The 72,089-nt window shown below is 34.7% G+C and overlaps 1 protein-coding gene and 1 non-coding gene across 2 annotated transcripts; both read left to right on the forward strand.

Annotated features, from left to right (window-relative positions):
- The first annotated feature begins 13,785 nt into the window (after positions 1 to 13,785).
- Positions 13,786 to 56,407, forward strand: LOC146956037 (uncharacterized). The gene is made up of 10 exons (XM_085749005.1): positions 13,786 to 13,907; positions 14,506 to 14,577; positions 14,696 to 14,735; positions 15,250 to 15,321; positions 15,893 to 15,954; positions 17,235 to 24,321; positions 24,540 to 28,720; positions 51,415 to 51,494; positions 52,958 to 53,088; positions 55,118 to 56,407. Exons 1-6 carry the CDS (start codon positions 13,786 to 13,788, stop codon positions 17,389 to 17,391), a joined length of 525 nt encoding a protein of 174 aa, XP_085605131.1. The 3' UTR covers positions 17,392 to 24,321; positions 24,540 to 28,720; positions 51,415 to 51,494; positions 52,958 to 53,088; positions 55,118 to 56,407.
- Positions 53,413 to 53,484, forward strand: TRNAN-GUU (transfer RNA asparagine (anticodon GUU)). Its single transcript has one exon. It is a non-coding gene; the product is annotated as a tRNA-Asn (tRNA).
- Positions 56,408 to 72,089: the final 15,682 nt, after the last annotated feature.

Genomic DNA, 72,089 nt, shown 5'->3' on the forward strand with positions numbered 1-72,089 from the left:
CGTTCTCATTCATTCCCACACCCAAGCCACCGTAACAGAATACCACCACCGTAACAGAATTGAAAAACCACCACAACAGAACCATAAACCACCATAACAAACTCTCAAATTAGCACCAATTCTCCATCAAAATTCATACAGAAAATCAATACAAATTTCCAGAAAGCAAAAACTGAAGCATTCAATTCGAAGAAGTACTTCTTGGAATTAAGTTTGTTCTCAGTGATTTTCCACGAAAATCATCATCATCGAACGGTTTTCTCGTATCTTCTTGCAATTCAAGTCAGAGACGATCACAAGAAGAATGTTCAAGAGAGAGAAGAAGAAGAATTGAAGAAGAATTGAACCAGTCAAGAGAGAGAAAAAGATTCACCGATTTATTTTCGGTTACAAGAGGTTTCGAATACTCACCAGAACAATCAAGAACGAACGCAGGATCTCTTTTGTTCGAATCTCCAAACAAATCCAGGTAAACTCATGTAAACCTTCTCGTTTTCGTTCGTAATCATCATCGAAGGTTCTGAATGGAAGATAAACGGTGAATTGAAGTGAAAATTCGAAAAGATTCAAAAGAGTTGAAACGAAACCCTAATTTCAAAAATCATGAAGATTTGCCGTTTATCTTTCAAATCAAAGTATAAATTCGTCATCAGCATGTAGAATAGGTCGAGTTAAGGTTTAGTTTCGAAAAGATTAGGGAAAATTTTTGAAACCCTAAAACGTAGATGCAAGCGTAGATCTGTTCGAATCCATGCCTTATTTCGAAAAACAAGTTTAAGAATCATAAAGAGGAGGCTCAGATGAACACAATCGTGCAAAAAAGTTTCGAAAAATGTTCAGGTGTGGTGGCGCCGCCGGCGAACCACCACAGCTCCGCCGTTGTGTTCATCGGAGAAGATGAAGAGAGATTGCAGAGCATCTCTCTCTAAAAACGTTGTAGTGGGAGAAAGGGAAGGAAGAAATGAACTGGACCGGTTTCATTGTGTTTATATAGACACATGAACCGGTCTGATTCAGTTTGGTTCGTTCCACTTCTCAATCTCCATCGTTGGATCTTTGTTTCTCCACGTGGATGGTCCAGATGCCTTGTTTCCATGCGCCTGAACCACCTTATGGTGTGCTGCATAGTTGTAACCGTTTGATCTAGGGTTTGAGGATCCTGGATCAATTCAACGTCCCTGATACGTTTGGATAGTCCAGGATCCATATTCCCTTGGGCCTGGGCTTGAATTCTGCGAAAATTGTTTCCCTTTCATGTTTTCTTGCTATTTCGTACGTTGTTCTTGCTTCTTGCACCTCTTTTGACTCAAAAACCTTTTATAAAAACATCTAAAAAATTCTTGAGTGTTTTTAGTGTGTTTATTGATATTTTTGTGAGTATTTTACATGTTAAAATTGATAAAAGATGTATATGATGTGGCTTGTGTTTTGGATGTCTTTCTTGTTAAATTCTTGCAAGTTTTTGCTACGTTTTGGCATGATTTTGTGTCCAATTGATGCATGTGCTTGTTGTGTAACCTTGTGATGTGCTTGTCACTAATTTGCATCTTTGTGTTTACTGTTTGTGAATGGGATTAGTCAATTCCTTGTTTTGCAAGTAATGATAGCATTCTTGTGAAAATAAAGTGTAAAATATGCCTAAAATGTGCTACAAGGCTTGGCTTGATATTTCCTCATAATTCTTGTGTTGAAAACTGAACTAAAATACTTTGTAAAGTGGTCATGATATGAGAATTATGGGTCATATGTTTGCCTTGTTATTGTGGTGAACTTTTAGCCATATTTTGCTACTTGTTTTGCTAGGTTTTGTCACTTTGTTAGTGCTATCTTACTTACCTATATCTCTATCTCTTTATGCCCTATATTACTAACAATTTCCTCTATTTTGTTTCACACATCATGAGCATTTCATTTTCCATCTCATATCTTCATCCTTTATTTTCCTACATTTTAAAATTCATGCAATACTTAGAATGTAAAAAAAATTAGGAATCTTGTAATATTTTCCTATGCCTTTAAATTCTTGCAAGACCATAGAATGTATCTAGGCCAATGATGTAAAGGACAATAAACTCTAATGATGTACACCGACACAAGCACCGACACATGCACACACCTCACTTTAGATGTATGGCTAGGATATGCATGTTTAGATGTATGTTTAGGATTGTATGTTTAGATAAATGTTTAGGCTTTACACTTAGAAAAATCATTTTCTTCAAAAAATATGAACAATATCACTCAAATATTTTTCTAAATAAACCTTGGGATCAAAATCCCATTGTATTTTCCTTTTCTTTTCTTAAACAAAAACCCTTAAAGAATTTTAATAATACTTAGACCATATTTTGCAAAATAACTAATTCCACCTCACCTTTTCTAAATCTCATGCCCTTGAGGCCTCTCTCTCTTATTCTTCAAATTCCAATTTTCAAACTTAAAATCAACCAACAAAAACAAAAACATTTTTTGGAAGAGAACTACGGTGGATTTGATCCCTTAAACGGGTACGTAGGCAAGGAACCAAATTCCTTCAATTCAATTAAAATAAAAATTCAAACACATTCTTCTCCCTCCAATTCTTCACTTAGAAAACTCTTAGGCTTAATATCACTTTTCAAAATAGCATTTAAAAATAAAGCGCGCGCGTAGAAATTAAAGACGGTTCCTATAGGATACTATAGTCGTTATGGGTGCCTAACACCTTCCCGTAGCGAAAACAACTCCCGGACCTCGATTCTCAAGGGTTTTACTTACTTTTTCCCTTCCCAAGAAAAAAAATAAGATATCACCGGTTTAAAAGGTTCAAACGTAATCAATGTTTGACACCCGAAAACCAAGATAAAACACTATTGAGTTCTTATATTGCTTGGCATTGAAATGAATTAATTAAGAGACGAACTTGGTGAATCCTATAATTTCGTTGTGTTTGGCCGATGAAATGCTTATGTAACCTATACTGCACATACATGTGACTTATGAGAATACATGGCATAGGCAATTAGGCTCGTTTGCTTAGCTTGACTTAAATGCTCAATTATTTTCAATATTGTAATTTTTGAGACAAACTTGATTGAAAATGATCATTGAGGGCCAATTGCTTATGAACCCTCTATGATTAGATTGGTATGATTATGAGATGATGTATGAATGGTTGTTGAGTGATGAATATGATGTTTGTGATCATATGTTGTATTTGTTCCTCTATTTGGATTGTAAGGAGTTATGTGGAAATGTGGCAACTATATGTTGATTTATGTGAAGATGATTAATGATGTATGTATATGTCAAGTGGTGGTGAATTGTTGTTGATGCATATATACTAATTGAATGGTGATAAACATGTTTATGTTATGTTAATTGTTGAACATATTAAATGTTGAGTGTTGGTGGTGTATATATGTGACAACTATATGTTGCTTGAATTATGTTGTTGAATCATTATATGAAAATGACGTTGATTGTTAGTGGTGAGTTTATACATGCTAGTTTTGATGTGATTGGTGATGAATGCGTGTATATACATATAGCCGTTGATTATAGCTGTTGATTCGTGGTGAACATATGCATTATGGATTGAGTCATATGTTCATGCATCATATGTCGTGTCGGATGTTATATCCATATTGCCGTTGACTATAGCCGTTGATAATGATGTTTTTGTTGCATCATGGGTGACGACCTTGAGGAGAATTGGTACCACATGCATCTAGAAGAGTCTAGAGCATCATATGCATTTGATTAGTTGATGAGTCGTGGCATAATGGAATATATGACTTGGTGAATTTGTGGATTGGTGAAATTTGGTGAATGTTGTGATTGTGTGGATTGGTGTATATGTACATTGGTGGATTTTGTTGATGGTTGTGAATAATTGAATTATGCTCTAATTGCATGTCTTATTTGTTTGTGCTTATACACTTGGTGAATCTATTTGATGATAATTAATTTGATAATAATGATGAAGTGAGAGTTGTATATGTATATGTATATGCATATGATGTGGTGATTTTCTTGATGATGATGATTACTTGCTTATTTTTGAAATATTGAATTGTACCTTTGAATTAAGTATGCTAAGTGGAGAATAAGGTGAGTAATCCTTTCTTTGATTGATAATTGATGAACTTATGTCGATGATTTGTTTAGAGATTGGATATTCTTGCTATGCCATGTTAATAATGTGATAGCTTGAAATGTAAGTGATGTGGGATAATAATCATGTGATGCTAGTATTCTAGGAGGGATGGTTTTGTATATGTGATATGTATGATTTCTTGAATGCTATGTTTTCATATGGATTATGATGATGTAATGCTAACCCTCAGTGGTTTACCACCTACCTTTCTGTATGGACGGGTAGATGGAGTGCATGAGGCTTAGTTTCTTTGCTTGATGATGCCGAGGAGTGGAGTTCCTCTTTTTATGCAAGTGTCTAGATTAGGGCTTTGATCTAGGGTAGTTCTTGCATGTTGTTTTATTTGACTATGTATTTTGGAGTTGAGTTGATACTTGTTATTTGAGATTTGGAGAATACATTTGTATTTTGTTGAGACCTGGAGATGTTTTATGATTATATGTATGTTTCGCTGCTATGTTATGTAAACATGATCTTTATGCATGTATGAATTGTGGTTATTCGAAGACGTAGCATCTATTTCTAAAATATGTTTGTATATTCACGCGTTTTACCGCTTATTAGAAATAGGGTGTTACAAGTTGGTATCAGAGCCGTAGTTGGTCTTGTCCAGACCAAAACCCGTTGATTTTCCTGTTGTATGCGACATGTACGGGAGTACTGTCGGTACTTGTTGTGTTGTTCCGTCTTTTTTGTGGGTTTGAGCGTAGTGGGGGGGTAGCAGGTTGTTTCAGATTCGTTGGGTCTGGCAAGGGAAGGTATCTTTGGCTGCGAAGGCTCAGTTGGTTGTGGTTTGTGTTAAGGTTCTCGTTGATTTTGAGTTGGATCTTGTGTGTCTTTGGTTGAAGCATATGGACGTTATTTTTGGTATGGATTGGATGTTGACTTTTGGTGTTAATTGTTTGACCAAGAGTGTGACTTTTCTAAGCCAGTAGCTGAGGAAGGTAGGAAGTTCTTGACCGCGGAGCAAGTGAAGAAGTCCTTGGATGGTGAAGCTAGTGTGTTCATGATGTTTGCTTCCTTGAAGGAAAGTAGTGAGAAAGGAGTTGGTGATTTGCCGGTAGTGCAAGAGTTTCCAGAAGTTTTTCCGGACGACATTACCGAGTTACCGCCGGATAGGGAAGTTGAGTTTGCAATTGATTTGGTTCCGGGAACGAGTCCTATCTCTATTGCGCCTTATCGGATGTCTGCATCAGAGTTGGGTGAATTGAAGAAGCAATTGGAAGAGTTGCTTGAGAAACAGTTTATCAGACCGAGTGTTTCTCCGTGGGGTGCTCCTGTATTGTTGGTTAAGAAGAAAGATGGAAGCATGAGGTTGTGTGTGGATTATCGGCAGTTGAATAAAGTGACGATTAAGAATCGGTATCCGCTTCCGAGGATTGATGATTTGATGGATCAGTTGGTTGGCGCGGAGGTGTTCATCAAGATTGATTTGAGATCAGGATATCATCAGATTAGAGTAAAGGCGGAAGATATATCCAAAACTGCGTTCAGAACGAGGTACGGACACTATGAGTATTCCGTGATGCCATTTGGAGTGTCTAATGCGCCAGGTGTCTTCATGGAGTATATGAATAGAATATTTCATCCTTTTCTGGACCGTTTTGTGGTGGTGTTTATCGATAATATTTTGGTGTATTATAAGTCAGAAGAAGAGCATGCCGAGCATTTGAAGATTGTGTTAGGTGTCTTGAAGGAGAAGAAGTTGTTTGCTAAGTTGTCGAAGTGTGAGTTTTGGTTGCGGGAAGTGAGTTTCCTTGGTCATGTGATTTCTAAAGGTGGTATTGTCGTGGATCCGTCGAAGGTTAATGCAGTGTTGCAGTGGGAATCACCTAAGTCTGTTTTTGAAGTTAGAAGCTTTCTTGGGTTGGCAGGTTATTATCGGAGGTTCATTGAGGGATTCTCTAAGCTGGCGTTGCCATTGACGCAGTTGACTCGGAAAGGGTAAGCTTATGTTTGGGATGCTAAGTGTGATAAGAGTTTCCAAGAATTGAAGAAGAGATTGACTTCAGCTCCAGTGTTGATTTTGCCGAATCCGAAGGAATCGTTTGTTGTGTATTGTGATGCTTCTAAGATGGGTCTTGGTGGTGTGCTTATGCAGAATCGTCAGGTCGTGGCTTATGCTTCGAGGCAGTTGAAAGTGCATGAGAAGAATTATCCGACTCACGATTTAGAATTAGCAGCCGTGGTGTATGTGTTGAAGATTTGGAGGCATTATCTGTATGGTTCTAAGTTTGAAGTGTTCAGTGATCACAAGAGTTTGAAGTACTTGTTCGACCAGAAGGAGTTGAATGAGGCAGAGGAGATGGTTGGAGTATCTTAAAGATTTTGATTTCCAGTTGAGCTATCATCCTGGAAAGGCGAATGTTGTTGTTGATGCTTTGAGTAGGAAGTCGTTGCATATGTCTACTTTGATGGTTAAAGAGTTGGAGTTGATCGAGCAGTTCTGAGATTTGAGTTTGGTTAGTGAGTTGACGCCGGATGGTGTGAAGTTAGGAATGTTGAAGCTGACGAGTAATATTTTGGAGGAGATCAAGAATGGACAGAAGGAAGATTTGGAACTTGTAGATCGTGTGGTGTTGGTTAACCAAGGCAAGGGTGGAGACTTCAGATTGGATGAGAACGGTGTTTTGATGTTCGTGATCGTGTTTGTGTACCAAGAGTCATTGAGCTTAAGGGACAGATTTTGGAAGAAGGTCACAGAAGTAGTTTGAGTATTCATCCAGGAGCGACTAAGATGTATCAGGATTTGAAGAGGTTGTTCTGGTGGCCTGGAATGAAGAAGGATATTGCAGAGTTTGTGTATGCTTGTTTGGTTTGTCAGAAGTCTAAGATTGAACATCAGAAGCCATCAGGTTTGATGCAACCGTTGTTTGTGCCAGAGTGGAAGTGGGATAGTATCTCTATGGATTTTGTTGGAGCTTTGCTGAAGACTGTTAAGGGTTTTGATTCGATTTGGGTAATTGTTGATCGGTTGACGAAGTCGGCACATTGTGTTCCTATTAAGACCGGTATGTCTGTGGCAAAGTTGGCTGAGATCTACATTGAGCAGATTGTTAGATTGCATGGTGTTCCATCTAGTATTGTGTCGGATTGGGATCCGAGGTTTACTTCTATGTTCTGGGAGAGTTTGCAAGCTGCTTTGGGAACTAAGTTGAGGTTGAGTTCTGCTTATCATCCCCAGACTGATGGTCAGACTAAGAGGACTATTCAGAGTTTGGAAGATTTGTTGAGAGCTTGTGTGTTGGAGCAAGGTGTCAGTTGGGTTGAATGTTTACCGTTGATTGAGTTTACTTATAACAACAGTTTCCATTCTAGTATTGAGATGACACCGTTTGAAGCTTTGTATGGACGAAGGTGTAGGACGCCGTTGTGTTGGTATGAGTCAGGAGAAAGTGCTTTGTTAGGACCGGATGTTGTGCAAGAAACTACGGAAAAGGTTAAGATGATTCAAGAGAAGATGAGAGCATCTCAGAGTAGGCAGAAGAGTTATCATGATAAGCGGAGGAAGGACATTGAGTTTCAGGTTGGTGATCATGTGTTTTTGAGAGTGAATCCTGTAACCGGTGTTGGTCGTGCCTTGAAGTGTCGGAAGTTGACTCCTCGTTTTGTTGGACCATTTGAGATTGTTGAGAAGGTTGGGGTTGTAGCGTATCGGATTGCGTTACCGCCATCTTTATCGAATCTTCATGATGTGTTTCATGTATCTCAGTTGCGGAAGTATGTGTATGATGCGTCTCATGTGATTCAAGTGGATGATTTGGAAGTAAGGGATAATTTGACCGTTCAGACTTGGCCAGTGAGGATTGAGGATCGGGAGATGAAGCGTTTGCGTGGCAAGGATATCGTTTTGGTTAAAGTGATTTGGGTTGGACCGACTGGTAAGAGTGCCACTTGGGAATCGGAGAGTAGGATGAGGGTTGCGTACCCAGAGTTGTTTCCTTCTGGTAATTTTCGAGGGCAAAAATTCTTTTTAGTGGGGGAGAGTTGTAACAGCCCGATTTTCGCTAGATTTATTTTATTATTTATTTATGTGTGTTATATGTGCCCTTATGTGATTATTGCCTCTGTGGGTATTTTTGGTTGGGAATCATAAAATTCGGTATTAGAAGGCCATTTTAGTCATTTTGGACTTAGGGGCATTTTGGTCATTTTGAGAGCAGGGGTAATTTTGTAATTTTGCCAGAAGTTATTTTTAGTGCTTAGTAAGAGTATTATTTTACCAAGTTACTAGAAGGTGTAGTAATTATTTTATTTCACAGTTAAGTGACCGTTAGTGTCATATTTTACTGTTAAGTGAGTAGTAACATTTTTGAGGTTTAAATAGAAATGGATTAGGCCCATTAAGGTTGTGAGATAAGCCCAATTAGGGGAGCCTATATAAACTAAATGTTAGAAGAGAAATAGGGTTTCCTTCACAACATTTTTCATTTGAGAAGAGAAGAGTTAGAGGCTAGAGGGAAGAACAAGAACAAGGGTTAGAGGCAAGAGGGGATTCATCATCTAGGAGCTAAATTGAAGCTTGGGTTAGAGATTCTTGTGCTAGAGGTAAGAGGGTTAGGTTTCAACCATAATTGTGTTGTTGTTGTTGAATTTGTATGTCAAAATGGGTATATATGAATATGATATGATTTTGTGTGAAATTGATGAAGAATGAAGTTGTGGTTGTTAAATTGTGGATGATTTCATGATTAGATGTTGTTGTTGTTGTTGTTAGATGTGTTGTTGATGAATTGATGCATTGGGTATCATGAATTGGAGAATTATGATGAGATTCGTTGTTGTTGTTCAAATTTGTGAAGTTGTGTTAAGTTGTTCATGTGAAGGACCAAAATGAAATTTTGATATATGAAATTGTTGGCTGAGTTTTTGATGTTGATGGATGAATTGAACTTGGTAGAATTTCTGTTTTCATGTTGTGATTTTGTTAGTCGAGTCGTTTGGGAGAAAACGGGATTTTCGTGTGAAAATTCGAGTGTTAACCGTTTTGAAAAATGAGTGTGATGTGAGGTTTTGGAAAATGATTTTGGGATGGTTGAAACTTGAATTTTTCTGTACATTATGATAGAGCTAAGTGTTAGGAGAATGTAGGCGAAAACGGCATCGAAAACGGATTAACGGTTTGATTTTTATGCGCGAAAACGTGAAGGTTAAAATCTGGCGCTGTCTGTCAAACTAAGAACGTGCCACGATGCGGGGCCAACGTGCCACGATGGTGACCAGAAATTTCAGTGTTTTTGACTCTGGAAAAATCGTGCCACGATGGGAGACCCACGTGCCACGATCCTGTCTGACAAGAAACTTTAAAAATGCATTTTTCTTCAATCAAATTGCTTCCAAACTTGTTCCTAAGTGTAGGGGCTTTATCCTAACCATCTAGGGGTGTTTTTAGGAAGGAAATAACTTTGTTTAAGGGGGGTCTATTGAGTTCTTATATTGTTTGGCATTGAAATGAATTAATTAAGAGACGAACTTGGTGAATCCTATAATTTCGTTGTGTTTGGCCGATGAAATGCTTATGTAACCTCTACTGCACATACATGTGACTTATGAGAATACATGGCATAGGCAATTAGGCTCGTTTGCTTGGCTTGACTTAAATGCTCAATTATTTTCAATATTGTAATTTTTGAGACGAACTTGATTGAAAATGATCATTGAGGGCCAATTTCTTATGAACCCTCTATGATTAGATTGGTATGATTATGAGATGATGTATGAATGGTTGTTGAGTGATGAATATGATGTTTGTGATCATATGTTGTATTTGTTCCTCTATTTGGATTGTAAGGAGTTATGTGGAAATGTGGCAACTATATGTTGATTTATGTGAAGATGATTAATGATGTATGTATATGTCAAGTGGTGGTGAATTGTTGTCGATGCATATATACTAATTGAATGGTGATGAACATGTTTATGTTATGTTAATTGTTGAACATATTAAATGTTGATTGTTGGTGGTGTATATATGTGACAACTATATATTGCTTGAATTATGTTGTTGAATCATTATATGAAAATGACGTTGATTGTTAGTGGTGAGTTTATACATGCTAGTTTTGATGTGATTGGTGATGAATGTGTGTATATACATATAGCCGTTGATTATAGCCGTTGAATCGTGGTGAACATATGCATTGTGGATTGAGTCATATGTTCATGCATCATATGTCGTGTCGGATGTTATATCCATATTGCCATTGACTATAGCCATTGATAATGATGTTTTTGTTGCATCATGGGTGACGACCTTGAGGAGAATTGGTACCACATGCATCTAGAAGAGTCTAGAGCATCATATGCATTTGATTAGTTGATGAGTCGTGACATAATGGAATATATGACTTGATGAATTTGTGGATTGGTGAAATTTGGTGAATGTTGTGATTGTGTGGATTGGTGTATATGTACATTGGTGGATTTTGTTGATGGTTGTGAATAATTGAATTATGCTCTAATTGCATGTCTTATTTGTTTGTGCTTATACACTTGGTGAATCTATTTGATGATAATTAATTTGATAATAATGATGAAGTGAGAGTTGTATATGTATATGCATATGATGTGGTGATTTCCTTGATGATGATGATTACTTGCTTATAATTTTGAAATGTTGAATTGTACCTTTGAATTAAGTATGCTAAGTGGAGAATAAGGTGAGTAATCCTTTCTTTGATTGATAATTGATGAACTTATGTCGATGATTTGTTTAGAGATTGGATATTCTTGCTATGCCATGTTAATAATGTGATAGCTTGAAATGTAAGTGATGTGGGATAATAATCATGTGATGCTAGTATTCTAGGAGGGATGGTTTTGTATATGTGATATGTATGATTCCTTGAATGCTATGTTTTCATATGGATTATGATGATGTAATGCTAACCCTCAATGGTTTACCACCTACCTTTCTGTATGGACGGATAGATGGAGTGCAGGAGGCTTAGTTTGTTTTGATGATATCGAGGAGTGGAGTTCCTCTTTTTATGCAAGTGTCTAGATTAGGGCTCTGATCTAGGGTAGTTCTTGCATGTTGTTTTATTTGACTATGTATTTTGGAGTTGAGTTGATACTTGTTATTTGAGATTTGGAGAATACGTTTGTATTTTGTTGAGACCTGGAGATGTTTTATGATTATATGTATGTTCCGCTGCTATGTTATGTAAACATGATCTTTATGCATGTATGAATTGTGGTTATTCGAAGACGTAGCATCTATTTCTAGAATATGTTTGTATATTCGCGCGTGTTACCGCTTATTAGAAATAGGGTGTTAGACTTATGCCTAGACATTATACGATTTGTTAATTATCATCACTTGAGTTTATAAAATGAATGTTGTGTCTCATGTATTTGCATTGCAATATCCTTTTCCTTCTCTTTAAATATCTTCATCTCTTTTCACGTCTTAAATTTCTTTATCAGCAACTTTTTTAACATGATCATGAACGATCTTTGCGCTCTTCCCCATGTAAGTAGTTATTATTTGTGTTCATACTATATATGGTTTATTGACCTGTTTGCCATATCCATAATGATCCGCATAACAAGACATTAATTTGTACTTTCCACAACCAGGGAGTTGTATGCACTTATACACAAGTCAGGTTTTCCTTTAAGGGTTGTCTAGGGACTATGAGGTTAACATTATTTTACTTTGCCTTCACTTTGTAATTTGTATTCATTTTTTTTTGAATAACCATTTTATTTAATGAATGTGCACTCTATTTATGTCAAAACATTCTCAACCAAAGGCAACAAATGGATGTCACCAGCGAACATGGAAAGGGGACCGAAACTATCAGATAGAGGTGCATGATCTATTGACTCACTCACATAATTCAATTTTTGGACTATTTACAGATAATTGTTTCTATCAAGTTAAGTGACTAATGCTGATTTAAATTTATTTTACTTTTAGATTTTGTTGATCATTTTGGATTAAAGGTCAAGTGATAAAGTTGATTTAACGACATAAGTTGAGAGAACTGCAACTTCTAATTCTATTACATGGAAGTAAATGGTAGCAAACAAAGTTTGTACGGTTAGACATGTTATCAATCATATACGACTATACTATTATTGATATGCTTGAAGTGATGATCATAAATCTTATCTCCATTTACTTACAAAATGTATGCTTTTTATAATAATAAAAAAAACCAAACTGAACATAGAACCGAATAATTTTATTATTCTTGAACAAACTTAATTAGAATCGAATGTTTTTATATAAAAAAAATGTCTAAAATTTTCACTGAATAATTGATGAATCGAGAAATTGCTTCATTGTATGGTCGTGTAGCAAAGCATCCGAACAACAATTTGAGAGATATGTTAATACGACAGTTGTATGGTCGTGTCCGTGACCATGATATATATATATATATATATATATATATAGAGAGAGAGAGAGAGAGAGAGAGAGAGAGAGAGAGGATTTGAATTCTAGGATATGGAAGGAGGGTTCATGGATGAAAAAAAAAGGAAGGGGTGGTTGTAGGCAAAGACTCTTGCCTTATATTTTTCTAAGATTTCTCAAACAAGAACATCACTTATATGTCCCAGTTTATTTAACATTCCATGTTCTATGTTAGATTGACTTTTTCAGTATAAAATTTCGCAAAGTATGAATAAGTAATATGACTAATGTGATGATTAAAATATGTAAACTTTCTTTCACTCTTTTTGAATGTCTTCGCCCAATGTAAGACTTGGATTTGTTATCAAAGTTTTGTTCTTATTTGTTCTATTGGTTAGCCTTTGATTTTTTTAATTTTATATTTTGCGATAGATTCTATTTTTTTTTTGAGGAAATATTTTGTGACAGTTTCTTTCCTTTTTTTTAGGAAATATTTTCCGCCAGATTCTAAATGCTCGAGAAATAACATAGAGCATATGAGTACTGGTTTCTTTAAATTGTGTTAGCGATGGAAAAGATTTAATGTCTTCATCAAAACCACCCCATAAATGTCACTCATGTTTCATGCATACATCATCAATATATGGCTAAGAAAAACAAAATTAGGGAGGGAAATTAGTGACGGAAAAAATAAAACCCCACACAAATTACTTGGTTGCAAAATTTAGTGACGGAATTAGAGTGGAATTTCACATTTTCCCTCTCTAAATTTCCTTCACTAATTTTCGTTTTTTTAGTAGAGACGGGTGTGCATCACAAAACTAAGTATATATAACTCCATGTTAAAGAAGTGCATGTATTGCCTATCTTACATTTTTTTTAATCAAATTTGATACTTCTTTTTTATCAAGCTCGATCTTTCTTTTAATTATTATAATTTTGTTCAAGATATATCAAGAAAAACTAAACCAACATTGATGTTGAAAAACATACTGTTTATGAGTTATATGCGTTAGCGCAGTAAAAAAAGCGGACAGACGGGTACGGGAGTGCCCGTCTGAACGCTAGTAAATAGAAAGTAAAAACGGGTGGTAAAAAAGTAATAGTTATATTTAGAATTAGGCCCAAAGAATACAAAAGCCCGGAGCAAAACCGATAAATTTGAGACACGCTCCTCTCCCACTACTAGAAAAAAGACATTTAACATTAGAGATTTCACATCAGTGGACCATTACTTGATGGCAAAAGCAATGCGGTGGCATTTTTGTAATTATTGCAAAATATGCATCATGTCTTCACATCGGCAGATAGGATACCTGAAGGGAAAACATTGGACGGTGGCTTTTTCACATCAGTGGTAATAATGCCCGAGGAGAAAAAGCCTCTCTATGAAAATAAACACGCGTATAGATCTAAGGGTCCGTTTGGTTCGAGAATTAGGAGGGGATGGGAGGGGAGGGGAGGGGAGGGGAGGAATTTTAACGGAGGGGAGGGGAGGGGAGGGGAGATATTGTAATTAAAAATGTGTTTGGTTCACAAGGGGAGGGGAGGGATTTTAAAATTAGTTTACTGTTTTACCCTTAAACTTAATTAAATAAGGATAATAAAGTAACGAAACAATAACGACGTAATCGATAACAACACGATGTAGACGATGGAATAATGAATTAATAATAGGGTTGTTACAATTACAAGTAGTAATGAAAGTTGTTACAAGAAAAAATTGTTAATAATATGGAATAAAAGTTGTTACAAAATAATATAACCTATAACCTAATAATAGTAAAAGTTGTTTCAAATTAATATAACCTAATAATAATAAATGTTGTTACAAGGATAATATTGAGATTTTAAATTAATAAAAGGATAATTTTGGCAGTGCAATAAAATTTGCTCTCCTCCCCACCCTTCCCCTCCCCTTCTAAAAATTGAACCAAACACTTCAAATTAAAAATCTCCCCTCCCCTCCCCTCCAAAACTCTGGAACAAACGGACCCTAAAGTTCACACAACTTTCTTCTCAACCCTCACGTAGATCTAAATTGCCCAAAACTTTCTTCTTCCGATTTCTCACCGTAAGTAACTTACTTCTTCTCTTATTCATTCAATTCAATTCAATATACCTGCTACGTAAGATAGATCTAAATTGCCCAAAGCTTTCTTCTTCCGATCTCACGCACGCGTACGATATAGATCTAAATTGCCCAAAGCTTTCTTCTTCCGATCTCTCACCGTAAGTAACTTACTTCTTCTCTTATTCATTCAATTCAATTCAATATACCTGCTACCTATTCTTTCAAACGGTTTAGGTTAGGGTTTCTTATTTCTGACACACACTGCTTCTTCTAGATCTGGAACTAGGTAATTGTGATTGTGATACATAGCAATCCGATTCTTTGTTTTCAGCCATATCGTTTTTGTTATATATTGAGATTTCTATTCTTTTTTTCTTTCTATATGCTTAAATCCGTTACTTGATTCGTTTTCATGTTTTGTTAAATCCATTAAGAGTGTGATTTGTTTGTTTATTTATTAGAGCACGCTGTTACCGAGATTGAGTTGGTACTATTAGGAATATTACATGAATCGTGAATGTTATTTTGAAAAAGTTTATAGAATAACATATAATAAGGTATCCTTGTTTGTTTATAGAAAATGTTATTTTGAAAAACAATGTTGTTACTGATTATTGCTCTGTTATCTTACCTTTTTTTTTTGTCTATTTCTTGTGTCTGTTTGAAAAATAGGTAACTGTCGCTTACAACAAGGATCCAAGCCCAATTAAGCTCAACTTGGGTGTTGGTGCTTACAGAACTGAGGTTAGAATCTTATTTATTTGAGATACATAATCTATATGGACATCGGACACGACACTAATGTATAATAATTTAAAAAATTGAAGTGATTGAATGCAAATCACATGTGTCACTGTTGGAGTTTAACACGTCTTCATTCTGAAATATATAGGCACTGTTTGGATATTCAACTTATTTGCAGCTTATAGCAGAAATGATTACAGCGTTTTTTGTTTAAGCCATTTGATAGTAAAGAAAAAGTTATATTGTTTTCTCATAAACTATTTTGGGGAACTTAAGAAAATAAGCTGAGAACAATTTATGAGCTAGTGTTGTAAGCTGTTTTTATAAGCTGTCTCAAACAATATCACAAATCTTATGTTAGGAGATAAACTCAAATAAGTCAATCCAAACAGACCTATACTGCATAATCATCTTTTGCATAATTTGGTCATTGAAAATGCATGTTAAGGAATGATAGATCGATAAGGTAATGAACAATGAAAGCTTCAATTAAAGTGTCAAGATAAGCTTTAAAAATATACTTACTTATTGTGACTTGTAAGTTTTACTAATGGCCTGTGATACTTACCAGGAAGGTAAACCCCTTGTGTTGGATGTTGTGAGGCGAGTTGAACGCCAACTATTGAATGACATGTTAGTACCTGATTCACTATACTTTCTTTCATGTCTAGTATCCTACTTGTCTAGTATCCTACTTGTACTATCTAAAAATATCATTCATTAAAATTCTTAAAGAATGCCTCATTCATTGACATTTCCCTAAAACAAATATCGTTTCAGGAATAAGAGGATGATATGTATTTTCCCTAAATGCACTTCTAAAACAACTAGTTATTGTGCAGATTTTTAAGAGCGGGAAAGCAGTCCCATTGCATAGAGAACTCAAAATCTATCTATGAAACAACTTATTTTAAGTTTGCTCTGCAAAATATGTATAATTAATATTTAGCGAGAACTCAAATGTATGCGTATCCACACTAACTTAAGTTTATGCATACCAAGAATTTGTTATCAATAAAGTGTGGCATGGCTATTTTTTGTACAATCATGCTTCTCTGGATTGAAATCGCTTCTTCAATGTATGATCACTAAGAAAATTAATATATAGTCTCATAAATTGGTTGCTAAAGGACAATATACTGGATTGATTCTCAATTCTCACCCATGAAAAGTTTGGTGTCCTGTCAATTGAATTTAAGTGCATGGGGCTATATATATGATTATGAGTGGTCACTTTGGTTGATTATTGATTAAGAGAATGTCCAAACTCCATGCACACGAGGGGTTTTCATGGTTGGATCCAACTGTTGATATTAATTACTAATATAGTAGGTTGCATGTATCTATATATAGAATCAAGAATCATTGTCATTATATTTATATATTCATTTTTTATATCAAAAGAAAAACTGTACTTGAGATATATCAGACTGTCATGGTCCTGAAGAAAGATCATTCGAAGGTAGGGAAGGGTTTCCCTTACAATCATGGCATCATTGGACCCTATATTATTTAAGGTATTAGCTTTGAGAAAGTTATAGCTTTGAGAGGAATCATTAACACAAAATCTCTCAAACACATAATGGTACCAGCTACACGTACCACTTAGAGAAAGTTATAGCACAAGATAACATGGGATTAGTGGCTAAAAATACTACTTTGATTGGGGACCTTAATTAGAACTTCACAAGCATGTGAACAGAACCAATTAGAGATTACACTCATTAAGGGATATAACATCTTATGTGGTTAACAGGGTGTCGTATTTGCCACCAATAATATTAATACGTGTCGAAAATGATTGTTTTTGTGGTTTATATGTAGTGAAAATTTCTTGTTTGGTTTAGAGATTAACTCTGTTATGTGATATGAATGCATAAAAATTTGTTAATTATTGAGCCATATAATTGCAGGGTCATGAAACGGTTCTTCAATGGTAGGAAACGGTTCTTCAATCATCCAAACACGGTTCAGACCGGTTTCCCCACCCTCCCTCATCGATGTTTCACAAAATCCAACTCCAATAAACCGTTTCAAACTCAAACCTCTGATCCACGATTGCAAGGTTGATTGCGCCGAGTCGGATCACACCTTGATCACCGATGAAAATCTTGGGGTTTTGAATTCGGATCATGGGGTTTGTCGCGTTATGATGTGAAACGGTCGCAATTTGAAGGTTAAGATGCGTTGCCGGGTTCTTTTTTCTTCAATGGTTTTGATTCTTGAATTTCAGGTCTGTACCCATTTCTAACTCTACCTTGATTTTCAAGTTTTGATTCTTGAATTTTCATAAACCCTATACAATTGGTACAATTTTGTTGTTAGGATACCCATTCTATCATTCTTGCTTATTCAATCTTCTGCTTTAACAACAACAATTATATACAAACCCTATAAATGTGAGAAACGCTGCATGATAATTTATTTTTTCCACAATATATAGGCATCGATTTTTAAACGATTAGGGTGCCTTGAGGAGTTTATGTTCTAAATGGAATTCATTACTGTGATCGTCTGAGTTTAAATCAATTTTTTTTTTAATTTGAAAAGGGATGATATATAATCCTAAAACCAATGGTAGGAAATGATGAATATTATTTTTGCTTTTAAATTTTGTGAATGTTGGGATGCTTCGGTAATTTTATGATCTTGAGTGCAATTCTAGACTATGAATTGTCACTCATATTATATGATATATGAACCTAAATTTTGATACTATTACGATGCCTCGATGACCCGAAAGGAATTGACGGGTATTATTTGTCCCATAAATGTTGCAAGTGTTTAGATGCCTCGGTGATTTTATGATCTTGAGTGCTATTCTAGACTATGAATTATCACTCATATATTATATGATATATGGGCCTAAATTTTGAAACTATTATGATGCCTCGATGACCCGAAAAGAATTGATGGTTATTATTTGCCGGATGCCTCGATGATTTTTCTAGACTATGAATTGTCACTCATATATTATATAATATATGGGCCTAAATTTTGAAACTATTATGATGCCTCGATGTCCCGAAAAGAATTGACGGATATTATTTGTCCCATAAATGTTGCAAGTGTTTGGATGCCTCAGTGATTTTTCTAGACTATGAATTGTCACTCATATATTATATAATATATGGGCCTAAATTTTGAAACTATTATGATGCCTCGATGTCCCGAAAAGAATTGACGGATATTATTTCTCCCATAAATGTTGCAAGTGTTTGGATGCCTCAGTGATTTTTCTAGACTATGAATTGTCACTCATATATTATATAATATATGGGCCTAAATTTTAAAACTATTATGATGCCTCGATGACCCGAAAAGAATTGACGGATATTATTTGTCCCGTTAATGTTGCAAGTGTTTCGATGCCTTTAAAGTGATATTTATATGAATTTTTATTCATCCACAATGCCTCGATGACCCGAAGGAATTAATGGATATTATTTGTTTAAAAAATGTTGCAAGTGCTTGGATGTCTCGATGACCCTAAAGGAAACACTATGAACAATTCATTCATTGTGTAAAAGTTGCATGATGCCTTGAATGTGATATTGGTATGAATTTTTATTCATAATATAAAGGATGGATCCGTTGTGCTTTTATGACCTGAATGCAATTTTAAATTGTAAACTGCCACAATGAGATGGAACATAGGATGTCTCGATGACCCGAAAGGAATATGAGTCATGGATATTATTTGTTCCATAAATTTTGAAGTATTGGGATGCCTCAATTTGACCTTAAAAGGAACATTATTGACACTTCGAGTTCGATGATATGAATTTGAGTTCATAATATAAAGGTGTTGTGCTTTTATAACCTTGAATTCATTTTTAGACCGTTATATGAATTTTATATGCTGCATGAATTTACTGTAGTGCTTTTCCGTAATATAAAGGCTTGTACTCATTGTGCTTTTATGACCTTGAATTCACTTTTAGATTGTGATTTGCCACTGTGCTATATGGGTTGCCTCAATACTTCTTTGTTTTTCTCTTTGATGGTTCTGATGTGTTTTAAAGAAGATAAAACACGCTCCTTTCATCTTTTTTAAAACATGGAATATAAATTTTTTGCAGTTTCACCTTCAACGGCAACATCTCTACACTCTATCTTGCTTTTCAGGTTTTAATTCTTGAATTTTTTAATACTGGAGTTTTTTATAATTGGTACATGTTGTTAGGCTAACCATTTTCACAAGAACCTTTAATCCTCTGCTTTATTCAAATATAGACAAATCCTTCGTATACAAACCTAAATTTTTAAACAGTTGCCTTGACAACCCTAAAGGAGTGAATCTTTAGAAATTTATTATTGGATGGTTAGATGAATCTAGAAGGAATACCGTGGCCACTATATTCATAATGTAAAAGTTGGATGATATTTGAAAAGGGGATGATATAATCCTAAAGTCAATGGTAGGAAAGGATGAAAATTATTTTTGCTCTTTAAATTTTGTAAATGTTGGAAGCTTCGGTGTTTTTATGATCTTGAGTGCAATTCTAGACTATGGAGCCTAAATTTTGAAACTAAGGAATTGATGGTTATTATTTGTCCTGTAAATGTTGCAAGTGTTTGGATGCTTCAATGACCCTAAAGCAAACATTATGCCTCGATGACTTGGATGCCTCGATACCCTAAAGGAAACACGATGAACAATTCATTCATAGTGTAAAAGTTGCATGTTGCCTTAAATGTGATATTGATATGAATTTTTATTCATAATATAAAGGATGGATCCATTGTGCTCTTATGACCCTGAATGCAATTCTAAATTGTAAACTGCCACAATGAGATGGAACATAGGATGCCTCGATGACCTGAAAGGAATATGAATCATGGATATTATTTGTTCCATAAATTTTAAAGTATTGGGATGCCTCATTTGACCCTAAAAGGAACATTATTTACATGCGATATTGATATGAATTTGAGTTCATAATAAAAGGTTTGTACCCATTGTGCTTTTATGACCTTGAATTCACTTTTAGATTGTGATTTTCCACTATGCTACTTCTTTGTTTTTGTCTTCGAAGGTTATGATGCGTTTTAAAGAAGATGAAACACGCGCCTTTCATCTTCTTTAAAACACGCACTATAAAAAATTTGCAGTTTCACCTTCGACGGTATCATTTCTACACTTAATCTTGCTTTTCAGGTTTTAATTCTTGAATTTTTTTTAACGGTGGAATTGGTAGTTCCAGAATTATTCAGCAAACTCTGATTTTGCATGAAGACCCTTTTGGCACCGGTGTTTTGGAAGACAATTTATTCGATAGCCAAGGTAATGGAATCTTCACAAACACTTCTGGTTTTTTAATAATTGGTACATGTTGTTAGGCTAACCATTTTCACAAGAACCTTCAATCCCCTGCTTTATAAATATAGACAAATCCTTCGTATACGAGCCTAAATTTTAAAACGGTTAGGGTGGTGCCTTGACAACCCTAAAGAAATGAATCTGTAGAAATTTATTGTCGGATGCTTAGAAGAATCTAAAAGGAATTTCGTGGCCACTATATTCAGAATATAAAAGTTGATTGATATCTTTTATAACATGAATGAATTCTTAAATTTGAATTACCCCTGTGAGTTGAAATCTTTTTTCTAATCCGATAAAGGAATGATATATCCCTAAGTCCAACGGTGAGAATGCATGAATGCTATTTTTATTTTTAAATTTTATAAGTGGTTGGATGCCTCGGTGATTTTAAAGAGAACCACATTATGCACACGTTAGTATTCATAATCTTAAAGCTTGATGGTGACTTAATGCAAAATGAATTTGAATTTTATTCACAATATAAGAGATGATATTTATTGGGCTTCTGTGATTCTGAATGCAATTCTAGACTATGAATTGTCATCCAAAGATGAAATATGAACCTTAATTTTGAAACTATTGAGATGCCTCGATGACCCGAAAGGAATTGGCGGATGTTATTTGTTTCATAAATTTTGCAAGGGTTTGGATGCCTTGATGACATTGACCCTAAAGATAACATTTGAACACTTCACTCATAATTCTGATTACAATTCTAGACTATGGATTGTCATCCAAAAATGAAATATGAGCCTTAACTTTGAAGCTACTGAGATACCTCGATGACTCAAAAGGAATTGACGGATGTTATTTGTTCCAAAAATGTTTCAATTGTTTGGATGCCTCGATGACACTAAAGGAAATATTATGTACACTTTACTCATAGCGTAAAAGTCGATGACCCTAATATGATATTGATATGAATCATTATTCATAATATAAGGGATGGTTCTGCTGTGCTTTTATGACCCTGAATGCAGTTATAGACTATGAATTGCCACTATGATTTGGATGTAGGATGCCTTGATCTAAATGAGTCAATGGATATTATATGTTCCATAAATGTTGCAAGAGTTTGGATGCCTCGATGACCCTAAAGGAAAAACTATGAACAATTCATTTGTAGCGTAAAAGTTGTATGATGCCTTAAATGTGATATTGGTATGAATTTTTATTCATAATATAAGGGATGGATCTGTTGTGCTTTTATGACCCTGAATGCAATTCTAAATTGTAACTGCCACAATGAGATGGAATATAGGATGCCTTGATGACCCGAAAGGAATATGAATCATGGATATTATTTGTTCCATAAATTTTGAAGTGTTGGGATGCCTCATTTGACCCTAAAAGAAACATTATGAACACTTCAATCATAATTTAAAGTTTGATGATGTTTTACATGCGATATTGATATGAATTTGAGTTCATAATATAATGGTTTGTATTCGTTGTGCTTTTATGACCTTGAATTCATTTTTAGACTGTGATTTGTCATTGCATGCTATGTTGGATTCCTCAATGATCCAAAGAGATATATGAATTTTATATGCTACATGAAGTTACTGTTGTGCTTTTTTCATAATATAAAGGTTTGAATTCACTTATATAGTGATTTGCCACTGTGCTATATGAGTTGCCTCAATACTTCTCTGTTTTTGTCTTTTGAAGGTTCTGATGACCCGAAAAGAATTGATGGTTATTATTTGTCCCATTACTGTTGCAAGTGTTTGGATGCCTGAATGATTTTTCTAGACTATGAATTGTCACTCATATATTATATAATATATGGGCCTAAATTTTGAAACTATTACGATGCCTCGATGTTCCGAAAAGAATTGATGGATATTATTTGTCCCATAAATGTTGCAAGTGTTTGGATGCCTCAGTGATTTTTCTAGACTAGGAATTGTCACTCATATATTATATAATATATGGGCCTAAATTTTAAAACTATTATGATGCCTCGATGACCCGAAAAGAATTGACGGATATTATTTGCCCCATTAATGTTGCAAGTGTTTCGATGCCTTTAAAGTGATATTTATATGAATTTTTATTCATCCACAAGTCCGCGATGACCCGAAGGAATTAATGGATATTATTTGTTTAAAAAATGTTGCAAGTGCTTGGATGCCTCGATGACCCTAAAGGAAACACTATGAACAATTCATTCATTGTGTAAAAGTTGCATGATGCCTTAAATGTGATATTGGTATGAATTTTTGTTCATAATATAAAGGATGGATCCGTTGTGCTTTTATGACCTGAATGCAATTTTAAATTGTAAACTGCCACAATGAGATGGAACATAGGATGTCTCGATGACCCGAAAGGAATATGAGTCATGGATATTATTTGTTCCATAAATTTTGAAGTATTGGGATGCCTCAATTTGACCTTAAAAGGAACATTATTGACACTTCGAGTTCGATGATATGAATTTGAGTTCATAATATAAAGGTGTTGTGCTTTTATAACCTTGAATTCATTTTTAGACCGTTATATGAATTTTATATGCTGCATGAATTTACTGTAGTGCTTTTCCGTAATATAAAGGTTTGTACTCATTGTGCTTTTATGACCTTGAATTCACTTTTAGATTGTGATTTGCCACTGTGCTATATGGGTTGCCTCAATACTTCTCTGTTTTTCTCTTTGATGGTTCTGATGTGTTTTAAAGAAGATAAAACACGCTCCTTTCATCTTTTTTAAAACATGGAATATAAAATATTTGCAGTTTCACCTTCAACGGCAACATCTCTCCACTCTATCTTGCTTTTCAAGTTTTAATTCTTGAATTTTTTAATACTGGAGTTTTTTTATAATTGGTACATGTTGTTAGGCTAACCATTTTCACAAGAACCTTTAATCCTCTGCTTTATTCAAATATAGACAAATCCTTTGTATACAAGCCTAAATTTTTAAACAGTTGCCTTGACATCCCTAAAGGAATGAATCTTTAGAAATTTATTATTGGATGGTTAGATGAATTTAAAAGGAATACCGTGGCCACTATATTCATAATGTAAAAGTTGGATGATATCTTTTATGTCCTAAGTGGAATCCATTACAGTGATTGCCTCTATGAGTTAAAATCAATTTATGGTAGGAAAGGATGAAAATTATTTTTGCTCTTTAAATTTTGTAAATGTTGGAAGCTTCAGTGATTTTTTGATCTTGAGTGTAATTCTAGACTATAGAGCCTAAATTTTGAAACTAAGGAATTGATGGTTATTATTTGTCCTGTAAATGTTGCAAGTGTTTGGATGCCTCAATGACCCTAAAGCAAACATTATGCCTCGATGACTTGGATGCCTCGATACCCTAAAGGAAACACGATGAACAATTCATTCATAGTGTAAAAGTTGCATGTTGCCTTAAATGTGATATTAGAATGAATTTTTATTCATAATATAAAGGATGGATCCATTGTGCTCTTATGACCCTGAATGCAATTCTAAATTGTAAACTGTCACAATGAGATGGAACATAGGATGCCTCGATGACCTGAAAGGAATATGAATCATGGATATTATTTGTTCCATAAATTTTAAAGTATTGGGATGCCTCATTTGACCCTAAAAGGAACATTATTAACACTTCGATCATAATTTATAGTTTGATGACGTCTTACATGCGATATTGATATGAATTTGAGTTCATAATAAAAGGTTTGTACCCATTGTGCTTTTATGACCTTGAATTCACTTTTAGATTGTGATTTTCCACTATGCTACTTCTTTGTTTTTGTCTTCGAAGGTTATGATGCGTTTTAAAGAAGATGAAACACACGCCTTTCATCTTCTTTAAAACACGCACTATAAAAAATTTGCAGTTTCACCTTTTCACCTTCGACGGTATCATTTCTACACTTTATCTTGCTTTTCAGGTTTTAATTCTTGAATTTTTTTTAACGGTGGAATTGGTAGTTCCAGAATTATTCAGCAAACTCTGATTTTGCATGAAGACCCTTTTGGCACCGGTGTTTTGGAAGACAATTTATTCGATAGCAAAGGTAATGAAATCTTCACAAACACTTCTAGTTTTTTAATAATTGGTACATGTTGTTAGGCTAACCATTTTCACAAGAACCTTCAATCCCCTGCTTTATAAATATAGACAAATCCTTCGTATACGAGCCTAAATTTTAAAACGGTTAGGGTGGTGCCTTGACAACCCTAAATGAATGAATCTGTAGAAATTTATTGTCGGATGCTTAGAAGAATCTAAAAGGAATTTCGTGGCCACTATATTCAGAATATAAAAGTTGATTGATATCTTTTATAACATGAATGAATTCTTAAATTTGAATTACCCGTGAGTTGAAATCTTTTTTCTAATCCGATAAAGGAATGATATATCCCTAAGTCCAACGGTGAGAATGCATGAATGCTATTTTTATTTTTGAATTTTATAAGTGGTTGGATGCCTCGGTGATTTTAAAGAGAACCACATTATGCACACGTTATTATTCTTAATCTTAAAGCTTGATGGCGACTTAATGCAAAATGAATTTGAATTTTATTCACAATATAAGAGATGATATTTATTGGGCTTCTGTGATTCTGAATGCAATTCTAGACTATGAATTGTCATCCAAAGATGAAATATGAACCTTAATTTTGAAACTATTGAGATGCCACGATGACCCGAAAGGAATTGGCGGATGTTATTTGTTTCATAAATTTTGCAAGGGTTTGGATGCCTTGATGACATTGACCCTAAAGATAACATTTGAACACTTCACTCATAATTCTGATTACAATTCTAGACTATGGATTGTCATCCAAAAATGAAATATGAGCCTTAACTTTGAAGCTATTGAGATACCTCGATGACTCAAAAGGAATTGACGGATGTTATTTGTTCCAAAAATGTTTCAATTGTTTGGATGCCTCGATGACACTAAAGGAAATATTATGTACACTTTACTCATAGCGTAAAAGTCGATGACCCTAATACGATATTGATATGAATCATTATTCATAATATAAGGGATGGTTCTGCTGTGCTTTTGTGACCCTGAATGCAGTTATAGACTATGAATTGCCACTATGATTTGGATGTAGGATGCCTTGATCTAAATGAGTCAATGGATATTATATGTTCCATAAATGTTGCAAGAGTTTGGATGCCTCGATGACCCTAAAGGAAAAACTATGAACAATTCATTTGTAGCGTAAAAGTTGTATGATGCCTTAAATGTGATATTGGTATGAATTTTTATTCATAATATAAGGGATGGATCTGTTGTGCTTTTATGACCCTGAATGCAATTCTAAATTGTAACTGCCACAATGAGATGGAATATAGGATGCCTTGATGACCCGAAAGGAATATGAATCATGGATATTATTTGTTCCATAAATTTTGAAGTGTTGGGATGCCTCATTTGACCCTAAAAGAAACATTATGAACACTTCAATCATAATTTAAAGTTTGATGATGTTTTACATGCGATATTGATATGAATTTGAGTTCATAATATAATGGTTTGTATTCGTTGTGCTTTTATGACCTTGAATTCATTTTTAGACTGTGATTTGTCATTGCATGCTATGTTGGATTCCTCAATGATCCAAAGAGATATATGAATTTTATATGCTACATGAAGTTACTGTTGTGCTTTTTTCATAATATAAAGGTTTGAATTCACTTATATAGTGATTTGCCACTGTGCTATATGAGTTGCCTCAATACTTCTCTGTTTTTGTCTTTTGAAGGTTCTGATGACCCGAAAAGAATTGATGGTTATTATTTGTCCCATTACTGTTGCAAGTGTTTGGATGCCTGAATGATTTTTCTAGACTATGAATTGTCACTCATATATTATATAATATATGGGCCTAAATTTTGAAACTATTACGATGCCTCGATGTTCCGAAAAGAATTGATGGATATTATTTGTCCCATAAATGTTGCAAGTGTTTGGATGCCTCAGTGATTTTTCTAGACTAGGAATTGTCACTCATATATTATATAATATATGGGCCTAAATTTTAAAACTATTATGATGCCTCGATGACCCGAAAAGAATTGACGGATATTATTTGCCCCATTAATGTTGCAAGTGTTTCGATGCCTTTAAAGTGATATTTATATGAATTTTTATTCATCCACAAGTCCGCGATGACCCGAAGGAATTAATGGATATTATTTGTTTAAAAAATGTTGCAAGTGCTTGGATGCCTCGATGACCCTAAAGGAAACACTATGAACAATTCATTCATTGTGTAAAAGTTGCATGATGCCTTAAATGTGATATTGGTATGAATTTTTGTTCATAATATAAAGGATGGATCAGTTGTGCTTTTATGACCTGAATGCAATTTTAAATTGTAAACTGCCACAATGAGATGGAACATAGGATGTCTCGATGACCCGAAAGGAATATGAGTCATGGATATTATTTGTTCCATAAATTTTGAAGTATTGGGATGCCTCAATTTGACCTTAAAAGGAACATTATTGACACTTCGAGTTCGATGATATGAATTTGAGTTCATAATATAAAGGTGTTGTGCTTTTATAACCTTGAATTCATTTTTAGACCGTTATATGAATTTTATATGCTGCATGAATTTACTGTAGTGCTTTTCCGTAATATAAAGGTTTGTACTCATTGTGCTTTTATGACCTTGAATTCACTTTTAGATTGTGATTTGCCACTGTGCTATATGGGTTGCCTCAATACTTCTCTGTTTTTCTCTTTGATGGTTCTGATGTGTTTTAAAGAAGATAAAACACGCTCCTTTCATCTTTTTTAAAACATGGAATATAAAATATTTGCAGTTTCACCTTCAACGGCAACATCTCTCCACTCTATCTTGCTTTTCAAGTTTTAATTCTTGAATTTTTTAATACTGGAGTTTTTTTATAATTGGTACATGTTGTTAGGCTAACCATTTTCACAAGAACCTTTAATCCTCTGCTTTATTCAAATATAGACAAATCCTTTGTATACAAGCCTAAATTTTTAAACAGTTGCCTTGACATCCCTAAAGGAATGAATCTTTAGAAATTTATTATTGGATGGTTAGATGAATTTAAAAGGAATACCGTGGCCACTATATTCATAATGTAAAAGTTGGATGATATCTTTTATGTCCTAAGTGGAATCCATTACAGTGATTGCCTCTATGAGTTAAAATCAATTTATGGTAGGAAAGGATGAAAATTATTTTTGCTCTTTAAATTTTGTAAATGTTGGAAGCTTCAGTGATTTTTTGATCTTGAGTGTAATTCTAGACTATAGAGCCTAAATTTTGAAACTAAGGAATTGATGGTTATTATTTGTCCTGTAAATGTTGCAAGTGTTTGGATGCCTCAATGACCCTAAAGCAAACATTATGCCTCGATGACTTGGATGCCTCGATACCCTAAAGGAAACACGATGAACAATTCATTCATAGTGTAAAAGTTGCATGTTGCCTTAAATGTGATATTAGAATGAATTTTTATTCATAATATAAAGGATGGATCCATTGTGCTCTTATGACCCTGAATGCAATTCTAAATTGTAAACTGTCACAATGAGATGGAACATAGGATGCCTCGATGACCTGAAAGGAATATGAATCATGGATATTATTTGTTCCATAAATTTTAAAGTATTGGGATGCCTCATTTGACCCTAAAAGGAACATTATTAACACTTCGATCATAATTTATAGTTTGATGACGTCTTACATGCGATATTGATATGAATTTGAGTTCATAATAAAAGGTTTGTACCCATTGTGCTTTTATGACCTTGAATTCACTTTTAGATTGTGATTTTCCACTATGCTACTTCTTTGTTTTTGTCTTCGAAGGTTATGATGCGTTTTAAAGAAGATGAAACACACGCCTTTCATCTTCTTTAAAACACGCACTATAAAAAATTTGCAGTTTCACCTTTTCACCTTCGACGGTATCATTTCTACACTTTATCTTGCTTTTCAGGTTTTAATTCTTGAATTTTTTTTAACGGTGGAATTGGTAGTTCCAGAATTATTCAGCAAACTCTGATTTTGCATGAAGACCCTTTTGGCACCGGTGTTTTGGAAGACAATTTATTCGATAGCAAAGGTAATGAAATCTTCACAAACACTTCTAGTTTTTTAATAATTGGTACATGTTGTTAGGCTAACCATTTTCACAAGAACCTTCAATCCCCTGCTTTATAAATATAGACAAATCCTTCGTATACGAGCCTAAATTTTAAAACGGTTAGGGTGGTGCCTTGACAACCCTAAATGAATGAATCTGTAGAAATTTATTGTCGGATGCTTAGAAGAATCTAAAAGGAATTTCGTGGCCACTATATTCAGAATATAAAAGTTGATTGATATCTTTTATAACATGAATGAATTCTTAAATTTGAATTACCCGTGAGTTGAAATCTTTTTTCTAATCCGATAAAGGAATGATATATCCCTAAGTCCAACGGTGAGAATGCATGAATGCTATTTTTATTTTTGAATTTTATAAGTGGTTGGATGCCTCGGTGATTTTAAAGAGAACCACATTATGCACACGTTATTATTCTTAATCTTAAAGCTTGATGGCGACTTAATGCAAAATGAATTTGAATTTTATTCACAATATAAGAGATGATATTTATTGGGCTTCTGTGATTCTGAATGCAATTCTAGACTATGAATTGTCATCCAAAGATGAAATATGAACCTTAATTTTGAAACTATTGAGATGCCACGATGACCCGAAAGGAATTGGCGGATGTTATTTGTTTCATAAATTTTGCAAGGGTTTGGATGCCTTGATGACATTGACCCTAAAGATAACATTTGAACACTTCACTCATAATTCTGATTACAATTCTAGACTATGGATTGTCATCCAAAAATGAAATATGAGCCTTAACTTTGAAGCTATTGAGATACCTCGATGACTCAAAAGGAATTGACGGATGTTATTTGTTCCAAAAATGTTTCAATTGTTTGGATGCCTCGATGACACTAAAGGAAATATTATGTACACTTTACTCATAGCGTAAAAGTCGATGACCCTAATACGATATTGATATGAATCATTATTCATAATATAAGGGATGGTTCTGCTGTGCTTTTGTGACCCTGAATGCAGTTATAGACTATGAATTGCCACTATGATTTGGATGTAGGATGCCTTGATCTAAATGAGTCAATGGATATTATATGTTCCATAAATGTTGCAAGAGTTTGGATGCCTCGATGACCCTAAAGGAAACACTATGAACAATTCATTTGTAGCGTAAAAGTTGTATGATGCCTTAAATGTGATATTGGTATGAATTTTTATTCATAATATAAGGGATGGATCTGTTGTGCTTTTATGACCCTAAATACAATTCTAAATTGTAACTGCCACAATGAGATGGAATATAGGATGCCTTGATGACCCGAAAGGAATATGAATCATGGATATTATTTGTTCCATAAATTTTGAAGTGTTGGGATGCCTCATTTGACCCTAAAAGGAACATTATGAACACTTCAATCATAATTTAAAGTTTGATGATGTTTTACATGCGATATTGATATGAATTTGAGTTCATAATATAATGGTTTGTATTCGTTGTGCTTTTATGACCTTGAATTCATTTTTAGACTGTGATTTGTCATTGCATGCTATGTTGGATTCCTCAATGATCCAAAGAGATATATGAATTTTATATGCTACATGAAGTTACTGTTGTGCTTTTTTCATAATATAAAGGTTTGAATTCACTTATATAGTGATTTGCCACTGTGCTATATGAGTTGCCTCAATACTTCTCTGTTTTTGTCTTTTGAAGGTTCTGATGACCCGAAAAGAATTGATGGTTATTATTTGTCCCATTACTGTTGCAAGTGTTTGGATGCCTCAATGATTTTTCTAGACTATGAATTGTCACTCATATATTATATAATATATGGGCCTAAATTTTGAAACTAATAAGATGCCTCGATGTTCCGAAAAGAATTGACGGATATTATTTGTCCCATAAATGTTGCAAGTGTTTGGATGCCTCAGTGATTTTTCTAGACTAGGAATTGTCACTCATATATTATATAATATATGGGCCTAAATTTTAAAACTATTATGATGCCTCGATGACCCGAAAAGAATTGACGGATATTATTTGTCCCCTTAATGTTGCAAGTGTTTCGATGCCTTTAAAGTGATATTTATATGTTTTTGTTATTCATCAACAATGCCTCGATGACCCGAAGGAATTAATGGATATTATTTGTTTAAAAAATGTTGCAAGTGCTTGGATGCCTCGATGACCCTAAAGGAAACACTATGAACAATTCGTTCATTGTGTAAAAGTTGCATGATGCCTTAAATGTGATATTGATATGAATTTTTATTTATAAAGGATGGATGGATCCGTTGTGCTTTTATGACCTGAATGCAATTCTAAATTGTAAACTGCCACAATGAGATCGAACATAGGATGTCTCGATGACCTGAAAGGAATATGAGTCATGGATATTATTTGTTCCATAAATTTTGAAGTATTGGGATGCCTCATTTGACCTTAAAAGGAACGTTATTGACACTTCGAGTTCGATGATATGAATTTGAGTTCATAATATAAAGGTGTTGTGCTTTTATAACATTGAATTCATTTGTAGACCGTTATATGAATTTTATATGCTGCATGAATTTACTGTAGTGCTTTTCCGTAATATAAAGGTTTGCACTCATTGTGCTTTTATGACCTTGAATTCACTTTTAGATTGTGATTTGCCACTGTGCTATATGGGTTGGCTCAATACTTCTTTGTTTTTCTGACTTCAGAACTTTCTGACGTTCTTGTGCAGATTATGCGGAAACTGATTTAATTAAGTAACTGTGTTGTGTATGTTTAGTGTATACTGAATTTAAAAGAGTAAAGGGAAGAGAAAGAACACACAGAAGTTTTTGTACTTGAGCATTTCCTTGACTCATTATTTGTGAAGCCAAGATTTCTGCAACTTCCTGAGTGTCTTTATCAACTTTGTGAGAAGCTTGCTCAGTATTTTCTTCAACTTTCTGATCTTGGTCAGAAGGGTTTTCTTCAACATTCTGAGGTGTGTCAACCTTCAGATGTTCTTCTTCAGCAGCATTCACAGGAGTTGCTACAACAATCTTATCTTTCTTCTGAAGAGATACATCATCAACCTTTTGAGTATCATCTTCTGTGATTGGAGTAGCCATATGAGCCTCTTGAGGTATCTCATCATCTTCCATTTGAGTGACAACCTCATCTTGCACAGTTTCTTCTTCAATAACATCATCTTCCTTCGGAAGATGTTCTTCATTCTCACCAACAACATTCTGAATTGCTTTTCTTGCAAGCTCAACACCAACAACATTCTGAACTGCTTTTCTTGCAAGCTCAACAACTTGTTGAAACAACTCTATCTAGGGCTGGAGAAGAATGAGCTTCATCATCTTCCATACTTTCAAGAGATCCATCTCCTTCTTACTTCTGTATGCTGGATAGGTTTCTAACCTTCTCAACTCTTCTTTTCTTCCTAGTTTTCTGAACGTTCTGATCTGAATATCTTTTCACACAGATCCAGATGTTCCTGAAGTTTGAGGAGTTGCCATGTTTGAAGTGGTGATGTGAAGTTGTCCTAAGGTTTTGGTTGTGAATCTCATGAAGGTGTATTTACTTTCTTCACCTTCTAGGGATGCTTGTGCAACCTTAAAGATGGGAGTCATATGGATCCCATGTGGAAACTCAACAAATTTTGTTTGACAGCCAAACAAGAATCAATCATGTATTTAAGGATTATGAAGCAGAGGTTGAGTTTTGTTTTGGTCATGAAATGATACATAAATCAGTACCAACATCAAAGGTTCCACATCTAGTGAGTAAAGTGTGCTTAATCATGTTATGGAAGATTTTAGGGACATCTTTAAGATTTGTGGAATCATGATCAGGTTTGGTGTATTCTAGGATAGGTTGGGGTTCATGTTTAGGTGATGACAAATGATATCTTCTTAGAGGTGTGCAAGTAAATGAAGTTTTGGTTTTTTGACTTGAACTCATTTTAAATTGTTCCATTTAGGGCTGGAAATGAGTCGAGTCGAATCGAACCTGTCTGAGCTCGACTCGACTCGATAAGAATTTGCTCGGCTCGAAACTCGACTTGAGTTCGACACGAACTCTTTTTTCAGCTCGAGTTCGACTCGTTTAAAGTTCACGAACAATTCGGTTCAGCTCGTTAGGTTCAGTTTGTTATAACTATAGCAACTCAAATGAATCAAGCAAGAGGGGAAACAAAAGGATCAACTATGGTTTAAATGAGCAAAAAATAACTCATAAACCTTTCAATTGGTCTAAAAACCAATTAAGAAATAATTAACTTCCTGCAGTAAATTAACTTCCTGCAGTAAATTAGAACGAGGCGTTGTTGTTGTTTTATAAGAGAAGTTGCTCAATACCCATATGTAACTTCCGATGTGGGACATGTGAACTGCAAGCTTAATAGTTGCAAGTTCTAACCTTATTTTGCTGTCAACATTTCAAGTGGGCATTACCATCATACATTATCATTTTATTTTCTTTTGACTCAAGTGGACATTTCTTTCTACTGGATAAATAATATTTCTTTTACAAATAGTGTAATTTTTAACAATGCATTATATACGTATATATATCGAGCTGGCTCATGAACCAAACGAGTCGAACTATACTTAGCTCAAGTTCAACTCATTTATTTGACGAACTTAATTTTAAACTCAAGTTCGACTCGTTTGGTTCATGAACCAAGTTCAACGAATTAATTACCGAATCGAGTCTCGAACTATTTTCGAGTTGGTTCGGTTCATTGCCAGCCCTAGTTCCATTGTTTTAGAACAACTCAGCATCATCTTGAGAAGTTTCAGAATCTTCATCATTTTGATCTCCACATATTTCTTGAACATAATTTGTCCATGAAACAAGCTTTTCTTAGAAATTTAGAAGACATTCCTGCATCACAAATTGGTAAAGCTTTTGGTACCCGTATTACTTTGGGTCCTTGGAGGTTAGTGTTTCTCTTGAGAGATTCTTTCTTATGACCACATTCTGATTTAAGATGATCAGATTTATTGAAACAAGAAAACTATATTTTACCAATCTCAACCTTTTGAGCGCATTCTAATTTAAGATATAATGTCTTTTTGAAATGAGGATTTTCTCATGTTTATTTTTATATATAAAAAAAACATGCAGGTTCATAATGTTGAATTCTTTTCCAAAATGAACATTTTTCATTTACCTTCTCAGTTTTGTTTGTGATAGGTTATGAATCCTAAACCAACTTTTTGAAGGGTCTTAACAGATTTTAGAAAGTTTGTTATGTCCTTTTTCAAACTTTTACTTCCCTTTTTAAAGTAACATTTTGTTTCAAAAATTCAGACTTTTCTAAATCTTAAAACTATTTGCTCATTGAGGATCTTATGTTTCTCAAATATATTAAAGAGAATTCTGCAATCTTTGAATGGTTTTAAAATATATCTCATTCAAGATTATTAGTTTCACATTTTCTTTCTTTATACAAGAAAAATTATTTTTAAAAAGTTCCTACTTAAAATAATAAAAAGCATGAGTCATATAAGATATTATTAAACACTTTATATAAAAGATAAGGATTATAATTTCTTACCTATTCTCATTTTGTGTTTGTCTTTACTCATGTGTTGACTTCTTTTTCTTCAAAAGCATCTCTGGTTGCCATCTTTGCATCTTCTTCTTTAGAGGGAATTTAGTTTTGAAGTATCCAACATTGTTGCATATGTGACATGCACTTTGATTTGTAGGTTTTGACATCACTTCTTTCTGGATCTTTTCCTCATACACTGTTAAGTGCTCAAACCATAGAGGCAGGCTCTGATGCCAATTGAAGTGGATAAAATAGTCACAAGAAAGGGGGGTTTGAATTGTGACCCTTTAAAAATTAACCTGCAACTTAAAAATGATTCTCAAGTAGTTTACTTGAAATAGTTAAGTTAACTTTCTGACTTCAGAACATTATGACGTTCTTGTGCAGATTATGCAGAAACTGATTTAATTAAGTAACTGTGTTGTGTGTGTTTAGTGTATACTGAATTTAAAAAAGTAAAGGGAAGAGAAAGAACACACAGAAGTTTATAGTGGTTCCCCCAATGTGGGTTAGTCCAGTCCTCACAATCTTGTGAGAGTTTTCACTGTGATGCTTGAGATAACCTCTCAAATCCTGCACCTTACAATCTGTGTTCACCTGAACACTTACAATCCTGTATTCTCTAAGCCTCAGCAGGCTTGCACCTTGTTGCTAAGTTAACCACTTAGACTTTTACAACCTTTGCTCAAACTAACACTTTAGTACCCCTAAAGCTAGATGAGACTTTGTTACAATTTGTATGAAGGTTTGAATGTTTGTGAATCAAACAGACAAGAAGAAAGAAAGAGAAGTTATCTTAGAGATAACAAAGAGTATTGATGTGCACTAAGTAATGAAAGCCTTAGAGATTGATCAATTTCAGTTTGCAAAAGCTTCAAACAAACTTTGTTGTTTTCTTGTATGCTTTGCAATTTGTGTGGAGTTTGAATGTTTGAGAATCAAACAGAGGAGGGGAAAAAGAAAGTTATCTTTGCACGAGATAACAGAGAGTATTGATGTGCACTAAGGAAACAAAAGCCTTAGAGATTGATCAATTTCAGATTGCAAGAGCTTCAAACAAAATCAAGTTGTTTTCTTGTATGCTTTGCAATGGTGCAAGTAATGCTGAGCCTTTGATCTCTATTTATAGAGTCTTTGGGCTCATATAGCCGTTGTAGGGTGTCCAATGGTGTTATGCCATGTGTCCTGGGCCCCACAAGCTTTTATTTGAAATTATGGGTGAACATTCTGATCTCTGATGAACATCAGAATGTTGTTGCGTTCTTCATAGAAACCCAGAATATTGTTGTGTTCTTGATGATCTTCATCTGGGTTCATCATGTATGAATGAACACATGAGTTTTTGGGCAAATCATATGTGTTTCATATGATTTTCTGGGCAATATCCATGAGTTGTGACTTTTGCACATACATCAGAAAGTTGCTGGATAAGTTATGGCCAGATCTGCCTTAGATTGTGTGCAGGAGAGATAAAGTGGATTCTGCAATCTTCAGGCCCATGCTTTAAGAGATTTTCTGATACTGAACAGTGCCTGCTCCCTTGTATGTCTAATTCTAATTGAATCTGTCATGAGCTTGCTTTTGCTTTTCACCTACTGTACTATTCACAGTTTAAAGCATGTGCAGAGCTGAACATTCTGACCATCAGAATGTTCCATCTGTTTCACTTAGGATGATTTGTAAGACTACCATTTGATGTAATCAAATCCTAATAGTGAAACAACACTGAAGAGCAGTGATTAAAACATCTAGGATGATATTCCCTTTTGGAATAATCCCAACACTTCAATGTTCATAGTCTTAAATGAACATTGAATATCCTTTTTGACATTAACCTTGTATATGCCTTTATTGCTTGATTGATCCATGCAGATGTACTTTCCTGGACATTTGTTCATGTCACGTATAGCTTGCATGTTCTTGATAATGTTCTTGAGATTCTAAGCTTGTATAAGAACAACCTTCTGAACTTTGCTTGAACATTCTGATCAACTTTACGAGCAACATTCTAAACTAACTTTCTGAACTCAGAGTTAGTTCATGAATTCAAATGTCCTTTGATTTCTTGATTCTTGGTATGATTTAAACCTTGTTCATGTCTTAGTTAATCACTCAAGAATGCACAAATACCAAGAAATATTAAAGTCCATTAATCCTTTAATCACCATAGATGCCTTTAATGATTTCTTGATCCAAAGTCAAAATCATTATAAGATATGTTCTTGTCACATCTGTTCTTGCATGTTCTTGGTGTGGACATTGATTTATGAGTTTTGCTCTAATGAACCTTCTGAGCAACCTTCTAAACTCCTTCTGGGTTCATATGTATGAACTTCAGAATGTTTCTTCTAGGCTCCTTTATTTTTGACGGTTGTACTTTGTGCTGAACATTCTGATGTTCTTCAACACTTTGAACCTTACGAAGGTTGTTTATTTATTTCCTTCAAGAACTACTTGAAGCATATAAATGAGAGATCATTTGTTTTGACAAACAAGATGATTCTTTCTTTGAAGTCCAAAAGAATATTTCTTTGCATCTAGTTCATCATTGCATGTAACTGATGACTTTAAATATTCTTGTTTATCCATGAAGCAATCCTTTATTATTTCTGGATATATTCAGGGTTAATGTTCATGATTATTATGAACTCCATTCATATGAACATTCTGATCTCTGTTCATATGAACATTCTGAACTTTGAACTTCTTATCTTCATAAGCTTTGGAAGTGTGATACTTTGAGGAGGTTCTGAGAATCTTCCTAGCTTGCATGCATATTTCCTTTTATCTTCATGGTGGATCTTCACATAAAACTCAATGTGAGTTTTGTCACATAACTTCAAGTACGTTCTTGGGTAGCTTGTGATGTAAGTTCTTCCATCATGATTCAAGTTCTTCCATCATGATTCTTGAGCTATGAATCTTCATGGAGATATAATCTTGTTGTTTCAACTGATGATATACTCATTCTTTCATTGTTGAGTAGGTATGATGCACTTATCAATGTGGGTGGCTTCTAGCTTATTCACTTTTGTGATTCCTGCTCTTTTAACAAAAACTCAAGTGCAACATCAGTAGATCACCATTCATAAAACTTATTATTTATTCCATGAGTTTTGTTATCATTAAAACATTCATCAAAAAGATTTTTGCTTCAACAATCTCCCCCTTCTTGATGATGACAAACCTTTTGAATAAATATTATGTTTTATGATGGATATAATAATAAATGTAAGAATGTTCATGGATATGCAATTAAACTCCCCCTAAACACATGCAAGAGTTTAATTCTTATCAAACTAATTAAACTCCCCCTCAACATATGGAAAAGGTTAATTCTTAACATTCTTCATTAATTAAATCCATTTTAGATTTTTCTCTCCCATAATACGTATGTCTCCCCATCCTAGGTTTTTCTCCCATCATATATATCTCTCCCCCTTTTGTCACCTATCAAAAAGTAGTAGGGGTGATATGAAGGAAAAGTGACATAATTTTGGAAGGTAAGAATCACAAGATATTGCATGTAATTCACAAGTGCATTCATATATTAAACTCATGGTTTAATTAAAACACAATGCAAAGATCATGATCAATCATTATTTCAATCAGTTGTGTAAACAAGGCATGAAAAATGATAACATATGCAACCATTTCAACATATTCAAAATATGAGATATTTTTCTCAAAAATTGAGAAAATGTTTTTGTCCTTGGTTTCAATGTTTTCGAAAAGATTGATATTTTCAAGTATAGAAAACTCCCCCTAAGTTTTAGAGATGAATATCCTATTACATTTCGAAAGAATCCTATTACATTTCAAATCTTTTGATTTTCTAAGAAAATAATTATTTTCTTTTACTTATTGTCATAACAGATAAGTTTTTCATCTTGACAAAGTCATGCTCATAATTTAGAAAATGATTAACTAATCTAAATCGAGTCTTTAACAGAGAAAAGATCAATTGATCTTATTCAACAATTTTTGAAATTGAGAGAAAATGAAGTATTTGTGGAAGCGGTGAAATTAGAGTTTAGAAAAGATCTTTCTCTCTTTACAATATGCTCATGTTGGAAAATATTGTTGAGTTTTTTCAAAAGATGAAATGCTTCAAAGTATCATTTGATGCAAGATAGTTTCTTTAAAAGAAATCAATTACAAACAACAATTTTTGACATAATTTGTGAAAAACACACATGTTTACAATCAAGTATATGCAGCAAATTCATGCACAAACACATATTGATATGTCATTGATGTTTACAACTCTATCTTTGTCTTAAATTAAGATAAGACTTAATAGCACTTTTGGCCCCCTATGTTTGCAAAAGTTGCGATTTTGGCCCCATATGTTTAAAAACTACAAAACCGCCCCTTATGTTTTAGTTTCTTTGCACTTTTGGCCCCCATGGTCAATTTTGACCTGGTTTACGCTGACATGGCACCCACATCACTTATGTGAGGGGCCAAAATCACAACTTTTGCAAACTTAAGGGGCCAAAAGTGCTATTAAGCCTATTTTTTATTTTTTTAATTCATTTTCTTTTTTTTTTTCCATTTTTTTGTTTTGAAAAAATTTAAAAAAAAGGGGTTAATATGTCTTTACCCCCCTGTAATTTAGGCGAGTTCCAGTTTTTCCCCTGTAAAAAAGATTCTTTCGATTCCAATCCTGAAATATGAAGATTCTTTCGAAAACCCCCTGATCCCATCTAAATCAGATTATTTTTTAATATACATACCACATCATTAAATCATTTTAATAATAAAAAAACATTAAAAACTGAAAATCTTTTAAAAATAACAAAAAATCAGATTATATTTTTTTAAAAAAATAAAAGATTGATTTTTTTTTAAATTTTAAAAATAACAAAAAACCAGATTATTTATTACGAAAAATAAAAGAAAAAAGCAGAAAAGACATTTAGATTTTTTTTAGAAATTTAAAAAATTAGAAAAAAGTTCGAATTTTTTTTCGAAAGTTCGAAGTTTAGATTTTTTTGCGAAACAATAAAATTGGTAAATATTTAAAATTTTAAAAATCTGGATTTATATTTTTTTTAAAATCCAATTACAATAGAAAAATTAAATTTTAAAAATCATATAATCTGAACTACATAGGAATATTTTTAGGAAAAAATATCTGAGAAGCTTGAATTACATAGGAATATTTTTGTAAAAAGAATTATTAATGCGTGTAAAATTTTAAAAAGTGTCTTATTTAAGAGACATTAAAATTTAAAAAGTGAGTATCTCAAGTTACTCTTCCAATCTCTTTTGAACTAAAATTGATTTTTTTTTTTGTTCAGATTATATGATTTTCAAAATTTAATTTTCATATTGTAATTGGATTTTAAAAAATATATATCCTGATTTTTAAAATTTTAAATATTTTTCAGTTTTTTATTTCGCAATAAAATCTAAACTTTTTTTACTTTGAAAAATAAATTTCAGTATTTTTAAATATCTTCTAAATTTTAAAAAAAAATCCGAACTTTTTCTAATCTTTTAAATTTCGAAAAAAAAATCTAAATGTCTTTTCTGATTTTTTTCTTTTATTTTTCGAAAAAAATAATCTGATTTTTTGTTATTTAAAAAATTTGAAAAAAATAATCTTTTATTTTTTTAAAAAAATAATCTGATTTTTTTGTTATTTTTAAAAGAATTTCAGATTTTAATGTCTTTTTATTATTAAAATGATTTAATTTTTTCTTTTATTTTTCGAAAAAAATAATCTGATTTTTTGTTATTTAAAAAATTTGAAAAAAATAATCTTTTATTTTTTTAAAAAAATAATCTGATTTTTTTGTTATTTTTAAAAGAATTTCAGATTTTAATGTCTTTTTATTATTAAAATGATTTAATGATGTGGTATGTATATACACACATGTCATGCGAATTTTTTTTTTCATTCTTATTAATTTTTCCAATTTTTTTAAATTTTTTCAGTATTTTTTTTAATTTTTTCAAAACAGGAAAAATGAAAAAAAAAAAGAAAATGAATTAAAAAAATAAAAAATATGCTTAATAGCACTTTTGGCCCCCTATGTTTGCAAAAGTTACGATTTTGGCCCCTCACATAAGTGATGTGGGTGTCATGTCAGCGTGGACCGTCAAAATTGACCATGAGGCCCAAAAGTGCAAAGAAACCAAAACATAAGGGGCGGTTTTGTAGTTTTTAAATATAGGGGGCCAAAATCGCAACTTTTGCAAACATACTTTAAAACAACAATGCTTAAAACAAACTTTCATGCTCAAAACAAAGCCAATATAAGTTCAAAAACAAAATATGCAAACCTTAGAGCAATATTTGAAGATTATAACAAGATCACACACATCAACATGAAGATCAAGTATATAAAAAATCTTCTAATGATAAATTCAAACATAGGATTCATTTAAAATCATGTTTGAGGAATGATATTTTCATAAACCATATCAAAATTAAGTGAATATTTTCACGTTTCAGATTATTCTAAAGTTTGATAAATTAAGACATTTTTTATGCTTCATATCAATGAACAATCATGATTCAACATTTATGATTAAACATAAATCTTTCTATGAAGTATTTAACAACAATGATGATTTAATTTGCATCTCATGTCAATAAATTGGATAGAAATGCGTAAGAATCATTTATTTCAAATGTGAAGAAATGAGTATTCACAAGTGAAGAAATGAGTATTCACAAAATGATGTAACACATTTAACATTTAACATGATAATTAAGAAGGGATTTGGGGCCAACAATGAAAGAATATTATGCATGAATTTATACATAACAGAAGCAACCCCTTGTTCAATTATAAGAACACTAATTCATTTTAAATGCACCCTTAATATATCTTGTTAAAGCATAAGACATCATGCAATGATTTTAATCGTCAATTATGACTTGTGCAGTTGCAAATGAGTATAATACCATCATGAAAGGAGTATGAACAAGGAGTGAAAAAAGTTATTGCCTTTAGGGTTAAACATTTGATATAAGCACATATTAAACATGACATAATTTGATGCTTTCAATCATCATATTTATTATAGTGCAAATAAATGTGTACCTTATAGGATGATATCACTCACTTTGAGATTCAATGAAGAGAGCATGCTTCTCTTTCTTTGAAATACTTTCTCATCTGGATGGAGAACTCCAAGCATCAATAAGCATGACCTTCTGAAGCAGTTTAATCATCAGTAGCCTTCTCTTCTTCTTAGTCTTTCCAACTTTCTGATCTGAGTGTCTTGTAACATATCCAAATGTTTTAGGATATGTAGACATATGGTCAACAGATGGAATGCTTTGTTTGTGAGGAATGTTTTCTTAACATTCTGAACTTGAGTTGCAGGAATTGTTCCATCATTTTCCATCTGAGAATCCTCAAAGACACTTGCATTGAAGTCTGAGCTGAATTCCTCCATATTCAGATCAAAACCAGCTTGATTTCCAGCTAGCTCATCCTCATCAGATTCCTTTGTGGTAGTGTTTTCACTAAGCATGTGTGTGGCTAGAGCTTTAGCAACATCATGCATATCTTGATCTTTTAATGACACTGGATCATTTCCCATATCAGATTCTAGAACAATTTCTTGTTCATCAAACTGGAGTTCACTCGTGATGTTAGTAACATCACTTCAGATTTTGAAATTGTTTCAGCAGTAGAAGATTTAAAGGATCCTTCTCCAATAAAGGCTTCCAGCTTTGTTAGCTTTTTGAGGTATTTCTCCAGAGGCTTCTTCAATTTCATCAACCTTCTGAAGTTGTTATGCAGGAACTTCATCAACTTTCTGAGTTCCATCTTCAGTAGTTGCATCAACTTTATGAAGTCATATTTCAGTAGTTGCATCATCTTCCTGAACCTCATTAGCAGCAATGAGAATTCTATCATCTTTCTGAGGTGAACTATCAGCTAGCTGGCTCTCTTTCTCAACACCACCATCATCTTTTTGAAGTTCTTCAACATTCTGAACTTCATCAGCTTTTTGAACAGCTTTGTTAGCAATGTCAGAAACTTTTTGGAAGGTTTCTTCAGGGATGTCTTGATCCATTGTTGGAGGACCTTCAAATTCTTTATGTCAAAGATTTGATCATCCTTCTCATACATTTCACTTTTTCAGATGCATTGTAAAATGCTTGAATGTGATATATAGAATATGAGAAGTCTTCTTGTTTTTCAATCATATATTGTAGAATCATGTAGCTGAGATTGAAAGACAATCTTTTGAGAACATGATATATGATACATGATCAACATTAATGACATTCTCAAAACACTTCTACTTTTTGTAGCGAGTGAATGCAGAGATTGTTTAGAATCTTAGGTGGATACCTGATATTGGAGGAATTGTATTTCTCCTTGTTGTTTGATCCAACATTCTTTAATCTTCCAAATTTATTGAATCTTCTTTGAGTAATAACTTTTCTTGACCAATTTTCTCCAAGTCAATTATTTCTACCTTGCTTGAAAGCAGATGGATGAACTTTGAAGCTTTCAACCTTTTAGATTGAGTAGTTTCAGCATCAGGAGCATTTTTCTGAACATTCTGATCTGAAAACACTTGAACATTCTGATCTTCAGTTTCAGATGTTTCTTGAACAATCTGAACTGTTTCCTGAGCATCTTGAAACACATTTGTGTTGAAGTCAAAGTTTAGATCTTCTATGCTGAGATCAAAACCAGATGAAAATTCCATGGGCTCATCTTTTTGTACTTGAGCATTTCCTTGACTCATTATTTGTGAAGCCAAGATTTCTGCAACTTCCTGAGTGTCTTTATCAACTTTGTGAGAAGCTTGCTCAGTATTTTCTTCAACTTTCTGATCTTGGTCAGAAGGGTTTTCTTCAACATTCTGAGGTGTGTCAACCTTCAGATGTTCTTCTTCAGCAGCATTCACAGGAGTTGCTACAACAATCTTATCTTTCTTCTGAAGAGATACATCATCAACCTTTTGAGTATCATCTTCTGTGATTGGAGTAGCCATATGAGCCTCTTGAGGTATCTCATCATCTTCCATTTGAGTGACAACCTCATCTTGCACAGTTTCTTCTTCAATAACATCATCTTCCTTCGGAAGATGTTCTTCATTCTCACCAACAACATTCTGAATTGCTTTTCTTGCAAGCTCAACACCAACAACATTCTGAACTGCTTTTCTTGCAAGCTCAACAACTTGTTGAAACAACTCTATCTAGGGCTGGAGAAGAATGAGCTTCATCATCTTCCATACTTTCAAGAGATCCATCTCCTTCTTACTTCTGTATGCTGGATAGGTTTCTAACCTTCTCAACTCTTCTTTTCTTCCTAGTTTTCTGAACGTTCTGATCTGAATATCTTTTCACACAGATCCAGATGTTCCTGAAGTTTGAGGAGTTGCCATGTTTGAAGTGGTGATGTGAAGTTGTCCTAAGGTTTTGGTTGTGAATCTCATGAAGGTGTATTTACTTTCTTCACCTTCTAGGGATGCTTGTGCAACCTTAAAGATGGGAGTCATATGGATCCCATGTGGAAACTCAACAAATTTTGTTTGACAGCCAAACAAGAATCAATCATGTATTTAAGGATTATGAAGCAGAGGTTGAGTTTTGTTTTGGTCATGAAATGATACATAAATCAGTACCAACATCAAAGGTTCCACATCTAGTGAGTAAAGTGTGCTTAATCATGTTATGGAAGATTTTAGGGACATCTTTAAGATTTGTGGAATCATGATCAGGTTTGGTGTATTCTAGGATAGGTTGGGGTTCATGTTTAGGTGATGACAAATGATATCTTCTTAGAGGTGTGCAAGTAAATGAAGTTTTGGTTTTTTGACTTGAACTCATTTTAAATTGTTCCATTTAGGGCTGGAAATGAGTCGAGTCGAATCGAACCTGTCTGAGCTCGACTCGACTCGATAAGAATTTGCTCGGCTCGAAACTCGACTTGAGTTCGACACGAACTCTTTTTTCAGCTCGAGTTCGACTCGTTTAAAGTTCACGAACAATTCGGTTCAGCTCGTTAGGTTCAGTTTGTTATAACTATAGCAACTCAAATGAATCAAGCAAGAGGGGAAACAAAAGGATCAACTATGGTTTAAATGAGCAAAAAATAACTCATAAACCTTTCAATTGGTCTAAAAACCAATTAAGAAATAATTAACTTCCTGCAGTAAATTAACTTCCTGCAGTAAATTAGAACGAGGCGTTGTTGTTGTTTTATAAGAGAAGTTGCTCAATACCCATATGTAACTTCCGATGTGGGACATGTGAACTGCAAGCTTAATAGTTGCAAGTTCTAACCTTATTTTGCTGTCAACATTTCAAGTGGGCATTACCATCATACATTATCATTTTATTTTCTTTTGACTCAAGTGGACATTTCTTTCTACTGGATAAATAATATTTCTTTTACAAATAGTGTAATTTTTAACAATGCATTATATACGTATATATATCGAGCTGGCTCATGAACCAAACGAGTCGAACTATACTTAGCTCAAGTTCAACTCATTTATTTGACGAACTTAATTTTAAACTCAAGTTCGACTCGTTTGGTTCATGAACCAAGTTCAACGAATTAATTACCGAATCGAGTCTCGAACTATTTTCGAGTTGGTTCGGTTCATTGCCAGCCCTAGTTCCATTGTTTTAGAACAACTCAGCATCATCTTGAGAAGTTTCAGAATCTTCATCATTTTGATCTCCACATATTTCTTGAACATAATTTGTCCATGAAACAAGCTTTTCTTAGAAATTTAGAAGACATTCCTGCATCACAAATTGGTAAAGCTTTTGGTACCCGTATTACTTTGGGTCCTTGGAGGTTAGTGTTTCTCTTGAGAGATTCTTTCTTATGACCACATTCTGATTTAAGATGATCAGATTTATTGAAACAAGAAAACTATATTTTACCAATCTCAACCTTTTGAGCTCATTCTAATTTAAGATATAATGTCTTTTTGAAATGAGGATTTTCTCATGTTTATTTTTATATATAAAAAAAAACATGCAGGTTCATAATGTTGAATTCTTTTCCAAAATGAACATTTTTCATTTACCTTCTCAGTTTTGTTTGTGATAGGTTATGAATCCTAAACCAACTTTTTGAAGGGTCTTAACAGATTTTAGAAAGTTTGTTATGTCCTTTTTCAAACTTTTACTTCCCTTTTTAAAGTAACATTTTGTTTCAAAAATTCAGACTTTTCTAAATCTTAAAACTATTTGCTCATTGAGGATCTTATGTTTCTCAAATATATTAAAGAGAATTCTGCAATCTTTGAATGGTTTTAAAATATATCTCATTCAAGATTATTAGTTTCACATTTTCTTTCTTTATACAAGAAAAATTATTTTTAAAAAGTTCCTACTTAAAATAATAAAAAGCATGAGTCATATAAGATATTATTAAACACTTTATATAAAAGATAAGGATTATAATTTCTTACCTATTCTCATTTTGTGTTTGTCTTTACTCATGTGTTGACTTCTTTTTCTTCAAAAGCATCTCTGGTTGCCATCTTTGCATCTTCTTCTTTAGAGGGAATTTAGTTTTGAAGTATCCAACATTGTTGCATATGTGACATGCACTTTGATTTGTAGGTTTTGACATCACTTCTTTCTGGATCTTTTCCTCATACACTGTTAAGTGCTCAAACCATAGAGGCAGGCTCTGATGCCAATTGAAGTGGATAAAATAGTCACAAGAAAGGGGGGTTTGAATTGTGACCCTTTAAAAATTAACCTGCAACTTAAAAATGATTCTCAAGTAGTTTACTTGAAATAGTTAAGTTAACTTTCTGACTTCAGAACATTATGACGTTCTTGTGCAGATTATGCAAAAACTGATTTAATTAAGTAACTGTGTTGTGTGTGTTTAGTGTATACTGAATTTAAAAAAGTAATGGGAAGAGAAAGAACACACAGAAGTTTATAGTGGTTCCCCCAATGTGGGTTAGTCCAGTCCTCACAATCTTGTGAGAGTTTCCACTGTGATGCTTGAGATAACCTCTCAAATCCTGCACCTTACAATCTGTGTTCACCTGAACACTTACAATCCTGTATTCTCTTAGCCTCAGCAGGCTTGCACCTTGTTGCTAAGTTAACCACTTAGACTTTTACAACCTTTGCTCAAACTAACACTTTAGTACCCCTAAAGCTAGATGAGACTTTGTTACAATTTGTATGAAGGTTTCAATGTTTGTGAATCAAACAGACAAGAAGAAAGAAAGAGAAGTTATCTTAGAGATAACAAAGAGTATTGATGTGCACTAAGTAATGAAAGCCTTAGAGATTGATCAATTTCAGTTTGCAAAAACTTCAAACAAACTTTGTTGTTTTCTTGTATGCTTTGCAATTTGTGTGGAGTTTGAATGTTTGAGAATCAAACAGAGGAGGGGGAAAAGAAAGTTATCTTTGCACGAGATAACAGAGAGTATTGATGTGCACTAAGGAAACAAAAGCCTTAGAGATTGATCAATTTCAGATTGCAAGAGCTTCAAACAGAATCAAGTTGTTTTCTTGTATGCTTTGCAATGGTGCAAGTAATGCTGAGCCTTTGATCTCTATTTATAGAGTCTTTGGGCTCATATAGCCGTTGTAGGGTATCCAATGGTGTTATGCCATGTGTCCTGGGCCCCACAAGCTTTTATTTGAAATTCTGGGTGAACATTCTGATCTCTGATGAGCATCAGAATGTTGTTGCGTTCTTCATAGAAACCCAGAATATTGTTGTGTTCTTGATGATTGTAACAACCCGATTTTCGCTAGATTTATTTTATTACTTATTTATGTGTGTTGTGTGTGCTATTATGTGATTAATTGCATCTGTGTGTATTTTTTGTTGGAAATTGTAGAATTCGGTGTAGAAGGGTATTTTAGTCATTTTGGACTTAGGGGCATTTTGGTCATTTTGAGAGTAGGGGTAATTTTGTAATTTTGGTTGAGGATTATTATTTTGAGTGTTAGTAAGAATGTTATTTTACCAAGTTACTAGAAAGAGTGTAGTAATTATTTTATTTACCGGTAAGTGACTGTTAGTGTTGTAATTTACCATTAAGTGAGTAGTGACATTTTGGGTGTTAGAATAGAAATGGGTTAGGCCCATTAAGGTTGAGAGATAAGCCCAATTGAATAGAGCACATATATAAACTCTAGTTGTTGGTGAAAATTAGGTTTCACAACATTTCACATTTCATTTCATTGGAGGAGAGAAGAGATAGAGCTAGAGGAGGGGATTCATCATCTAGGAGCTAAATTGAGGCTTGAATTATAGATTCTTGGTGTTAGAGGTAAGGGGGTTAGTTTTTGATCATAATTTCATCATTTTTCATTTAAACCCATTTTTATGAAATTGATAAATTGAATCCAATTGCTCTGAATTCGTGCATAATCGTTGTTATGATTGAGAACATGATTTGTATGATATTTGCATGTTAGTATGTGAATTAGCATGTTGAATTGTGCATTTGTGGGTATATTGTGTTCTTGAGCAATTTTGATGAAAAATGTGGTTGTGATGTTGAATTGTGCATGAATTTGTGTTCATTAGTTGTTTTTGATGATTGTTGAACTGTTGGAATCAAAATTGTGTAACTGGAATCGTTGTTTATGGATTCATGAGGAGATTTGTGGTTATGTTGGTGTTTTGAGAAAATTTGGTGAATTTGATGAAATTAGCTATGTTGTTGTTTTTAATACTTGAATCATGTTTGTTTAAGTGTATTGAACCTGTTTTGACCCATAAACACTTTCTGGAAGTTGATTTGGAAGTTGGAGGTTTGAAAATTGGGATTTTGGGCAAAAATGGTGTAAAAACCCGAAACTTCTGGAAAATTTCGCAAGAACGGCGCAAATAGCGAAACTGTCTGGACAAGTTTCGCTAATAGCGAAAATTTCGCTAATAGCGAAATTGTCTGGGAATTTCGCTAATAGCGCAGATTTCGCTAATAGCGAAATTGCCCAGAAACAGTTTTCTGTTTTGATTGTTTTGAGCTTTGGGGGACCAATCCCATACTTCTAAAATGTTTCTTTGGAATTAATTAACACCTGTTTACACCTTTAATCCTACTGGAACAAGATTTGAGTTGGTTTGGACTTGAATTTATGAAAATCGTCTAACTTTTGTGAAAACGGTCCAAACGTCAATTTTTCCAAAAACTCGTTTTCTCCGGAAATTGCAGTGGGATTAGAGTTGTATATTGTTTATATGATTTTTAAAAATGGATGTGCTTGGTTCTATCAAGTTTGAACTTGTTTTGCTTTGAAAATGGAAAATTTTATGAAAAGTGAAAAAGTGAGACGAACTTTGAGTTTTTCTTGAATTCGTCGTTTTTGGCCGATGAAATGCTTATGTATCCTCTACTGCACCTATAAGTGACTTGTGAGAATACATGGCATAGGCAATTGAGCTTGTAGAATTGGTTTTGGTTCATAACTTCTAGTATTTTTAAATGGTGACTTTTGGAGACGAACTTAGTAGAAATTAATCTTGATGCACTAAAGTCTTATGAATCTTTTGTGAATATGTCACATATGACTAAGTAATTGTGTTTGAATGATTGTGGAAGGTTGAGAATGATGTTTATCATAAATTGTTGTGTTATTCCATTTTACTTGATTTATGTGATGTAAATGGAAATGAATTGTAACTTGATTTATGTGATGTAAATGGAAATGAATTGTAAATCGATGTTGACGAATGTTGATAATGTTGATGAATTTTATGTGAGATGTGATTGTTGAATGTATGTGCATGATTCTTGATAATGCAATGTTGTTGAGTTGTTGAAATGTAAAGGGAGGTGTACTTTTACATTGTTTTGATAGTTGTTATGTTGGAGTTGTGCATTATCGAGTCATTGCTATATGTCCATGCATCATACCATGTTGTTGTTGTTGTTGAAATGTAAAAGGAGGTGTACTTTTACATAGTAAGAGGAGGTGTACTCTTACTTAGATGTTTTGGTGGCATCTGTTGTTGTTGATCTGGTACCACATGCATATATGTGTCAAGTCTAGGCGCATTGCATAAATTTAATTGTCAGATGGTTGTGTTTGTGATTGTCAATGATGGGTGGTAAGTGTGGACTTGTATTGCTTATATGATTGAATGTTGATGTTGGACATGTATGCAAATATCTATGAACTCTTTTATATTTGTACATCTGTCTATTATGATTTGATCATAATAGCTTGCATGTCACGTATAGCTTGCATGTTCTTGATAATGTTCTTGAGATTCTAGGCTTGTATAAGAACAACCTTCTGAACTCTGCTTGAACATTCTGATCAACTTTACGAGCAACATTCTGAACTAACTTTCTGAACTCAGAGTTAGTTCATGAATTCAAATGTCCTTTGATTTCTTGATTCTTGGTATGATTTAAACCTTGTTCATGTCTTAGTTAATCACTCAAGAATGCACAAATACCAAGAAATATCAAAGTCCATTAATCTTTTAATCACCATAGATGCCTTTAATGATTTCTTGATCCAATGTCAAAATCATTATAAGATATGTTCTTGTCACATCTGTTCTTGCATGTTCTTGGTGTGGACATTGATTTATGAGTCTTGCTCTAATGAACCTTCTAAGCAACCTTCTGAACTCCTTCTGGGTTCATATGTATGAACTTCAGAATGTTTCTTCTAGGCTCCTTTATTTTTGACGGTTGTACTTTGTGCTGAACATTTTGATGTTCTTCAACACTTTGAACCTTACGAAGGTTGTTTATTAATTTCCTTCAAGAACTACTTGAAGCATATAAATGAGAGATCATTTGTTTTGACAAACAAGATGATTCTTTCTTTGAAGTCCAAAAGAATATTTCTTTGCATCTAGTTCATCATTGCATGTAACTGATGACTTTAAATATTCTTGTTTATCCATGAAACAATCCTTTATTATTTCTGGATATATTCAGGGTTAATGTTCATGATTATTATGAACTCCATTCATATGAACATTCTGATCTCTGTTCATATGAACATTCTGAACTCTGAACTTCTTATCAGCATAAGCTTTGGAAGTGTGATACTTTGAGGAGGTTCTGAGAATCTTCCTAGCTTGCATGCATATTTCCTTTTATCTTCATGGTGGATCTTCACATAAAACTCAATGTGAGTTTTGTCACATAACTTCAAGCACGTTCTTGGGTAGCTTGTGATGTAAGTTCTTCCATCATGATTCAAGTTCTTCCATCATGATTCTTGAGCTATGAATCTTCATGGAGATATAATCTTGTTATTTCAACTGATGATATACTCATTCTTTCATTGTTGAGTAGATATGATGCACTTATCAATGTGGGTGGCTTCTAGCTTATCCACTTTTGTGATTCCTGCTCTTTTAACAAAAACTCAAGTGCAACATCAGTAGATCACCATTCATAAAACTTATTAGGCTTAATTGCACTTTTGGCCCCTTATCTTTCCAAAACTTGCGGTTACAGCCCCCCTAACTAATTTAAATACAAAACAGCCCCCTAAGTATTGAATCTTTGGCAGTTTTGGCCCCCCAAGGCCAAAAAAAATATAAAAATGACACGTGGCACCTCATTTAGGGTGCCACGTCAGCGATGGGGGCCAAAACTGCCAAAGATTCAATACTTAGGGGGCTGTTTTGTATTTAAATTAGTTAGGGGGCTGTAACCACAAGTTTTGGAAAGATAGGGGGCCAAAAGTGCAATTAAGCCAACTTATTATTTATTCCACGAGGTTTGTTATCATTAAAACATTCATCAAAAAGATTTTTGCTTCAACAGTCACAACCACCGCATTCAAAGCACCGACAGCCACCTTCTGATCAGGTACGATCAGGATGCCTCATTTGACCCTAAAAGCAACATTATTAACACTTCGATCATAATTTAAAGTTTGACGACGTCTTACATGCGATATTGATATGAATTTGAGTACATAATATAAGGTTTGTACCCATTGTGCTTTTATGACCTTGAATTCACTTTAGATTGTGATTTTCCACTATGCTACTTCTATGTTTTTTGTCTTCGAAGGTTATGATGCGTTTTAAAGAAGATGAAACACACGCCTTTCATCTTCTTTAAAACACGCACTATAAAAAATTTGCAATTTCACCTTCGACGGTATCATTTCTACACTTTATCTTGCTTTTCAGGTTTTAATTCTTGAATTTTTTTTAACGGTGGAATTGATAGTTCCAGAATTATTCAGCAAACTCTGCTTTTGCATGAAGACCCTTTTGGCACCGGTGTTTTGGAAGACAATTTATTCGATAGCCAAGGTAATGGAATCTTCACAAACACTTCTGGTTTTTTAATAATTGGTACATGTTGTTAGGCTAACCATTTTCACAAGAACCTTCAATCCCCTGCTTTATAAATATAGACAAATCCTTCGTATACGAGCCTAAATTTTAAAACGGTTTGGGTGGTGCCTTGACAACCCTAAAGAAATGAATCTGTAGAAATTTATTGTCGGATGCTTAGAAGAATCTAAAAGGAATTTCGTGGCCACTATATTCAGAATATAAAAGTTGATTGATATCTTTTATAACATGAATGAATTTTTAAATTTGAATTGCCCCTGTGAGTTGAAATCTTTTTTCTAATCCGATAAAGGAATGATATATCCCTAAGTCCAATGGTAAGAATGCATGAATGCTATTTTTTTTTTTAAATTTTATAAGTGGTTGGATGCCTCGGTGATTTTAAAGAGAGCCACATTATGCACACGTTATTTTTCAATTGTTTGGATGCCTCGATGAGACTAAAGGAAATATTATGTACACTTTACTCATAGCGTAAAAGTCGATGACCCTAATACGATATTGATATGAATCATTATTCATAATATAAGGGATGGTTCTGCTGTGCTTTTATGACCCTGAATGCAGTTATAGACTATGAATTGCCACTATGATTTGGATGTAGGATGCCTTGATCTAAATGAGTCAATGGATATTATATGTTCCATCTTGATCTAAATGAGTCAATGGATATTATATGTTCCATAAATGTTTCAAGAGTTTGGATGCCTCGATGACCCTAAAGGAAACACTATGAACAATTCATTTGTAGCGTAAAAGTTGTATGATGCCTTAAATGTGATATTGGTATGAATTTTTTTTATTCATAATATAAGGGATGGATCTGTTGTGCTTTTATGACCCTAAATGCAATTCTAAATTGTAACTGCCACAATGAGATGGAATATAGGATGCCTTGATGACCCGAAAGGAATATGAATCATGGATATTATTTGTTCCATAAATTTTGAAGTGTTGGGATGCCTCATTTGACCCTATAAGAAACATTATGAACACTTCAATCATAATTTAAAGTTTGATGATGTTTTACATGTGATATTGATATGAATTTGAGTTCATAATATAATGGTTTGTATTCGTTGTGCTTTTATGACCTTGAATTCATTTTTAGACTGTGATTTGTCATTGCGTGCTATGTGGGATTCCTCAATGATCCAAAGAGATATATGAATTTTATATGCTACATGAAGTTACTGTTGTGATTTTTTCATAATATAAAGGTTTGAATTCACTTATATAGTGATTTGCCACTGTGCTATATGAGTTGCCTCAATACTTTTCTGTTTTTGTCTTTTGAAGGTTCTGATGTGTTTTAAAGAAGATGAAACACGCTCCTTTCATCTTTATAACACGAAATATACAAAATTTGCAGTTTCACCTTCAATGGTATCATTTCTACACTTTGTCTTGCTTTTCAGGTTTTAATTCTTGAATTCTTTAACGGTGGAATTGGTAGTATGGGAATGATTCAGCAAACTCTGCTTTTACAAACTCTGCTTTTACCCTTTTGGCACCGATGTTTTGAAAGACAATTTATTTGTTAGCCGAGGTAGTGGAATTTTCACAAACCCTTTTGGTTTTTTAATAATTGGTACATGTTGTTAGGCTAACCATTTTCACAAGAACCTTCAATCCTCTGCTTTATACAAATATATAGACTGATGCTGACGCGTAGATCGATTGATCAATATGAATCTCGAGTGTATGGTTGACCGCTGCCCCCTTGTCCTGGAGGCTCTCCAGCCGAGGAGGGGCTTGCTATCGTAACCTTTTCTCCCGGTGTATGTGAAATTGAGTGACGGACCTTTTTTGTTTGGTCATAGGTCCGGTGTCCAAAGAACGAGAGTCGGCTTCCTTAACTTAAGTCCGTTGTTCCTCAGTAGCTCAGTGGTAGAGTGATCGGCTGTTAACCGATTGGTCGTAGGTTCAAATCCTACTTGAGGAGAATTTTGAGTTATCGCTTTTCTGACCTAGCGACCCCTGTCCCTCCCCTTTGTTTCTAAACTAGCAGATTAGTGGGACATCAAAAGTGGGAAGTTTTTTGTGTTTTTTTTTTATTTTTATTTCTTACTCCCTTTTTAAGTAGAACACTCCTATTACATAGATACCTTACTAATTACGCAAACACCTTGTATTGGGTCCTAGCACTGCAGCGACCCAAGTCATGAAGTGCTGGTTTGTCATTTCAAATGTGTTTTAATATACTTGGAGAAGTGTGCTCTAGATTCCATGAGAATAAGTAGTGACTGTAATGCCCCTTGGCCCTTACCCTTAACTTCACGAGATAAGTTATACATAGGGATAAAATAACTGTGATTTATCAATAGGAAATATGTTGAAGCTTTTCTTAATGTAATTATTTTATGATAAAATATGACATGTGGAAGCTCTTTGAAAAAGTAAATTTAATTTTTGAGTTAAATACTTTGGTTGTTAACTTGAGATCTATATATAGCCAAGGTAAATTTTCAGTTGTACAAGATGATGGTTGTTAACTTAAGGGAGTGATCTTTGAAATGATTATGATAAAATATGACATGTGGAAGCTCTTTGAAAAAGTAAATTTAATTTTTGAGTTAAATACTTTGGTTGTTAACTTGAGATCTATATATAGCCAAGGTAATTTTCAGTTGTACAAGATGATGGTTGTTAACTTAAGGGAGTGATCTTTGAAATGAATTATAAATATGCACAAAGTAAAAAAGACAAATTTTAAGGATCCTATTAAATTTATGTACATTGGTATGTGAAATGTTGTGTGCATGCTTCATGGTGAGGTTTGTGCATGACTTAACTTAATTTTCTGTTTGAAAGAACTTGATTCAAATATAATAGATAGTAGGGAACTTTCATGAGTTAAAAGTCTTCAGTGAATGATCCACATGTTATTGAGATTTACATGCTTTGTTTTTGTGCATCTAAGATTTTGTTCTGCTCTACAAGTGTGCATAGTTGGGATATTCCTTCATAAATAGGATTATAATTGTTGCTGTTTGATGAGAGAGGTTCTGTTATAATATGCTTTGAATGCTTGTTTGAAATTCGATCAATTCATGAGATTTAGGGGTAGGTTGATTTCAGATTTTGAAAGTGTGTTTATCACCACATATTTTAATTGATTTATTATGTTTTGGTAAGTCTAAAAATAGGTCATTTGAAAAATGGCAAGTAACGCTAGATAGCTTAGAAATCCAGGTCTTTTTTTCCCTGCATAATTATGAAGAAATCATACTTAAATATTAGTGTTATCAACCTTGGTACACAACAGATCAATTGGAGATGAAGTAAGGTGGTAGTGCTAGGTAATTGTCAAGGCAATTACATATCAACGAAAAAGTTAACTAGATTTGCATTTGTCTCAATTCAAGGAAAAGTTACACTTATTAGTCATTTTCAAAATTCAATCATATGAATCATTTTCATCCATAATATGTTATAGGACCAACGTGATTCATTGCTTGCATTGGTATTTATGCATGTGTGATCATTGCTTGCATTGGTATATATGCTAGTCTCATGCTTGCATTGATCACATTCACTACTTTTGTGATTGACATTCTTATGCATGGGATCTGCAGACTACAATGGGAGATTTCATTAAGGTATGATTTCCAGGGTACCAAATAGAGGGCAACTTTCTCTTGGTAAGAGTTAAAGCTTTTGCTCAGGTGCTTGAAAGATTTGAATTCATTGTAATGGACATTGTTGAAGGAAGATTTTAATGGCACAAACGATGGAAAGCATATAAAGTCATTACTAAAAATCATTATAGATGATGATTGGCTAGCTTTAGAATGACATTCTGTAGAGATCTTGTGTCGCCAACACTGGGATTGTAATCCCATCCTTTTGAGGTTGGGGTGTCTCCTCAAATTAAACGCCCTTGCCCCTTTCATTTTGAAGCTACATGGATCACATTCATGAGAACTAACGAACTATCATAAGTTGGTTGAAAATGCTTGACATGCAGAATGAGGCAGGTCTGTTTCTGCAATGACTAAAGTCACGGAGGGAGGAGTCCATAAAGCTTGGTTTACTAGAATATTGACTCTGTATTTGTTTTTTTTGGAACAAGAGTATAATAGAATTCTTTGTTAGTAGAAGTTGCACCGATATCTGAAACCCGGGGAGCAACAAATTAAGCTTGGTAATAACAACACCTCTTTTTTCTTGCTCAAACTGTTATTTGCAGGAAAAGAAACAAGATCCTTGGTTGCCGGAATAAGACAACCGGAGACTTTATTTGAAAAGGAACATCAAATAGAGGAATCCCCGCTAGTTAGCTGGAATGTGATAACTTTGGCTAGAAACAATTGTGGCTTAGGTATGAGAATGGCCACAAAAGTCAATTATACTTTGCTTGGAAACCTGGTGTGGGAACTACAGATTTTAGGTTTCATAGTTTGGAACTTCATTACTAAGGCCGAAATTATTCTCAACGATTCAGGTAGAAGCTGGTGATCTTTAATTTTGGTATAAGGATTGCATAGAGTTTGCCCCCCTTTGTTACCAGGTTCCATAATATGTTGACATCCATGATGTTGAAGTTTAAGTCAAGGATTTGATTGAAAATAATATGCTTAATCTGCAATCCTTGCTCCCAATTTTTCCTCTAATGGTATGCAACTACATCTGAAAATGTTAAATTCCGCATCTGGTTGGCATGCCTTGATATTTTCCCTACTTGTAGTCTGCTAAACCATCATGGAATGCTAGTCTCTAATACCTGTCAAATTTGACAGACGAGAGAGCAATCCTTTCCTATGTAAAGGGACAATTGTATTGCTAAATGTTATCATTAACTGTATCATAGGGATAATTGTTTTTCATTTACAGTCATGCTGTGAATCTTTCCATTCTCACTCCAATTCTCGAGAGTTCTCTACTATGTGCTCCTAAATGTGAATGGTAGCAGTGTTGGTTAAGGGAAACATACATGGTTTTAGTGATTACTATTATTTTAAAATGCAGATCGCAAATAGGTATGAGCTTTGCAGGATTATTTATTTATATATTATTACTACTTCGCAATTTACCAAAAAATAAACAAGTCTTGTTACCTGCTAGCCGATGCATTTTTCTTTTCATTTTAAAAAAAAAAGAGATAAAACAATTCTAAAAATAAGACTAATTATTGTGCAATTACGATGTCAATTTTATGTGAAATGTTATTTAGATAGTTTTTGACATAAATATCATATCCGATTTTTTTACTACTCACTTAACATAATTTAAATATGTAGTTAATTAATAGTATGTGGTTAATTGTATCTTTTCATTTGTAACACTGATTTTTGACATAAAGCAAGCATTGTACATTTCAAATCCAAATTGAGCATTGAAACTTATACCCCAAATCTAAACAAATCCAGGAAAAGTGCATTGAACCCGACCCCTTCTTCTCCAAATCTGTTTTCCCTCTCTCTATTTTCTATATGAGGTGGTGAATGTGTTTACTGTTTTGGTAATTTTTGTGATGATGGTGATGATGGGTGAGAGATAAGGATTTGATGGGTTTAATTTATGGGTTTGTTCCCGAAGGAACAACAAGGGTTTGTTAATGTTTGATTCATTGTGTGAAGGATGGTGATGTTTAATTTTTGGTTTTGAGCTTGTAATGGGATCCAAGGTCAGTGGAAAATTATGGGTGAAAGAAGATGAAATGACGGTGGAAAATTATGGACTGAAAATTCACCCTTTTAAGATGAATAAATAAGTGAAATGTTCGGGGTTTAAACCTGGTCCCTGTATATGTAATGTCCCAACTCCTGACCAACTTAGCTAGTCTAGTGTTTTTTTATTGTTCTATAAAAATGAATTTCTTTTATTTTGATTTTAAACTTGTATATTTCAATATTTTAAAAATAAATAAATGGGTTGGAAATTAATAGAATGACATGGAAAAAGAGAAAGCCAACACATTCATGTCAACTCAACACCATATCATTAATGAGTGTGACAAATCATCAAAATTGATGGAGACTAAAATCCTCAAGAAATGTATATTTAAAAATAGGGACTAAAATTTCAGTTAAGTTAAATAGGAAAATCAAAAGTCCATTTAAGCTATTTTTTATTATGGAATAATAATATAATTTGTGAATTATCTTTATAATGGTATATATCTTCAAAATTGGTCAAGTTTAATGAACATTTTGAATAATATAATATATATCTTTAAAATGGTTATTGTTTAATGAACATTTTAAAGGAATGAATTAAAATAAATGAATGAGTTAATGTAACAATTATCAATGGATCAAAAGAAATTTATTAAAGTATTGCATATGATTAAACAATTGTCAATGAATTTCACGTCTAAAGTTTGTTGAGATCGTTAAGGAGACATGTCATGTGTAGTTAGACATTCTATTTATTGTGAAATGTATGTATATGAGATGGGATGAGATGTTATGTATGTTGTTATCATAAACTTAATGTTGGTGTAGTAATTAAAGATTGCTTTTGCAACCTAAGGTTCAGGGAACAAATCTAACTTAAAGTTAAAATAATTTTGAAAAGGATAAAATAAAATCCTATAGATAGAGAAAAATTGGAAGAATTTTTTCAAAAACTAAACAACTTTTTTATTTGTCATATTAATTTTAATCTCCTAACACATTCATTCATGATATTCGGTTAAAGTAATAGTACAACCACTACAAATTCGATTTTAGGAGCATGACTCTTCACCGGGATCGAATTGATAGAAGAAAATGTATCCTTGAAGAAAATGAATTGATATATGACTAAATAAATGTTGTCTTCGACGCCGCCGGCTTGACACTAGATCAACTATTGATGAAATTTATTTCCTCATACAAGATACTAGATCATTGTTTGTTTGATCAGGAAGAGTTCTTCTCGAACATGCTTTGCCACCAATGGAAGCTTTTATTCGATTGTATCAACGAGGTTCTCATGGAGGTTGTAAGCATCACTTTGGGATCTTGCCTTGGGTATCATTTGTAAACCCTGGTATTCGACCAACACCGAATATTAAAAAGGTTATTCTCAAGGTTGGGAAGGAGTGTGTTGGCATGTCTGATGTAAGATTTTTCCTACATGTCATATAACTATGTACACGTGAGTATATATAGGATCGTTTCCACAGGGAGTTACGTTTAATCATAAGCATTTACACAATCGTTCACATTAAGGGTTTGGATATAATTTGTTTGTTTGTAACACTATATCCATATTTGACACTAAAGTAAAAACGAGAGGGGATCGAACTATTTCGCTTGCGGTATAAGATAACGAGCAAGCATAACAGCAGCAATCTCTCGATCGATTAACAGACTCTAGCTTTATAACCAATATTATTACAATCATTTCTACAATATCCTTCGTGTCCAAAGCGACATCGTTATTTCCAAGTTAGCGTTTAAACATTCGTGTCCAAATTCCTTAAACGATAACAAAGTCGATCGGATAACTTAATCGACCGTGTCCAGCCTGATTAAGTATCCGAAAACATTAAAAGCTTGATTAAAAGTAATTATCAAAGGTTTTACAAACTTGTCAAGAGTGATATAACATAAGATAGATTGTTATTCTAGTTCTAGATTCAAGGGTTTGTGTCCAAATCATCTTGAATCTCTTTGAAAGCATTAAAAGCAAGAATAACAACAATATTGAATCATTAAGCTAGAACCTTATATATTAAAAGATCAAAAGATTACATAATAGCTTGATTGTTACCTCAATACTACATATAAGGTGATAGTTACATATAGACATGTAAACTAATGCAAGGAAGGAAGGAAAGATGAAGATTCCATGCCAAGATCCTTGATGTCTCAATGAATCTAGGGTTGAATCTACTCCTTAATCACTTGCTTTGTGTTTCTCTCTTTGAAATAGCTCTAACCTCTCTCTAGAAATGTATAAAATGTTTCAATGGAATAGTGAATAGTCCTAGAGAGAGGGAAAACTTGTATTTAAATGGGCTGAAAACGTGTAATCTCGCTTAAGCGAGATACATCTCGCTCAAGCGAGAATCCTAAATATCCAACCATGGCCAATGAGATCCTGCCACGTAGCCCTGCTCCTTGATGAAGTTGCATCTCGCTCAAGCGAATTATACCTCGCGTAAGCGAGGTTGCTTGAAACTTAAACCGCCTTGAAATCCTGCTTGAGCGACTTGGAAGCGAGATGGGAGCGAGATTTACAATTGTTCCCTGGAGAAATCTCGCGTAAGCGAGATGATCTCGCGTAAGCGAGATGCCAAAATCCACAAGCGACCCTGGAAGCGAGATGCAAGCGAAGGTTGAGCTTCTCCCTGGAGGAATCTCGCTTAAGCGAGATGACCTCGCGTAAGCGAGATTTGCTTGGTTCACACAACTGAGTTTTGGTCCTTGCTTGTCATTTCCTGCATAAATTGGGTAGAATTAGGCATATAAAGCATAAATGGTATAATTACAACAATTGGTTGCTTTTCCGTAGATAACTTGCATAACAAGTCACTAAAAATGCCTCTTTTAACACATGAAATATATTACTTTTGAGCATTTATCAAACTCTCCCCAACTTAGCTTTTTGTTTGTCCTCAAACAAAAGAATCAAAAGGAAACTAACAAGGCTTTGGACAAGCTTTCTAGCACAATACCAAACAATTCAAATCAAATAAAAATTTTCAAGTGGTGATTCAAATGTGAAAGCACCGGCAAGCATGAAGTTCTCCATTATTCCTAGCACAGCTATAAATGTGAAACAAGTCCTAAGCACAAAATACACATCATAAACTTCAAAGTATAAACATATCTATCTATGAACCACACCTAACACACTTCTTTGAAAGTAAATGCAATATAATGATAACAATGACTGAGGTAATGAACACATCCAACAATCATGCTAACATCCTACTTAAGTTAGGTGTCCATCCAAATATCGTCTCAAAAAGCATAAAAGCATGGATCAAAAGGTCTTGCAAGGGTTATAACTTGGCCGGGCTACAAAAGAAATGTCATATGTGGGGCAATTGATCAGAAAGCCTATCAAAGAGGAACATTTTTTTGTATCACAACTTGAAATCCATATACTTCCCTACCAAGAATTAAAACCTTTGGTGATTAACAATCAAACTTATAACCTTGACAACTTATTCTATTTTTGATTTTTCTCTTTCTTTTTCTTTTCTTTTCTTTTCTTTTTCAAATGTACAATTTTTTTCTTTGATTCAATGTTGTCAGGTTATTTTACAACTTCACCATAACTTAACATATAATGCCTCCTTTTCCTCCCCAACTTGAATACAACAAAACTCTAATTGAATGTTCCCCTATCCTAAGGCAAGGGACAAAGTACAAAAAGGTTAAGGGTTCAACAAAGTAAAATTATCAAAGTCCTATAAGATTCAACCATGAACTGGATTTTTGAAAAATTTCAGGCAAATTCAACAAGCATTGTGCTTATGAATATTGACAGTTCATGTTTGAGGACTTGATTCATTTGGCTCAGATTGGGATATCAGATACTCACTCTTCTCACAGGTAGGCTTTATGTGGTCAAGTAGGTTACTCTCGATTCAAAAAGTGCCTTGATCCTTTCCATGCTTTCAAACAGTTCAAAATAATTATCAGATTTAACATAACTAAAACAAGTTAGACGATGATTATCGGTCTCCAACATATATACAACAGATTGAAGCTACCTCACATTTAGGTTAAGTACTAAGTGGTTCAAAGATATTCATGTTTATGAAAAGACTTAAATGATATATATTTTGTGCACAGTACAAATTTCAAATTCATAGTAACATCTAGAATAACAGGAAACCAATACCTTGGCATTGCGCTTTATCACAATTCATATCATTATCACTCACCTGCTTTTGCTCAATAATTGGCTCCTTAGAGCACTTTAAACTTTGATGTTCATGAGCAATTTTTCTTTTGACTAAACACAAGCAAGATTAATCAAAAATTTCATCCAAAGCAATAAGTTAAAAACCAAACAACAAGCTAAGCTATTTAACCCAAAACGAAATTAAAATTAAACCAAAGTATTGAACACCCAAAACCGTGCTCAAAAAGTAAAAGTTCAAAAGCAATAAATTGTTCCAACATAAAAATAAAAACATAATCTAAAGAGTCAAAACAAGAGTCAAAGCAAACTAAACATCTCTAAAAATCCAAAAGATGCGGTCAGTGTGCCGCATCATCATCACCCATGTCATCAGATGGATGGAAAGTGGCTGTCCTCTCTGTATCATCATCTACACCATGATCAGCACCAACACCATGATCAGCACCTGCTCCACTGCCCCCTCCTGGGTAAATTGGCCTGTCCCCAGGCCACATGCAAGAGTCAGTGAACTGTGTAGGTGTGAATGCAAAACATCTCGGGTCCATATGAGCATCGTAGAGATGCGAGTAGATCCCCTGGTTGCTGCGAAAAACAGCTGCCATCTGGCTCATCATGTGCATATCTCTCTGCTCCTGTGCTTGAGCTAACTGAAAGGCTTGCTGCTGCTGTGCCTGAGCTCTCTCAACTGCTCGCTGCTCATACTGAGCCATATATGCCTGAAAAGATGAAAAATCAAAAGCACCAAACTGCTGAGGTGCATCCTGCTGTGGCATGCTCTAATAAGGATCATCCTGCTCCGGATCGTCCTGGTGAGGATCATCCTCAGGTGGAGGTATAGGTGGAGGAACAGTAGAGGAGGAGGGTAATGGCTTAATGGCGGCTTTCTTGATGTAGCCCCTAATGTATCGATCATCAATAGGAGAAACCAGCTGTTCTAAAAAAGGTTCGGTGACTGGCACCTCATGATGCTTCAGCAATCCCATAATAAAACCGGGGAAAGCAAGTCTAGTCTCTGGTCCCGCTACACCACCGAGAGCTACATGCTTCAGCTCTCTTGAAATAATCGAAGCCAGATCCACCGGCCTTCCTTTGCAAATATGCCAAATCAGAGGAGGCATTATTTTCTTGGGAGTTGTGGTGACATGACTCTTCGGCCAGACATTATGAACTAAGAACTTAAACAGAATCCCAGCTTTTGGCCTCATATCAGTGAAGGCCGCCAAATTTCGGGTACCCGCTTTGGACTCTATATATGTCCTACCCGGTAGCAAAATTTCCCTCTCAATCTTACCAAGATTCCAATCAGCAGCTCTCTCTCTTTCCCCATAAGGACACAAGGCAGGTGTGTCAGGGTCATCAGACTCAGGTAGGGTGTAAGGGTTGCCTAGATACTCATTAATCGCATCCCTATTGAAGCGGATGGTTTTTCCTCTCACCATTGTGGTGTAAGAAAATGCAGCATGCATTTCCTTAGCATCACAATCTGGTAAAGAATTGGCATAAAACTCTCTCAAGAGATCCAGGTTGATTTTTGGGTAGGGGTTAATGAGTTTCTCCCACTTTCTCTCAGTGAACACAGCGGCAATGTCCGCATACTCACCCTCAGGGTCAATCCGGAAAATTTTGTCATGCCAAGTTTTCTCTTTTTTCAGCTCGAGAAACCTGGCATAGGTTTTGTTTGACGTGTAAATGGTACGGTCCGGGTTTCTGGGTAAGGGTGCAGGACGGTCTACAACACCGGATGAGGAAGCAGTGGTTTTTCGTTTCTTGGTTGGTTGATTTTTGGGTGCCATCTGCAAAACAACCAGGAAAAACCATATACAGTATAGAAAAATGATTAGCACATGTGTGGAATCAAAATGGGTTAAGGCAAATAGACTTCAAAGGCCTAGGTACAGACAATCTCGCTTGTGACTCGCTTGAGCGAGTGGCAAGCGAGAATTTTCCAGAATTTTACATGAGTACTCGCTTACGCGAGATTTTTGGTAAAGGATCTCGCTTGAGCGAGATTGTTCTGCACCTGCGAAAAATGACCCATTTCCAGCATAACACAACCAAAAACACAAAATTTTCAACATGATTCAACTTCAACCTTCTACTAACCAAACCAATTCATGAAAAGGAACCAAAATCAAGACTTGTGTTCAACATTCAATCAAAACCCTTATTTTTCAAAGATTTCAAAATGGGTTAAAATATACAAAATTGAATGTTGAAATAAATCAGTGATGATTTTGATTCATTTGCATTGTTATGAACCTAAGGGAACAGTCTCTAAACACACCAAAGTCACTAACCCTAACCCTAGCCAATTCTACACATGTTCAAGAACATGAAATTTTTTTAAAATAAAAACAGAGTAAAGGCATGGGTTCAAACCTGTTAGTGATGATGAATGCTGTAAGATGAATGGAATGGATGCAATGAAATGCTAGAATTGAAGTTTGTGTTTATGTGTGTGAGAAGAGAGAAAAAGAAATTTTTATGGGAAGAAAGAAAGAAAACGTAACAAAGGAAAAATGAGTGGGTGTGTGGTTAAGGGAAGTTATTGCTAATGTTGGGAACCGTTTTAAACCATCTCGCTTGCGCGAGATTAACTCGCTTACGCGAGATTTCTCCAGAACCAACAATTCAAAAATGTAACAATCTCGCTTAAGCGAGATTAACTTCGCTTGAGCGAGATTTCTCCAGATATGCTTCTATTTTGCTTTGCTCATGAAATTATTCCTAAATGCATTAAAACATGAAAATACTTACAAAACTGGGTGTGACTCCCAGCAAGAGCTTGTTTTACGTCCTTAGCTTGACGCATTTTGAAGAAATCATGGCTCGATTAGTGAAATCGTCGTCAAACACCGATCAATTTCACCACCGAAGTAGGGCTTAAGCCTTTGCCCATTAACAGTCCAGTTGGCTTTGGTGACTGGGTCCTCAAGTTCAACAGCTCCATACGGTTTGACCTCTTTAACCATGAAAGGTCCGGACCACTTAGACTTCAATTTGCCCGGAAACAACCTCAGTCTTGAATTGAAAAGTAATACCATTTGTCCCGGCATGAATTGTCTCAGAATGATCTTCTTGTCATGATACTTCTCGGTCCTTTCTTTGTAGAGCTTTGAAGATTCATAAGCTTGATTTCGCAATTCTTCAAGCTCATGCATTTGAACTTTTCTTCTTTCACCGGCCTTCTCTTGATCAAAGTTTAGGAACTTCAACGCCCAAAAGGCTTTATGTTCGAGCTCGACCGGTAAATGACAAGATTTGCCATAGACCATTTGGAAAGGAGTGAGGCCTATAGGAGACTTGTATGCAGTCCTATATGCCCACAAAGCTTCATCAAGTTTAGCCGACCAATCCTTCCGAGATGTAGAGACCGTCTTCTCAAGTATGCGTTTGACCTCCCGGTTAGAAACTTCGGCTTGTCCATTCGTTTGCGGATGATACGGTGATGCTACTTTGTGCTTGACTCCATAATGATCTAGGGCCTTGGCAAGTTGTGTGTTGCAAAAGTGTGACCCTCCATCACTAATGAGAACTCTTGGTGTACCAAACCGGGTGAAAATATTCTTTTTAGGAACTTCACTACCGTCTTGCTATCGGCTTTAGGCGATGCTACGGCTTCCACCCACTTTGAAACATAATCAACAGCTACCAAGATGTACTCATTTGAATATGATGAAGGAAAAGGGCCAACAAAATCTATACCCCAACAATCAAACACTTCCACTTCAAGGATGAGTTGTAGAGGCATCTCATTTCTTTTTGACATTGATCCGGTTCTTTGGCATTCATCACAATACTTGCAATGTAAATTGGCATCTTTGAATAAAGTTGGCCAATAGAACCCGGATTGAAGTACCTTTGCGGCTGTTCTCTCCCCGTTGAAGTGACCTCCATAGGGCGAATTATGACATTGCCATAGGATCTTCTTTGCCTCTTCATCATCCACACACCTACGCAAGAGATTGTCCGCTCCAATTTTGAACAAATAAGGCTCATCCCACACAAAGTGGTTAGCATCATGAAGGAACTTCTTGCGTTGTTGCCATTCAAAATCTTCCGGAATGAACCCGGTTGCTTTGTAGTTCACCATGTCGGCAAACCATGGTCTCACATTGATTGCTAACAACCGTTCATCTGGAAATTCTTCACGAACCTCCGGTTCATTCTTGGTTACCTCATTGTTTGTCAACCTTGAAAGGTGATCAGCTACAAGATTCTCCGTGCCTTTCTTATCCTTGATCTCTAAGTCAAACTCTTGAAGCAACAACATCCAACGGATGAGCCTTGGCTTTGAGTCGGACTTAGTAAGGAGATACTTGATAGCTGCATGGTCAGTGTAAACAACAATTTTGGAACCTACAAAGTAAGAAAGAAATTTCTCCATTGCATAAACTATTGCAGGTAACTCTTTTTCAGTTGTGGCATAATTAATTTGTGCCTCATTTAAAACCTTACTTGCATAGTGAATAGCATGAAAAATTTTGTCCTTACGTTGACCCAAGACCGCACCAACAGCATAATCACTTGCATCACACATTAATTCAAAATTTAAATCCCAATTAGGAGCGATGATTATTGGTGCGGTGGTCAACTTTTCTTTTAAAGATTCAAATGCATCAAGACATTCATTATCAAAAACAAAAGACTTATCTTTGTTGAGCAAGTTGCTCATTGGCTTTGCAATCTTTGAGAAGTCTTTGATGAATCTCCGGTAGAACCCGGCATGACCAAGAAAACTCCGAACACCTTTGACATTTACCGGTGGAGGAAGCTTTCCTATGACATCGACCTTCGCTTGGTCTACCTCAATACCCTTAGCAGAAATCTTATGACCAAGGACAATACCCTCGGTAACCATGAAGTGACATTTCTCCCAATTGAGCACCAAGCTAGTTTCAATACACCGCTTCAGCACGGTATCCAAGCTATTCAAACACATATCAAATGACGAACCGAAAACCGAGAAATCATCCATGAACACCTCCATGCATTTTCCAATAAGTTTGGAGAAGATTGCTTGAACACACCGTTGAAAAGTTGCGGGTGCATTACACAAGCCAAATGGCATTCTTCGATAAGCAAAAATACCAAAGGGGCAAGTGAAAGCCGTCTTCTCGTGATCATCTGGATTCATGGCGATTTGATTGTAACCGGAGTAACCATCTAGGAAGCAATAAAAGGATTGACCGGAGAGTCTTTCAAGCATTTGATCCATGAAGGGCAAGGGGAAGTGATCCTTCCTTGTTGCTTGATTGAGTCTTCTATAATCTATACACATTCTCCATCCGGTGACGGTTCTAGTTGGGATCAACTCATCTTTATCATTAGTGATCACCGTCATTCCTCCTTTCTTGGGAACTACTTGAACCGGGCTTACCCAAGCACTATCCGAGATAGGATAGATCATGCCGGCTTCAAGCAACTTCACTACTTCCTTTCGCACCACCTCTTTCATGTTTGGATTTAAGCGGCGTTGCGGTTGTGCTACCGGTTTGAAGTTTTCTTCCATCATAATCTTGTGCATACAATAAGATGGACTTATCCCTTTCAAGTCGGATAACTTCCACCCTATTGCTTCCTTGTTGGCCTTGAGAACCTCTACCAACTTGGTTTCATCATTGATGGACAAGGAGCTACTAATGATCACCGGTTTTGTACCATCTTTCTCAAGAAAAACATACTTCAAATTAGATGGTAAAACATTTAATTCTACCTTGGTGTCATCAACTTTCGCTTCTTCCTTGAATTCTTCTTTCAAATCTTCAAGTATGGCTTGATTAGGAAGAACCTCCTTCAAGGAATCTAGCTCCTTCAAACACTCTTCAATGGCACTTGCTTCGTCTTCATCAATAGCATTGAGTGCGTCCACCAAAGCACTCTCAAGGGGTGTTCTATTGTGCATTTGCTTCTGAGTAGTCAAGATGACTTCTTCGGTTGCATCCATTTTGAAACACGCACCCTTGTCTTTCGAGTACTTCAAAGCTTCTCGGATGTTGAAGGTAACCTCTTCATCATTTACCTTGACCTTCATGATATTATCATCAAGATCAATCATCATCCGAGCCGTTTGCATGAAATTCCTTCCCATTAAGATAGGCACATCCTCATCTTCTTCGACATCCATAACCACAAAATCAGCCGGAAAAATAAATTTGTCCACTTTAACAAGAACATCTTCGGCCATACCTAATGGTTTTGCAAAGGATTTGTCGGCCAATTGCAACATCATCCTAGTCCGCTTTATACAAAGGTCACCAACTCTTTTGGCAACGGACAAAGGCATGAGATTGATGCTTGATCCAAGATCAAGTAGTGCTTTACCTACATGTGTTGTGCCAATAGCTACCGGTAGAGTGACTCTTCCCAGATCTTGCTCTTTCTTAGGCAACGTTCTTTGAATAATAGCACTACAATTGGCATCGATTTGGATCGTCTCTTCATCATTGATTCTTCTTTTCTTGGAAAGGATATCTTTCATGAACTTCGCATAGACCGGCATTTGCTCCAAGGCTTCTGAGAATGGTATATCAATTTGCAACTTCTTGAAGAGTTCAAGAAACCTTGCGTATTGCCGCTCTTTGTCTTTCTTCGATGGAGTATGTGGGTATGGTAAGTGTTGAGCCACCACTTGCTTCTCAACTACTTGTTTCTTCCCTTTATCTTCCCCCACATCTTTATTCTTCCTCTCCATCTCCACTTGTACCTCAAGATCTCTTTTTTGATTTTTTTCTTTTTCAACTAATGCTTCTTTATTCTTTATATACACTTCCTCCTCTATCTCTACACTATCCTCCTCGAACTTCTCTATATCCTCCCCGTTAACAACTTCATCTTCCTTCTCTTCAACAACAATATCATCACCTACCCCTTTACCTACTACTCTCCCACTCCTTGTAGCTATAGCTTTTGACTGCTATGCCTTGTGGTGCTCCTTAGGATTTGGTTGAGTGTTAGCGGTGAAAGCTCCCAATTGCGGAGGACCTTGAGCCATTTGTTGTGCTAACTGACCAACTTGTGTCTCAAGGCCTTTGATCGACGCGTCGGTGTTTTTCTGATTAGCCATGGACACTTGCATGAATTGTTTCAAGACCTCCTCGGTGCTTTGGGAATTGTTAGGTTGTTGGGGGTTATTTGGTGGTGGGAATTGGTATTGATTATTGAAGGGTTGTTGGAATTGGGGGAAAGGTTGTTGGTAGAAATTTGATTGAGGATATTGGTAGTTATTGTTGTACGGTGTTCTCCAAGGTCTTTGTTGGTTTTGGTTGGCCGGATACCTTCCTTGGAAGTTGGAAGTACCCGGATTTTGTTGTGAGGTTCCGGCTTGTTGTGGTTGGTTAGGCCTTTGTTGGTTTCCCACATAGTTGACCTCTTCCTCTTCAAAAGAACCGGGTTCGGGACAATAGCCGGTTGGATGATCCCCCGTACAAAGTCCACAAGTATTGACTTGAGCGGTTCCTCCTTCTTGCTTGAGAGATTCAAGAATTTGTTTAGGCATAGCTCTCATCTCCTTTTGCATAGCTTCTATTTGTTGAGTGAGGAGCTTATTTTGAGCTAAGACCGCATCATTTGCTTTTAGTTCCAGAATACCGACTTTCCTTTGATTAGGATTCCGGTTGTGAGAGGATTTTCTTGTGTTGAGAGCCATTTGGTTAATGATTTTGACAGCTTCAGCTGGGTTTTTCAAAGCAATAGAACCTCCAGCACTTGCATCTAGCATCGTCTCTGACATGTCTTGAAGCCCTTGACGAAAAAGATATAGTTGCATTTGGCTATCAAAACCATGCTTTGGACAATTCCTTAGCAATGATTTATAACGCTCCCAAGCTTCACAAAGAGTCTCACTTTGGCCTTGAGCAAAAGTTGTAATTGAAGTTTTAGCCTCAAGATGCCTATCTTCCGGAAAGAACCTTTCTTGAAATGCTTTCTCTAGCTCACCCCAATTTTCCATCAAAGAAGTTGGTTGATCAAGATACCACTCCTTAGCCTTCCCGATCAAAGAATGAGGAAACAATTGCACAAACACACCCTCTTCCTCATCTTCCTTCATACCAAGTGTACCGGCGGTAACATAGAAGTTGGTAAGATGTTTATATGGATCCTCATGATCCATACCGGTAAACTGGTTATGAGTTATCAAGTTTATCAACCCCGACTTCAGCTCAATTGATTTGGCATTACGATTGCCAAGATTAGCTAGCCTCCTCGGACTAATCCACATAGGTAGAGCATCATTATCATTTTCTTGAGCCATGACTACTTCTGGTTCACTCTTCGGAGATGAATGTGGTGAAGAATGTGAAGAATCACCAAGTGAAATAGTATGCACCGAACCTGACGGAGAAGGAATAAAAAGTAATGATTCCGGCTGAGCCAGCCTGGCTAATCTTCTGGTTTCCTTTGCTTGCTTTCTAAGTAACCTAGCAGTTTTCTCAATCTCTGGATCAAATTGTAGGTCTTCGTGAGCAACGGTACCTCGCATAAACAAAGTTCACCAAGACTATACCAGTTGGTTAGCATAAAAAATAATGAATGATATATGTGTATAAGTATATGCATGAAAGAATTTTGTGCAAAATTGACTTAACATGACAAAATTGTTTCCATACTTATAATAAAATTTTCGTTACTCCCCGGCAACGGCGCCATTTTGATGTAAGATTTTTCCTACATGTCATATAACTATGTACACGTGAGTATATATAGGATCGTTTCCACAGGGAGTTACGTTTAATCATAAGCATTTACACAATCGTTCACATTAAGGGTTTGGATATAATTTGTTTGTTTGTAACACTATATCCATATTTGACACTAAAGTAAAAACGAGAGGGGATCGAACTATTTCGCTTGCGGTATAAGATAACGAGCAAGCATAACAGCAGCAATCTCTCGATCGATTAACAGACTCTAGCTTTATAACCAATATTATTACAATCATTTCTACAATATCCTTCGTGTCCAAAGCGACATCGTTATTTCCAAAAACATTCGTGTCCAAATTCCTTAAACGATAACAAAGTCGATCGGATAACTTAATCGACCGTGTCCAGCCTGATTAAGTATCCGAAAGCATTAAAAGCTTGATTAAAAGTAATTATCAAAGGTTTTACAAACTTGTCAAGAGTGATATAACATAAGATAGATTGTTATTCTAGTTCTAGATTCAAGGGTTTGTGTCCAAATCATCTTGAATCTCTTTGAAAGCATTAAAAGCAAGAATAACAACAATATTGAATCATTAAGCTAGAACCTTATATATTAAAAGATCAAAAGATTACATAATAGCTTGATTGTTACCTCAATACTACATATAAGGTGATAGTTACATATAGACATGTAAACTAATGCAAGGAAGGAAGGAAAGATGAAGATTCCATGCCAAGATCCTTGATGTCTCAATGAATCTAGGGTTGAATCTACTCCTTAATCACTTGCTTTGTGTTTCTCTCTTTGAAATAGCTCTAACCTCTCTCTAGAAATGTATAAAATGTTTCAATGGAATAGTGAATAGTCCTAGAGAGAGGGAAAACTTGTATTTAAATGGGCTGAAAACGTGTAATCTCGCTTAAGCGAGATACATCTCGCTCAAGCGAGAATCCTAAATATCCAACCATGGCCAATGAGATCCTGCCACGTAGCCCTGCTCCTTGATGAAGTTGCATCTCGCTCAAGCGAATTATACCTCGCGTAAGCGAGGTTGCTTGAAACTTAAACCGCCTTGAAATCCTGCTTGAGCGACTTGGAAGCGAGATGGGAGCGAGATTTACAATTGTTCCCTGGAGAAATCTCGCGTAAGCGAGATGATCTCGCGTAAGCGAGATGCCAAAATCCACAAGCGACCCTGGAAGCGAGATGCAAGCGAAGGTTGAGCTTCTCCCTGGAGGAATCTCGCTTAAGCGAGATGACCTCGCGTAAGCGAGATTTGCTTGGTTCACACAACTGAGTTTTGGTCCTTGCTTGTCATTTCCTGCATAAATTGGGTAGAATTAGGCATATAAAGCATAAATGGTATAATTACAACAATTGGTTGCTTTTCCGTAGATAACTTGCATAACAAGTCACTAAAAATGCCTCTTTTAACACATGAAATATATTACTTTTAAGCACTTATCAATGTCCTTCCTTTCGAGCTGTACATGGAATGTGGATGGACCTTTGACTTGATGCTGAAACAATTGGTTTTGAAATGGGTGAAACCATTCTTGCAGAATGTAAGATGCATATTGAGTCTTGTGAGTCAAAGTATAAGTTAATGTTTTTTTGCTTCAATTTGAATTGAAGGACATCGAGAGCGGCATTAACTTGTAGAAAGTTAATGTTCTGTACTTCAATTTGAAGGGAGGTTTATACATCATGCAGGAAGAATAATGAGGTGTCTTAAACTTTTTAAGGCATGAATGAACTTTCCCGGGGGCACCGGTTAAGAAGCAAATATAGTATGTACTGCGTTGGAAATTGTGTTGTCAATCCCTTAAAAGACAATAAAGTGTATATTTTAATTTAAAACTTTCTTTTTTTGGTTTGCTTAACCAGTACCCGGGGGTACCAGTTAACATGACCCTTTTTTTAATTATACATGATGGAACATATAATTTGAATGAGGAAGATACTCAATAAAAAATCATGAAGTCACAAGAAAAATGTAGGAAGCACTTGCTTCTTGCAACAATATACTAAAGTAGGCTTGTTTTATTTAGTGTGACATGCTTGACTGTGTAAGGGCTAAAGATGTTT

Source organism: Medicago sativa, chromosome 1, assembly GCF_051527215.1.
Source record: "Medicago sativa cultivar Bolivia chromosome 1, Bolivia_mono, whole genome shotgun sequence".
NCBI lineage: Eukaryota > Viridiplantae > Streptophyta > Magnoliopsida > Fabales > Fabaceae > Medicago > Medicago sativa.

Coding starts and splice junctions, on each gene's coding strand:
- LOC146956037 (XM_085749005.1), top strand. CDS start 13,786: ATGCATCATGTCTTCACATCGGCAGATAGGATACCTGAAGGGAAAACA. Junction 14,736..15,249: donor TCTTCTTCCGATCTCTCACC/GTAAGTAACTTA, acceptor TTTGAAAAATAG/GTAACTGTCGCTTACAACAA. Junction 15,955..17,234: donor CGCCAACTATTGAATGACAT/GTTAGTACCTGA, acceptor ATATAATTGCAG/GGTCATGAAACGGTTCTTCA.